The sequence below is a fragment of the Panthera tigris genome, chromosome A2 (genome assembly GCF_018350195.1).
Source record: "Panthera tigris isolate Pti1 chromosome A2, P.tigris_Pti1_mat1.1, whole genome shotgun sequence".
NCBI lineage: Eukaryota > Metazoa > Chordata > Mammalia > Carnivora > Felidae > Panthera > Panthera tigris.
This window is the reverse complement of record NC_056661.1, coordinates 160,384,092-160,450,980: the sequence shown is the minus strand read 5'-3', so window position 1 is coordinate 160,450,980 and position 66,889 is coordinate 160,384,092. Positions and strand designations below refer to the sequence as shown.

The window sequence follows — 66,889 nt, the reverse complement described above, 5'->3', positions numbered from 1 at the left end:
AGTGGTCTTTCTGCTTGCAGCCAGTCATTTTTTGTTACATCTTTTTAAGCTATGACCATTTTATGAATATAAAACTGAAGGGTGTAAACAAATTACAGTGTGTTTGTGTTCATAGCCTTTTACTGTATGTGTCCTGTAGTCAATGATAATTTCATGCATTGGTCTGTATGATTTTATATTTCATAAATATTTCTCAAAGTCAGATCCACTGTGTGAGACACAAGAATCTTTCACCAAGTAAGGAAAGTGGAAACATGGTTGAATTAATCTTTAATCCTCTTTGTTGTCAAATCTAAAAATTAAGGTTGATTCTTCCAACCTTGTGTCCAAAGGTCACACCATATACTTTGGGAGCGTATTTAACATTCTCATTAACCTTTTTGTGTATAACAAAATATAAATCCAGCAACAGTTTTTAGGAATGTTTTCTAAAATAAATCAATATTTACAATCCATAGCTTCAGCAAATCTCAAAAATCCTTTCTCTTCAAATGCTGAAACGGTTATTAGTCTATTGCAATTGTTTCTACAAGCTTTAAAAAGCATTAGCCTTCACAGATCCCAAACCATGAGGTATTATCTTATTAAAACCATTCTTGAATAGTTCATTATTTAGAGAGAACGAATGTATTCTGGGTATCTCATTTTATCTAAAAATTCTTTTTTTTCATTCTGTCTTTATACTTTTAATCACGACACAAAGATGATTTATCATGGGCACCTGGGTGGCCCAGTGGGTTAAGCATCCAACTCTTGATTTCAGCTCAGGTCATGATCTCATGGTTAGTGAGTTCGAGCTCCATGTTGGGCCCCGGGCTGTCAGCATGGAGCCTGCCTGGGACTTTGTCTCTCCCCCAACCCCTGCCCCTCCTGAGGTAGTGCTCTCTCTCTCACAAAATAAATAAACTTAAAAAAAAAAAAAAAAGGGTGATTTATCACACATCTGTTGTATATGAGTTTTTGTCTTCGTGAAATTTTGAGGTAGCCATGTTGACATTCTGCTTTTTATTATTTTTTTTAGTGTTTATTTATTTATTTTTGAGACAGAGAGAACACAGTTGGGGAGGGTCAAAGAGAGACAGGGAGAGAGAGAGAATTCCAAGCAGGCAGAGCCCGCCTCAGGGCTCCATTTCAGGAAGAGTGAGATCCTGACCTGAGCCAAAATCAAGAGTTAGACACTTAACAACTGAGCCACCCAGGCACCGCCCCCCCACCGACATTCTGTTTTTAATTTATCCTCCTAATATGTGAAAAATTACCAAATAGGGCTTTTTGAGATTCACAGACTAAATGGAATTAAGTAAGCAGACATTAGTTTCTACATATTTTTTATAAAGTATTTTTATTTTATTTTATTTTATTTTATTATCTCTTTTTAAGTAAGCTGTATGCCTATCATAGGGCTTGAACTCACGACCCAGATATCAAGAGTTGCATGCTCTACCTACCAAGCCAGCCAGGAGCCCTTCTCCAGATTTTATTTAGTGTTATGAATGCCACTGCACCAAAGAATTGCACAGTAATTAGAATTATGATATAATCTAATCTATTATTTTGCCCTGTGTTCATATTTATATTTTTATAAACATCTGTAGGCTCAAAAAAGATAACAGTGTTCTTTCTAAAGTTATCTGGGCAGGAACGCCTGGGCCTGGGTAGCTCAGTCGGTTAAATGTCCAACTTCAGCTCAGGTCATGATCTCACAGTTTGTGGGCTCGAGCCCCTCATTGGGCTCTGCATTGACAGTGCAGAGCCTGCTTGGGATTCTCTGTCTACCTCTCTGTCCCTCCCCCTCCTCTCAAAATAAACATTTTTTAAAAATCTTTTTAATGTTTATTTTTGAGAGAGAGAGACACAACGTGAGCAGAGGAGGAGTAGAAAGCGAGGGAGACACAGAATCTGCAGCAGGCTTCAGGCTCCCAGCTGTCAGCACAGAGCCCGACGCGGGGCTGGAACTCACAAACCGCGAGATCATGACCTGAGCCAAAGTCGGAGGTTGAACCAACTGAGCCACCCAGGCACCCCAAAATAAACATTTTTTAAAAATCCAATCATATGTACTTCAACTGACTGTTAGCAGTACAACATATAAAGGACATCACCAAATTTAGCTTTCTAAGTTACCAAGAATTTAGAATACCTTAACTTGAAAGTAGATATTCAGATATTAACAATAAATACAAGTGACATGCCATATTCATGCTACTGAAGATCGAAGCACCAATGGGACATGATAGAAATCTACCCAATTGTACGGTCATGACTCAAGTACAGGTCTAAGAACACCAGCAATGACACTGAGCAAGTATTCAGCTATTCCACCTTGCAATGGCCAAGCCCGGATGGCAGAATTTGGTCAAGCTCTGAGTCCAAAACCAAAGGTCAGCACGCCCCTGGTACAAGTGCATGTAGCTCTCTAGGCGTACGTGAAAGATCAGGCAACTGTGCAGTGATCAGATTCCTGGAGTTGTAGATGAAAATTTCCGTAATTCCACCCACAAGAGATACAAACACGAAATGTTTGTACTACAGTAGCTGTAGTATTTCTGTGTTTCAGGGAGTTTCAGGGAAGGCTTCCTGGAGCAGGTGACCTGATAGCTGAGTCTTGAAGGAAAAACAGAAGTTACCAGATGTCCTGAGAAGGGAACACAGTCATTCCAGCAATGTAAAGTCCTGGAGGTGTGCTCGGCAAGGGATGTCCAGAGAACTCCAAATGGGGCAGTGCTGCTAGATGTTAAAATGTGGAATCGTGGGGAGGAGAGCGCAGACGCACATGGTGAGAGAGGCTTGCAAGCTGTGAACTCACAGAAGCTTGACAAAAGAGGATGGAAAGAATTAAAAACGGCAATTACCAAACAGGCAGTAAACTAACATTAAGGGGCGCCTGGGTGGCTCAGTCGGTTAAGAGCCAGACTCTTGATTTTGGCTCAGGTCATGATCTCACGGTTTGTGAATTCGAGTCCTGCGTTGGGCTCTGCACTGACAGCATGGAGCCTGCTTGGGATTCTCTCTCTCTCTCTCTCTCTCTCTCTCTCTCTCTCTCTCTCTCTCTGCTCCTATCTCTCTCTCTCGCTCTCTCTCTCAAAATAAACTTTTCAAAAAGGGATATTTTTAAAAAACCTATCTGTAAAAACAAAAAACTAACATTGAACTGGTGATTCGTATTTATTGAGCACTTTAGACAATCATCTAATTGAATCCTTACATCAACCACATGAGGTAGATGTTGCCTTTTTTACACCTCAGTTTATGTGAGATTTTACGTGTCTCTACACGTGTTGTGACACCTTTTATCCCGGACAAGTTTTTCCAGGATATTTGTCTGGCAAATAATCTGTGAAACAGAGGTAGTGTCTTCCTCTGGGGGAGAAGGCATATTTGTTTCTTCATTAGGATAATAAAGATACTGTCTTCCCCCAGGTCAGAATTTGCACATGTAGGGGAAGCTGGGTGGCTCAGGCAGTTGGGCATCCAACTTCAACTCAGGTCATGATCTCACGGTTCGTGGGTTTGAGCCTCATGTTGGGCTTTATGCTGATCAGATTCTCTGTTTTCCTCTCTCCCCTCCCCTGCTGGTGTGCTCTCTCTCTCTCAAAACTAAATAAACACTTAAAAATTTTAAAATTAAAATAAAAATAAAGAAGTTGCACATGTATGCTAGTATCACCCTCATAAGATTAGGATAGGACTGCCAGGTGAAATAGGATGCCCAGTTAAATTCGAATTTCAGATAAGCAACAAGTGTGGACTGTGCAATACTTACACTAAGAATTATTTGTTGTTTATCTGAAATTCAAATTTAATGGACATCTGTATTTTTACTTGCTAACTCTGGCAACTCTATGTTGAGAATTTCCTAAGCTTGCTGTCCCCCTGCTGTGACACAGAACCACACTTTGTACAGCAGCCACCTGAGCCACCTGAGTTGTCCGTATGGGCGAACTGATGGGAACGTGAAGCTTATGCTCTTTGCTGCTCTGTGAGTAATAAAGTCCCTTGTCTCTGACCCAGGAGTCTCCTGTCTTCTCCACCGTCTCTGGAAACTATAGCAGGCTAACTTGTGAATTTACAAATCGGATAAACCCCAGAACCAACAGTTCCTTGACAACAATCCCCTATGGAGAAACACTGAGGTTATTTCTAATCTAATTAGACAATATTACTAATGTAAGCAATACTGTCCCAAATATCCTGGAACATACTTCTCTGTGCATACGTATAATAATGTCTGTTGGAAACTTTGCTAGAAGTGGAAATGTTTGTTAGGTCAAAAGGTATGTATACATAAAATGTTGAAGTATATCAACAAGTTAGAGGTCATATCCATAAAGGTATATATCCATGAGGTATAAGAGTGTCTGTTTCACTCCCCACGTGAATCCACTGTATCCTGAACTTTTTTGATCTCTGCCAACCTGATGAGTAAAAAGTGAGATCTCATTTAGTATTACTTGTATTTATTTATTATGAGTAAAGCTGAACATCATCAGCTTAAAAGCCTTGTGAATTTCCTTTTCTCTGAACTGTTCACATTTTAAGCATTTTTCTGGCTTGTTGGTATTTTCTCTTTTTTTCTTTTTTTTTTTTAATTTTTTTTTTAATTTTTTTTTCAACGTTTTTTATTTATTTTTGGGACAGAGAGAGACAGAGCATGAACGGGGGAGGGGCAGAGAGAAAGGGAGACACAGAATCGGAAACAGGCTCCAGGCTCCGAGCCATCAGCCCAGAGCCTGACGCGGGGCTCGAACTCACGGACCGCGAGATCGTGACCTGGCTGAAGTCGGACACTCAACCGACTGCACCACCCAGGCGCCCCTTTTCTCTTTTTTTCAAGTTTTTATTTTAATCACTCAGTGCTCATCATGACAAGCGCCCTCCTTAATCCTCATCACCTATTTCACATATCCTCCCACCCCACCTACCCTCTGGTAAGCATGTTTGTTCTCTATATGGTTTTTTTGTTGTTGTTCTCTACATAGTTAACAGTCTGTTTCTTGGCTTCTCTCTCTCTTTTTCCCCCTGTGCTCATTTGTTTTGTTTCTTAAATTTCACATATGAATGAAATCATTTGGTATTTGTATTTCTCTGTCTTACTTATTTTACTTAGCATTATAGCATTATACTCTCTAGCTCTATGTCATTGCAAATGACAAAACTTCATTCTTTTTAAAGGCTGAATAATGTTCCATTGTGCACACACACACACACACACACACACACACACACACAAACCTAGCTCACATCTTCTTTATCCATTCATCAACCAATGAACACTTGGGCTGCTTCCATATCTTGTCTATTATAAACAATGCAGCTATCAACATAGGGGTGCATGTATCTCTTTGAGGTACTGTTTTTGTATTCTTTGAGTAAATACCCAATACTGTGATTACTGGATCTTTAGGATAGTTCTAGTTTTAACTTTTTGAGGAACCTCCGTAATGTTTTCCAGAGAGGCTGCAACAGTTTGCATTCCCAACAAGCATGAAAGAGGGTTCTTTTTTTTTTTCCCACATCTTTGCCAACACCTGTCGTTTCCTGTGTTATTTTAGTCATTCTGACGGGTGTGAGGTGATATCTCCTTTTACTTTTGATTGGCATTTCCCTGATGATAAGCGATGATGAATACCTTTTCATGTGTCTGTTGGCCATCTGTATTTCTTCTTCTTTTTTTAATGTTTATTTTTGAGAAGGCGGGGGGTGGGGAGGGGCAGAGAGCCAGGGAGACACAGAATGTGAAACAGACTCCAGGCTCTGAGTTGTCAGCACAGAGCCCAATGTGGGGCTCAAACTCACGAACTGCAAGATCATGACCTGAGCTGAAGTGGGACGCTTAACGAACTGAGCCACCCAGGCACCCCGATCTGTACTCCTTCTTTAAGGAAATCTCTGTTCATGTCTTCTGCCTATTTTTAAACTGGATTGTTTGTTTTTTGGCTGTTGAGTTTTATAAGTTCTTTATATATTTTGGATACTAACCTGTTATCAAATATGTCATTTGCAGTATCTTCTCCCATTCCATGGGTTGCTTTGTAGTTTTATTGATTGTTTCCTTCGCTGTGTGGAAGCTTTTTATTTTGATGTCGTCCCAATAGTTTATTTTTGCTTTTGTTTCCCTTGCCTCAGGGGACCTATCTAGGAAAAAAGTTGCTATGACTGATGTCAGAGAAGTTACTGCCTGCTCTCTTCTCCAATTTTTATGGTTTCAGGTCACACATTTAGGTCTTTCATCCATTCTGAATTTCTTTTTGTGTATGGCATAAGAAAGTGTTCCAGTTTCATTCTTTTGCACGTTGTTGTCCAATTTTCCCAACTAATTTCTCAATTAATTCACCATATAGCTGAGGGTTTATTTCTGGGTTTTCTATTCTGTTCTGTTGATCTATGTGTCTATTTTTATGCCAGCACCATAATGTTTTGATTACTACACCTCTGTTATATGATTTGAAGACCGGAATTGTGATGCTGCCAGCTTTACTTTTCTTTTTCAAGATTGCTTTGGCTATTTGGGGTCTTATGTGTTTCCAAACAAATTTTAGGATTCTCTGTTACAGTTCGGTGAAAAATCTGTTGGTATTTTGATGGGCATTGCATTAAATCTGTAGATTGCTTTGGGTAATGGAGACATTTTAACAATATTGTTCTTCCAGTCCATGAGCATAGAATATCTTTCCATTTCTTTGTGGATACTTCAATCTCCTTCAACAGTGTTTTATAGTTTTCAGGGTACAGATCTTTCACCTCCCTGACTAGGTTTATTCCTAGGTTTTTTACTATTTTTGGTGCAGTTGTAAATGGGGTTGTTTTCTTAATTTTACTTTCTGCTCCTTCATTATTAGTGTATAGAAATGCAACAGATTTCTGTATATTTTGTATCCTGCAACTTTACTGAATTGTTTCTCAGTTCTAGTAGTATTTTGGTGGAGCCTTTTGTGTCTATATAAAGTATCATGTCATCTGCATCTAGTGAGAGTTTTACTTTTTCCTTACCAATTTGGATGCCTTTTATTTCTTTTTGTTGTCTGATTTCTGTGGCTGGGACTTTCAGTACTATGTTGAATGAAAGTGTTGAGAGTGGACATCCTTGTGCTATTCCTGACCTTAGAGGAAATGCTCTGTTTTTCCCCATTGAGAATGATGTTAGCTGTGGGTTTTTCATAGATGGTCTTTATTATGTTGAGGTAGGTTTCCTCTAAACCTACTTTGCTGAGGGTTTTGATCATGAATGGATGCTATACTCTGTCAAATGCTTTTTGTGTCTATTGAAATGATCATATGGTTCTTATCCTTTCTCTTATTGATGTGATATATCACGATTGATTTGTGAATATTGAACCGCCCCTGCAACCCTAGAATAAATCCTACTTGATTATGGTGAATGATTTTTTAAATGTATTTTTTTTTATTTGGTTTGTCGATATTTTGTTGAGGATTTTTACTTCTATGTTCATCAGAGATATTGGCCTGCACTTTTCTTTTTTGTGTGTGCTGTCTTTATCTGGTTTTGGTATCAGGGTAATGCTGGCCTCATGGAATGAATCTGAGAGTTTTCCTTCCTTTTCTATTTTTTGGAATAGTTTGAGAAGCATAGGTAGTAACTCTTCTTTATTATTATTATTATTATTATTATTATTATTATTATTATTGCATTTATTTATTTCTGAGAGACAGAGAGAGACAGTGTGAGCCGGGGAGGGGCAGAGAGAGAGGGAGACACAGAATCATAAGCAGGCTGCAGGCTCTGAGCTGTCAGCACAGAGCCGGACACGGGGCTCAAACCCATGAACTGTGAGATCATGACCTGAGCCGAAGTCGGACGCTTAACCGACTGAGCCACCCAGGCACCCCAGTAACTCTTCTTTAAATGCTTGGTAGAATTCGCCTGTGAAGCCATCTCGTCCTGGACTTTTGTTTGTTTGGAGTGTTTTGATGACTAATTCAATTTATTTCTTGGTTATTAGTCCATTCAAATTTTTTATTTCTTCCTGTTTCCATTTTGGTAGTTTTTATGTTTCTAACAAGTTATCCATTTCTTCTAGGTTGTCCAATTCATTAGCATATAGTTTTTCATAATACTCTTTTGTGATTGTATTTCTGTGGTCTTGATTGTTATTTCTCCTCTCTCATTTGTGATTTTATTTATTTGAGTCCTTTCTCTTTTTTCTTGGTAAGTCTGGCTAAATATTATTGATTTTTCCAATGAACCGGCTCCCGGTTTCATTCATCTATTTGTTTTGTTTTGTTTTTTAGTTTCTACATCATTTATTTCTGCCCTAATCTTTATTATCTCCTTCCTTCTGGTTTTTTAGGTTTGTTGTTCTTTTTCTAGCTTCTTTAGGTATAAGGCTAGGTTGTTTATTTGAGATTTTTCCTGCTTCTTGACATAAAACTGTATTGCTATAAACCTCCCTCTTAGGACTACTTTTGCTACGTCCCAGAGGTTTTCAGCCAGTGTGTTTTCATTTTCATTTGTTTCCATGTATTTTTTTAAATTTCTTCTTTATTTCCTGGTTGACTCATTCACTTAGTAGCATGTTGTTTAATTTCCATGTATTTGTGGTCTTTCCAGAGTTTTTCTTGTGGTTGACTTCTAGTTTCATGGCATTGTGGTCAGAAAAGATGCATGGTGTCACTTCAATCTTCTTGAATTTGTTGAGACTTGTTTTGTGGTGTAGTATGTGATCTATTCTGGAGAATGTTCCATGTGCACCAGAAAACAATGTGTATTGTGCTACTTTAGGATGGAATGTTCTGAATATATCTGTTAAACCCATCTGGTCCAGTGTGTCATTCAAAGCCATTGTTTCCTTGGAATGCCTGGGTGCCTCAGTCAGTTGAGCATCTGGCTTGATTTCGGCTCCAGTCATGGTCTCATGGCTTGTGAGCTTGCCCCCCAACCCCTCATTGGGTTCTACGCTGACTGTGCAGAGCCTGCTTGGGATTCTCTGTCTCCCTCTCTCTATGCCCCTCCCCTGCTCTCTCTCTTACTCTCTCTCTCTCAAAAATAAATAAATAAACATTAAAAAAAAAACACATTGTTTCCTTGTTGATTTTCTGTTCAGATGCCCTTCCCATTAGGATTCTTGAGTGGCTCAGCCGGTAAAGCATCTGACTTTGACTCAGGTCATGATCTCGTGTTTTATGAGTTCAAGACCCACATCAGGTGAGCTCAAGCCTCATTTTGGGTCAGCTCAAGTCCCACATTGGGTGAGCCCCACTTTTCTCTCTCTCTCTCCCTCTCTCTGTCTACCCTTCATGGGATTCTCTCTTTCTCCCTCTCTCTCTCTCTCTCTGCCCCTTGCTCACTTGTGCCCTCTCTGTTCCCAAAAAATTAAAAAAAAGAAATGGAGTGCCTGGGTGGCTTAGTTGGTTAAGTATCTGACTTCAACTCAGGTCATTATCTCGCAGTCAATGAGTTCGAGCCCCATATCAGGCTCTGTGCTGACAGCTTAGAGCCCGAAGCCTGCTTTGGATTCTGTGTCTCCCTCTCTTTCTCTCTCTGCCCTTCTTCTACTCATGCTGTCTCTCTCTCAAATAAATAAATAAATAAATAAACATAAATTTTTTTTCAAAAAAAGGAAAGAGATGATCTGTCCATTAATGTAAGTGAGGTGTTAAAGTTCCCTACTATTACTGTATTATTATCAATCAGTTCTTTTAGTTTTGTTACTAACATATATATTTGAGTGCCTCCAAGTTGAGTCGTTATAGTGTTTACTTTAAAAAAATTTTTTTTTGTTTATTTATTTTTGAGAGAGAGACAGAGACAGAACGTGAGTCGGGAAGGGGCACAGAGAGAGGGAGACACAGAATCGGAAGCAGGCTCCTGACTCTGAGCTGTCAGCACAGAGCCTGATGTGGGGCCTTAACCCACAAACTAGGAGATCATGACCTGAGCCGAAGTTGGACGCTCAACACCTAGGTGCCCCACTAGTCTTTGTTTTAAAGTGCATTTTGGGGGCGCCTGGGTGGCGCAGTCGGTTAAGCGTCCGACTTCAGCCAGGTCACGATCTCGCGGTCCGTGAGTTCGAGCCCCGCGTCAGGCTCTGAGCTGATGGCTCAGAGCCTGGAGCCTGTTTCCGATTCTGTGTCTCCCTCTCTCTCTGCCCCTCCCCCGTTCATGCTCTGTCTCTCTCTGTCCCAAAAATAAAATTTAAAAAATAAATAAATAAATAAATAAAGTGCATTTTGTCCAACACAAGTACTGCTACTCCACCTTTCTTTTGACATCTATTTGCATGATAAATATTTCTCACTTTCAATTTGCAGGTATCTTTGGGTCTAAAATGATTCTTCTGTGGGCGGCATATAGATCGATCTTGTTTTTTAATCCATTCTGTCACCCTATATCTTTTGATTGGAATGTTTATTCCTTTACATTCAAAGTGATTATTAATAGATATGTATTTACTGCCATTTTATTACTTGTTCTGTGGTTGTTTCTGAAGATTTTCTGTGAATGTTTCTTGTCTTTCAAGGTTTGCTGGTTTTCTTTAGTTATATGTTTGTATTTCTTTCTCTTTATTCTTGTACATGTATTAGTGGTTTTTGATTTATGGTTACCATTAGGTTTGTATACAACATCTTCTACATATAGCAATCTATATTAAGTTAATGGCCATTTAAGTTTGAACCCATTCTTTCCTCCTTTCCTCCCCATTTTTTGGGAATATGGTATCATATTTTACGTCCTTTTATTTTGTGAGTTCCTTGACTGATTTTTTAACAGAAATATTTTATTTTACTGCTTTTGTGTTTCCTACCTTCATACTGTCATTTTTGGTCCCTCCTTTCCACTCAAAGAGTCCCCTTTAATATTTTTTGTAGAGTGGTTTAGTGCTCATTAACTCCTTTAGTTTTTGCTTATCTGGGAAACTCTTTATCTCTCCTTCTGTTCTCAATGATAGCCTTGCTGAGGTAAGTATTCCTGGCTGCAGGTTTTTCCCACTCAGCACTTTTAATATATCATGCCAGTCCTTTCTAGATTGGAAAGATTCTGCTGAAAAATCCACTGATAGCCTTTTGGGTTTCCTTTGTATGTAACTGTCCTCTCTGTCTTGCTGCTTTTAATAATTTTTTATTTATCACTACATTTTGCCACTGTAATTACAATATATCTTGGTGTGGATCTGCTTCTGTTGATTTTGTTGGGGGTTCTCTGTGCCTCCTGAATCTGGATATCTGTTTTCTTCCCCAGATTAGGGAATTTTTCAACTATTATTTCTTGAAATAAGTTCTCTGCCCCCTTTCTCTCTCTCTTTTTCTGGGACTTCCATGATACGCTATTGAGTTTCCCTGTCTATTCTCATTTTGCATAATTATTTTTCTCTCTTTTGTCAGCTTGATTACTTTCCATTACTCTGTCTTCTAGATCACTGATTTGTTCCTCTCCTTCTTCCAGCCTAGTGTTCATTCCATCAAGCATGTTTCTCCTTGCATTTATTGAGCCCTTTATCTCTTCTATGTTATTCCTTATCTCTGTGTTAACGGTCTCACTGATTTCTCCACTGTTTTCTCAAGTCCAGTGAGCATCCTTATGATCATTGCTTTAAACTCTCCATTAGGCATGTTACTTATATCTGTTTCCCTTAGATCTCTGTCATGGCCTTGTCATATTCTTTATTTGGGACAAATTCCTCTGTCTTCTCATTTTGTCTAAGTCTCTGTGTGTGTTTCTCTGTGTTAGGAAAGTCAGCTATGTCCCCTGTTCTTGAGGGTAATGCCTTTATTAGGAGAGGTCCTGTAGTGCCCTGCAGTGTAGTGTAGGGCTGGGAGTGTCTTCGCTATGTGCTACATGTGCTCTGCTGTTGTGTCCTGGCTGCTTTGTTCTTCAGGCCAGTCTGCAGAGGCTCTCTTTGCCTCTTGTGGGCAGTGTTTAGTCTGTGGCCTGAATGTGGCGCATTTTAACTAGGTGTGCTCTTGTGAAATGAGACTTGTGATCGCCACCGCTGGAACCAAGCCTTGCAAAACTCCTGGGTCAGTAAGTGCAGTGTTGGCAGGGGTTTAGGCCTGTCTTCTGGGGGAGGGACCCACTGTGCCGGGAACGAGACAAGTGTAAATCGGAAGGGCAGTTCCACCAGAGCATGAGGGGGCGGGGCTTGGTGTAAGCAATTAAGTAGTGAGTGTCAGCCACTGTGCTCTGTGCTTATGACGAGGAGCAGAAGACGTAAACTGTGCAGGCCTAGTTTCCTTGTTCCCAGAGCGCTTTCTCCATGAACGCTGCCTCTCTGGGACGCACTTCAAGATGAGCAACTATCCTCCCCACTGTGTGCCCCAGGTGCTCACTGACTGCTTCCATGTTGTAGGTCTATGGGCTGTTTGCCCTACCTTCTCTCCAAGAGCAGCCCCGTGTCCTCCAAGCTCACGGAGCCAATCACGCTAACCTTTAAAACTCCAAGCTTTAAGCCCCACTGGTTGCAAGAACTCACAAAACTCAGGCCCTCTCGCTTTCCAAGCCAATTGCTATGGGGATTCATTCGTGTGTTCCGTTGAGCGCTTATGTGTCTCTCACTCTTTTCCATGACTGTGGCTCCTTCCCCACCACAGTGGTCAGGATCTGTCTCTCTCCCAAGCCATGTCTCCACACTTCTACGTGGCCTCCTCTCTACCTTTATTTGTGGAGATTCTTCTGTCAGACTTCAGATCAATTTCTGGGGTATTTAGGATGGTGTGATAGTTATTTAGTTGTATTCGTGGGACAAGGTGAGCCTAGGCGCCTCCTACTCCACCATCATCTTCCCCTCCACTATGAGTTGTTGATATTTTCTTATTGGGTTGCACAAACTCTTTATATAGTACAGAAATTAAACACTTGTTTTTCTTGTTACATATACTTTACCTAGTAAAGACGTCTGCCATTTTGCATCTTGCCAAATAGAAATTTAAAATTTTTGTGTAAACGTTTTCAGTGTTTTGGTGAACACTTTGGTTTGGTTTTGATGCCTTGCTTAAAAAGGCCCTCCCCCGGGGCGCCTGGGTGGCTCAGTCGGTTAAGCCTCCGACTTCAGCTCAGGTCACGATCTCACAGTCCGTGAGTTCGAGCCCCGCGTCGGGCTCTGGGCTGATGGCTCAGAGTCTGGAGCCTGCTTCCGATTCTGTGTCTCCCTCTCTCTCTGCCCCTCCCCCGTTCATGCTCTGTCTCTCTCTGTCTCAAAAATAAATAAACGTTAAAAAAAAAAAAATAAAAAAAAAAAAAAAAGGCCCTCCCCTCGGGGCGCCTGGGTGGCTCAGTCGGTTAAGCGTCCGACTTCAGCTCAGGTCATGATCTCACACTCCGTGAGTTCGAGCCCTGTGTTGGGCTCTGTGCTGGTAGCTCAAAACCTGGAGGCTTCTTCGAATTCTGTGTCTCCCTCTCTCTGCCCCTCCCATGCTCATGCTCTGTCTCTCTCTGTCTCAAAAATAAATAAAAACATTAGAAGAAAATTTTTAAAAAGGCCCTCCCCTCTCTCAGTTTTTTGGTTTTGTTTCTCCAATCCTTCACATTTAAAAAAATATATATCTTTTTAATGTTTGTTTATTTTGAAAGAGAGAGAGAGTGAGCAGGAGAGGGGTAGGGAGAGAGAGGGAAACAGAATCCCAAGCAGGCTCCACACTGTCAACGTGAAGCCCAATGCGGGGCTCAAACTCACCGACTGTGAGATCACGACCTGAGCCAAAATCAAGAGTCAGAGGTCCAATCGACTGAGCCACCCAAATCCCTCACATTTTTTGAAGAAGACTTTGTGAAAGAAACAATGACTCAATACTTCAGCCTCCCTCTGGAAGCATTTTGTATCATCTCTGGGATCCTTGTGGATCACTGGCATTTTCACAGACAAAGTACTTACTCAATTGGCACACTTGTGGGATTCTCAGCATTGGTACAGCACAGGCTACCATGAGATTTATCAGAGGAAACTCTTGATCATATCTGGGGTGCTGCAAGTCCCAAGGGACCTCTCTCTGTCCAAGTTTCATTATTCAGGAAATAGAAATTTTCACATCACGAAAGCAAAATACAGCCAGAACAACAAAAGTCATTTAATTCAACAAGATGATGAGGCAACCACAGGGTCCCAACGCTTCCACATGACCTCTTTCTCCAAATCCACATTTTGAAATTCATATATGGATCTGAGGGAGTTATTTCGGGAACTCCCTATCTGTATTATTGTTACATTTTCTTCGACTATAACAGGTAGAGAGTCTTGAACTCACATTTTTTTTTTTTATGTTCACCACGACTCCCAGAAAAGCTTCCTCAGTGAAGATTAGCAGTGTCAGATCTTTAGAAAGGAAAGGGGGTCGCCTGAGTGGCTCAGTCGGTTGAGCGTGTGCCTTTGGCTCAGGTCATGATCTCACGGTTCGTGGGTTTGAGCCCCGCATCGGTCTCTGTGCTGACGGCTCGGAACCTGGAGCCTGCTTTGGATTCTGTGTCTCCCTCTCTCTCTGCCTCTACCCTGCTTGTGCTCTCTCTCTGCCTCTCAAAAATAAAGAAATGTAATAAAAATTTTTTTAAAGAAAGGAAAGGGTAATTTGACTACCAGGTGATGCATTTTTGCCCCTTATGGCAAGTAAGGCATGGCTAATATGGTCTCCAAACAAAACACTATGACAGGGGTCTGTTAATGTGTGACTGAGGATCAGACTGTCACATTTGTCCTGAATTTCTAGATTCAACACAGATTCCTCCATTCATTCTTGTTTGGAAAACAGGATTTTGCCTCCTGTTTATTAAGGAGAAAACAACCTTGTTTGCCTATAAATGGCGATTCAACTCAGACTTCAAACTTGACAAATAAAACATTACAATCTTAGCTGCAGTTTAGAGTGCGTTTTCTCCTTGGGGGTTAACGTACCCCGGCCACCTCATTTCTAGCACCTACTGGAAACAAGAACAGTGAATAGGGGTGCCTGGGTGGCTCAGTCAGTTAAGCATCCAACTTCGGCTCAGTCATGATCTCGCGGTTTGTGGGTTCAAGCCCCGCATCGGGCTCTGTGATGACAGCTCGGAGCCTGGAGCCTACTTCGGATTCTGTGTCTCCCTCCTTCTTTACCCCTCCCCCACTCATACTCATGCTCTGTCTCTCTGTCTCTCTCTCTCTCAAAAATAAATAAACATTAAAGAAATTAAAAAAAAAGAAAACCAGTGAGGGGCGCCTGGGTGGCTCAGTCAGTTAAGCGTCCGACTTCAGCTCAGGTCACGATCTCGCGGTCCGTGAGTTCAAGCCCTGCGTCGGGCTCTGGGCTGATGGCTCGGAGCCTGGAGCCTGCTTCCAATTCTGTGTCTCCCTCTCTCTCTGCCCCTCCCCTGTTCATGCTCTGTCTCTCTCTCTCTCTCTCAAAAATAAACACTAAAACAAACAAACAAACAAACAAAAACCAGTGAACAGTGAATTCTAGTAACTTAAACAGATCCTGGCTTAGTAAGGCCTTCAAAAGAAAAAGTAGAAATAAAACATTAGAATAGTATAGGTAATTCTAGGTAAGATTCTTCCTCCTCTTGTGAGTATATGTATGATTTTTTGGAGTCTCTGGTTTCTCCTAACCACATATTTAAAAGGGACTCGTCATGTATTTTCATTTAAGTGCATATGATGCTTCTCAGTGAAATGAGAAAGACAGTTTTCCATCTGGTTCTGGGATTTTAGGTTCTTTATCTGAAGCTTTTCAAGAAGATGATAAAAACAATTGCTAACTTATATTAAATGCTTACTATATGCCAAGCACTGTGTGAATAAGCACATACTTTGTAGCTTTTAGCCCTCATAATGCCCCCATGTGATAGATACTTCTTTTTTTTTATATATATTTTTTAACATTTTATTTATTATTGAGAGACAGAGACAGAGCATGAGCATGGAAGGGGCAGAGAGAGGTGGAGACACAGAATCCGAAGCGGGCTCCAGGCTCCGAGCTGTCAGCACAGAGCCCGATGTGGGGCTGGAACTCACAGACCATGAGATCATGACCTGGGCCGAAGTCTGTCGCCCAACCGACTGAGCCACCCAGGCACCCCGTGATAGATACTTCTTAAGTCACATCCCGTGTGCTTATAAGGTGGGGTAATCCTCTAACTAAACAAGTCTATTGACTCTGTTAAGGTTATAGAAGTTTAATATTAATGTGGAATGGAGTAGGCCCAATAGGCAAGCAGCAACACTTTCATTTTCTCCATTTGTTGCTTCACTACCTCCAGAGATTTGATGATTATCTTAGAGGCAGAATGGTTTGAATGCATACACATCTACAAACGGGCTTTCCTTTCCTTCCTTCCCTTGATCTAAGTCAGTGGTTCTGAAACATCGGTGTATATAAGAAATGCTGTGCAGAACTGCATAAAGCCATTTATACCACACTTTAGGAGCAACTTAAGAAATGTCAAAGGTGACTTGATTCTGTAAGATTTTTTGCCTATTAGGTTGGCTTGATGCTGAATCATTCGTGGGGAAATGACACAGGACCAAGAGATTCAGGTTAGGGGAGAAAAGAAGACTCGAGAGAAGGGAACTGAGGAGACTTCCACGTAGGGTGAAAGAGGTGCCTATCAGCATACTAGGCAATCTAAAGCTGAGGGAGATGGGAAGGAGGCAAGGCCAGGAGGAATAAATGCTAGATACTGTGGTGAAAGTGCTTTATCTATGTTATCTCACTTAATTATTTAAAAAAAATTTTTTTTAATGTTTATATTTATTTTTGAGACAGAGAGAGACAGAGCTTGAGCAGGGGAGGGGCAGAGAGAGAGACACACAGAATCCGAAGCAGGCTCCAGGCTCTGAGCTGTCAGCACAGAGCCCGACGCGGGGCTCGAACCCACAAACTGCGAGATCATGACCTGAGCCGAAAGTCGGACGCTCAACCAACTGAGCCACCCGGGCACCCCCCTCACTTAATTATTACAGCAACCCTTCAGATACGGAAACCAAAGTTACAGGTATTCAAATGACTTGCCTGATGTCACAAAGATGGCAAATGGTAGAGCCAACACCCAAACCCAGGTCTCACTCTAAAATTCAAGGTCTTTCCACCATAGCTGGCTTCTTTGTGGGTTGGGACCTCCTGAAGCCAGCCAGAAAGAACTCTGGGGAACGGAGATGTGTTGTCTTGGGATGGCCTAAAGCTTGGGGCGAGATTCTTGTCAGGCCATGTAGTGGAAAACCTTCATTCCTCGTGGAGAGCAGAGAGGCTGACCTGGAATGGATAGTTTAGGAAAGTAAGCAGAATTTTACAAAAATAGCTGCATCCATGCCTCTTCGTGATTTCTTTCCTTCTGCACACGTGGAAGACACATCAAGATACTGGGCTGTCATGTACACAGCAAGTGTGTAACACGTGGTGGTGTTCCTCAGGTGCTCACTTCTCCGGTCCCCTGGGAATATCATTTGAGTGTCCAGTAAAAGACACGGTAAACCCAGAGGACAGACTGAAAACTGTAATCGTTCCAGGAAAAAATATATATGCCCCTAACTTTGAGGACCTGGTAGCAGCTTTAGGAGAATTAGTCCTTGGCTATAATGACAACAGTAAAGATGTGGAGCTGACCTGGCCAAGCTCACCAGCAGCAGGAGAAGGCAGAAGGCTGGAAAAATAGAAGAACCACTAAGGAAGTCAGTGAGTGTCCTTGACATTCACAAAGAAGAAGGGGCTCCACTGGCTTAAAATTTCGTTTTTACTGTTTATTTATTTTTGAGAGAGAGAGAGAGAGAGAAGAGTGCGAGCAGGGAAGGGGCACAGAGACAGACACAGAATCCAAAGCAGACTCCAGGCCCAAGCTGTCGGCACAGAGCCCCACGCGGGGATCGAACTCACGAACCTGACCTGAGTCAAAGTTGGCTGCTTAACCGACTGAGCCACCCAGGTACCCCTTCATTGGCTTTAAAGGCTCATGAGCACTTCTAATTACCGGCATAAAGTGAATTTCACTAAAACAGGACAAAGGCTGTCCACGTGGTAAAAGTGGATATTAGAACAAATAAAAACTATTCCATATCCACATCTAACACCATATCCTGCAATAATTCCACGTGGCCAATGAGTTTACTCAAAGAAAAAAAAATTCCTTTCCGTAATTTGTTACCCTACCTTATATGTACAGAGTGTCTAAGACAATTCAAAGACAAATTCTTATATAGAAAGAAATTCTAAGAAATTCAAAGACAAAAATGAATACATCTCAATATATACATTTTATAAAACCTAATAAGTCAAGCTACTGAATAAAAAAAAATATGAGAAAAATCACTGGATTTTGTGATGTGACTGTGATGTGATATGAAATTTATTTAAATAGGTAAAATCGTTTTCTAGGATCCACCAGTGAATTGCCAAATATGAAATGAAGAGTTTACAGAGCAGGAAAAAGAAATTAGTGCATAGAAAAGCCTACAGCCTCATGAAACTAAACAAACGCACACATACAAATGCATACCAGTAAAACATGGGATGTTTCTGTATTATTTCTTATACTCCCACGTGAATCTACAATTAGGTATCTACATTAGGTAGATACATTTTTCTATTTAGAAAAGAACACAGTGTCAATCAATTTTTGTGAAATGAATGCAAATCAAAACAAAATTAAAATATGATTACGTGAAATGGATGTCAGAGCAAATGAAAAACGTTTGCAGGGGTGCCTGGCTGGCTCCGTTGGTAGAGCATGTGACTCTTCATTTCCGGGTTGTGGGTTCCAGCCCCATGTTGGGTACAGAGATTACTTAAAAATAAAATCTTGAAAACAATGTTGGCAAAGAATGGGAGACATGTAACATTCTTATATTGATAATAACATTGCAAGTCAGTCCAATCAGCTCTGAGACAATCAGACTTTTAAATTTTCTACAGTTAGAATTTTATATAGGTCATTGTGCAGTTCTGTTTCCTTGGATTTTCTTAATCTTGAAAATCCTGCATGCTTGTTTTAATATGGGAAATCGAGGGAAGGTGGGGGACTAATGAGAACTCTGTATTTAACACTCATTTTTCTGTGAGTTTAAAACTGATTTTTAAAAAGTCTATTATTTAAAAAAGAAAGAATAAAGGAAGAAGCTGTGAATAGACTAAAAGTCATTGAACTGTACTCTTTAAATGGGAAAATTGTATGGTATACTAATTATATCCAAATAAAGCTGCTCTTTTAACAAAGTAAAAGAAAATTAGGGGTGCCTGGGTGACTCAGTCGGTTAAGGGACTGATGTGGTTTCAGCTCAGGTCATGATCTCACAGTTTCATGGGTTTGAGCCCCACATTGGGCTCTGCACATTGACGGTGTGTGGAGACTGCTTCTGACGGCGTGTGGGTTCTCTCTCTGCCCCTCTCCTGCTTGTGCTCTCTTTGTCTCTCTTAAAATAAATACACAAACTTTTAAAAACGGTAAAAGAAAATTAAATGCATATTTTAGAGTTCCTAAAGCAACTGCGAAATAGAATATAAAAAGATACAGTGAGGGACACCTGGATGGTTCAGTCAGTTAAACCCCAGACTCTGGAATTCGGATCAGGTCATGATGTCACGGTTTGTGAGTTTGAGCCCCACACGGGGCTCTGCGCTGATAGTGTGAAGCATGCTTGGGATTCTCTCTCTCTCTCTCAAAATAAATAAATAAATTAAAAAAAAAAATAAAAAGACACAGCGAAAATTATAAGTAAATTAAAATGCAATACTAAAACAAAGTCAAATAATCCAGAAGAGAAAACAGAGAAATGAAAGGCAGAGAGGAAAAGCAGATGACTAATAATAAAAAAGATCTAAATCCAAGTACTTTAATAACTACGTTTAGTGTAGTTATTAACAATAAAAGAGAGATGATCAGAGTAGTCGAGCAAATTGCTAACAGCTCCACTGTAAGAGTGGGAATGCCATGGTTTGGGTTCTTCACCTGCAACACAAAGCCATCATGTGTGCAGGATCCACCTGGGCCACCCCATATCATTCCCATGGGACTTGAGGACAAGGTAATGAACGATGTGAACATAAATCTCAAGCTGCCTATGACCCATGAATTTTGTCTATTGTCAACGCCTATGAAACTACGGCAGGCTGATTTGTCGGCTTGTAAGATGAGTAGCATTTCAACCCTCCACAGGTCTTCCCCGTAAGGTTTATGGCAGGAATGCAAGGCTGGTTCAACGTTCACAAATCAATCTATCTAACCGACCATATTAATTGTTTAAGAGAGAAAAACCACATAAAAATATAAATTGATGCAGAAAAGGCTTTGGGCAAAACAAAACACCCACTCACAATATAAATTCCCGGCAAACTCGGAATAGAAGAGCACGCCCTCAACCTGAGACGTATCTACAAAAACCTACTGTTAAATATGGGCTCGACGTGTGTCCAAGGTAGACCAGAAATGGTTTCACTGAAGAAGCCGGATTTGGTGGATGAAGTCATCCAACCTGCCTTCTGGCCCCTGGCGGGAGGATTCTGAGCGGGGGCGGGGGGGGGGGGGGGGGGGGGGGGTGGGGGGCTGCACACTCTCAGAATCCCTGGCAGGACGGACTCCCCACTGCCCATGACAGGGACCTGCTCGTTGACCCCCTGGGCCGGCTCACCTCCCTCGCTTCATTCCCGGGATGGCCTCACAGATGATCCTCCCCTCGCCTGGGGTCCGCTTCGGGGAGGAACCAGCCCCGCGCCCCCTCTCCGTCCGGGGCTCAGTGAAGAGCGAGCCTTCTCCCCACTTGCAGCTGAAGCCCCACGTCCGCCTCTCCGTCGTCCTCTCTCCAGCTCCTTTCAGCGCCTCTCGTCTCCATCTTCCTCGCTAGGAGACCCAGACCCTGCGCCAGGACCCGGGGACGGCGCTGGCTCCTCCCGGCCGCAGGGGGCGCTGTGGGGCCGGGCCGGGCGCGAGTCCCAGCGTGCACCGCGCGGGGGCTGGGCCTAGCGGGGCTGGACGGGGGTGGAAGGCCGCGCGCCGTGGGCGGTGCCGGGGGGGGGGGGGGTGACCCGTGCGCTCGGCGTCTCCAGGGCAGCGGCGAAGGCAGGGGCAGAAGCGGGGGCCGTGAAGGGTCATGGCTGAGCTGGCTCCGGTAAGAGGGGTCTTGGAGGATGCGGGCCCTGTCGAAACTCGTCCCTGTCGCGATCTGGTGTGGGGTCCCGATTCGGGCAGTGAGGCGGCGGGGGACTGTACGTGCGTGACCCTGGACTGAGCTCGGAGCCCCCGGCGGTTAAAGGGACGGTTTTGGTGCTCAGGTTGTTTCTGCAATGGAATAGGAAGAAAAGGGGTCACTGGGAGAAATTCAGGGTCTAACCAAGCGTCCCCTCTTGTCACCCGCTCTTTCCGCCGTGTGTCGGAGTTCTTTGGTTTCTCTTGGGTTCTCGTTCTGTGCTCTGCTGATGGATGTAACCTCAAAGAAGCTCATCTGAACGGATGAAAAAAAAGTTAGGGGAAGGAAGACTGGGAATGAAAGGAACTGGAGACTGCTCCCTGTAGGAAATGACAGAAAATTTGAAACCAGTTGGGGTGGTTAACGGGAAATTTCAACACCGGTTTTAGAGTTTAATAGGCATATCCTGGGCTCAATCCAGGAAACTCTGTTAAATTCAACTAAGTATATAACCTGCCTACTTATGCAAGTTTTGTTTCTACCCTTACTGAGATTTTCATATCTAATAATCTTACTAATGTAATGCATTTTTTTTCCCCTTCCGCTTCTCACCTCCTCCCCCATCAGGTATAGGACACAGGGAACCTTTCTGTACTGTACTATCTTTGCAACTTCCTGAGTCTATATTTCAAAATAAAAAAGTTTTTAAAAGTCTTGCATACCAATAATTGGTTGTTGCTAAGTAAAGGATCCCCCTTTAAGTGATGCATGTGTTCAAAGGCCTGCTGGTCATTAATTCACTATGTGGGTCAAGTAGACTTCTGTGACCCCTTTATTACATTGTTCATGGCACCATCCAGAGAGAATGATAGAATATATATATCACATGTAATTATATATATGTATATGATTTTCTTTTTTAAAATTTTTTAACATTTATTGATTTTTGAGACAGAGAGCACGCGTGTGCACACACACAAGCAGGGGAGGGGCAGAGAAAGGGAAACAATCCAAAGCAGGCTCCAGGCTCTGAGCTGTCAGCACAGGGCCCAACGTGGGGCTCAAAGCAACAAACCACGAGATCACGACCTGAGCTGAAGTCCGAGGCTTAACCAACTGAGCCACCCAGGTGCCCCTATATGATTTTATTTTTAAGTAATCTCTACACCCCTGTGGGGCTCAAAGTTACAACCCCGAAATCACGAGTTGCATGCTCCACCAGCTGAACCAGCCAGGCGCCCAAGAGTGAGATTTTAACGTAGTTTCTTCTCGTCTCTTAAAGACATGGACGTTGAAAGATGGGAGCCTGAAAGTGAAAATGTATGTATGTACTGTTTGTGATTGCAGGTAACAATGACATTTGATGATGTGGCCTTGTATTTTTCGGAACAAGAGTGGGAGATCCTGGAGAAGTGGCAGAAGGAAATGTATCAGCAAGTGATGAAGACCAATTATGAGACTCTTGATTCCCTGGGTAGGATTGGCTTCAAAGAAATCATTCTTGGGGAACCAGCCTAATACTATTAGGCTTTCCACTCTGTGTTAGCTATTGAGTATGATTCTGTGGCCAGTTTACACTTAGAATATCTTCTTAACTTCCTATTATGGCCTGGGAATATTTAACATGTCATTATTTTATCTAGTGATATCTGCACCCCCCCCCCAGTCTTATTAATTCAGAATTCTCTTTCACCCCAAACCTCCCTTGTTTGTCCCACAGTTAGAATTACTAGATGACCTCATTGCCTCTCTCTCTTTTTTTTTTTAAGTGTATCCTTTTTTTAAAACTGATACTTTGGTGCCTACATGTGTTGCCTCAGCAAGAGGAGTTTTCTCTCCTCGTAAGAACTGGGGGAAAAGTTCCCTGGTAGAGGGAGAAGGGGCGGTGGGATGGGACACGTAGGTATACCCAGAGAAATACTCACGGGGTAGATTTGAAGAGAAAGTTGAGATTATACTTTGCCATTTATCCAACTTGCTCTAACTCATTCTTACATCATTAAAACCATTTCTACCGTTACCAATTTCACAGGTGATCTCAATATAGCCTGTAGGCTTCTCTCCCTCCTTTGGGGTTTATAATCTCTTCTATCTGAGATAGGGATGACAAGATGAATCAGTTGTGCGAAATCAGAGGGAAGAAAATTCTAAGCAGAGGAAAGATTAGTGCAGAAGTTTAAGGGTTGGAGTGCATGAGCTCATTGTGTGATGGGAACCACGCTGAGGCTAGTCACACATGCGGAGAAGGCTAGGAGATGAGAACTGTGGTGCCAAGTCTGGAAGGGGCCTCTAGGTCAAGGTCCAGAGTTCGATACAGTTCTGTATACAAAGGGAAGGTGATGAGAGGATTTACACAGGACTAGTAAGACAAAATTTGTTGGAAGAATTAATTACCTGGGTTGCCATGGGGAGAATGAATTGTAGCGCACAGCAATGAAAGGAGAGACACCAGCCAAGAACCTCAGCAGTGCAGGTGAGGCTTCATGGCAGCCGAACGAGGTAGGTGGTGATAAAGGTAGAAGGAGACAGGCTCTGAATGTCTTTCGGAGGTAGCGTCCCGGATTTTGCTGGTGGGTTGGACGTCGAGCCTAAAAGTGAAAGAAGAATCAACTCCTAGATTTTTGGCTTGAGTATGTTGAAGCCAATGGCTTTATTCGATGACATCAGGAACGCTTGGGGGAAGGACCTTCAGTTTGAGATATTTATTAGACATCATATGGAAATATTTACAATTGGGTACGCAAGAGTGGAATTCCAAGTGAAGATCAGGGCTGGATTCACAAATTTGGAGTCACTATATAGATGGTGTTTAAAAAAAATTTGTTTGCATGTTTATTTTCGAGAGAGACTATGACTGGGAGAGGAGCCGAGAGGGAGACACAGAATCCAAAGCAGGTTTCTGGCTCTGAGCTGTCAGCTCAAAGCCCCACGCAGGGCTCGAACCCACCAGCCGTGAGATCATGACCTGAGCCGAAGTCGGACGCTCAACCGACTTGAGCCACCCAGGTGGCCCAAGATGGTGTTTGAAATCTCAGGGCTAGGTGGAATCACCTAGGGAGAATATGTAGATAGGACAGAGCCCCGGGACACCTCAACATTTGGAGATCAAGCAGAGCAGTCTCAGTCCAGTAAGGTAGGAGAAACTTGAGCTACGTGCTTATCCAGGGTTGAGTTGGGAGTTTTCACAACTAGTGTCCTTGTGCTTGGAAAATCCAGTCTGATTTTCCCACTTTTTAAAACCCAAAGGGCATTATTTACAAATGATTTTCTGTACGGGCATCCAGATATTAGCCCCAGAGATTAGGATTTAGCAGGTTCATTCTCAGGCCCAGGAGTCCACATTTTTCACAAGCCCTTCAGGTGCTGCCGATGCTTGATCCAAGGTCTCAGCGGTAGGTGACACTACTACAGGGCATCCATTGGATCTTCTAAAATCATTCCTTTACTTTAGAACTGTCCTTCTTCCCTTCATGCTTATGTCATTGGACACATTACTCTCTCTCCCTTCATCATTGCCATCATTTAACAACTTCCTGGTTCCTTCACTGCACCTCAGTAGTTAGTCTCCTTGAATGTGGGGAGTCTAGTCAGAAGCATTTAGTGATCAGGCTCCCTTCTTGACCTCCTGTGATTTTGCTTTTTATTGCACTCACATTGTTCTCATAATGATCATTTTTTAAGACTTTCTGCTGGGTCTGTTGGCCTTTTAAAAATCATTGTCCAGGGGCACCTGGGTGACTCAGTTGGTTAAGGGTCTGACTTCGGCTCAGGTCATGATCGCACAGTTCGTGGGTTCAAGCCCCGCATCGGGCTCTGTGCTGACAGCTCAGAGCCTAGAGCCTGCTTTGGATTCTGGGTCTCCCTCTCTCTTTCTGCCCCTACCCCATTTGGGGTCTGTCTCTCCCTCTCTCTCTCAAGAATAAATAACCATTAAAATAAAAGTAAAAATCATTGTCCTTAACTTCCCCATTTTCTTTAGTTTTATGAAACATTGCAGAGAACATTTAAGCTAATGTTAAGAAGGGAAGAAGGGAAGAAGTCTTGGTTAGGCTATATTTTGTTGTCATTCATGTAATTTCAAGGGTTTCAATTTTTTTTTTTATCGCTTATTTATTTTTGAGAGAGAGAGAGAGGCAGAGCGCGAGTAGGAGAGGGGCAGAGAGAGAAGGAGACACAGAATATGAAGCAGGCTCCAGGCTCTCAGCTATCAGCACAGAGCCCGACGTGGGACTCGAACCCACGAACTGTGAGATCATGACCTGAGCCGAAGTCGGACGCTTAACTGACTGAACCACCCAGGCGCCCCGGGTTTCAATTTTTTTTAACTTAACTTTGATTTCCTGTCTTCAGGAATCAAAGTCAACTCTGATAATCATGTTCAGTGAAGAACTCAGATAAATCCAGATTGAGTCTATGTGGACTCTCTTTGCAGGTGGTGTTTTTTCCAAGCCAGATTTGATCACTTGGATGGAACAAGGGAGAATGCTGTTAATCAGAGACCAGGGACCCTTGGAGAAAAGAATGACACTTAGCCCTTCTGCTGATGAGCAGTGCAGCACGCAGGAGACTCGAAAGTTGCTGTATTTTGGTGAGTATGATGGATTTAGGGTCATGACTGATTTCTCTTATCTTTGTGGATAGTCAGCTGGACGTTGTGAATAAGCATTGTTTTGACGGAGAGTGTTCTTTTTTTCCCTCAAGTGGGAAGCAAATACAAGAACGTATTACTTTTATAAGGAGGGAAATTGTGTATGTTTTGTTAAAAAAAAATTATGACCCTGGAAAGAAGAATTCCCTGTAAAAGAACAAGTAGAGGACCCACTTGTCAAGTCCTGAGGAACAGCCATCTTCCCCGTGACACCGCTGTGTCCATTTGAGTATAGAGAAATGGAAAACCGTCCAATTTGGTATAACATACTATTTTTTTATTGTACAGATTTTTAGAACTTGAGTTCTAAAATCCTGTTGAAAGATTCCTTTTTAAAAAAAAATTTTTTTTTTTAATGTTTATTTTTGAGAGAGAGAGAGACAGAGACAGAATGCAGTGGGGGAGGGGCAGAGAGAGAGGGAGACACAGAAGCAGGCTTCAGGCTCTGAGCTCTCAGCACAGGGCTCGACGCAGGGCTCGAACTCATGAGCTGTGAGATCATGACCTGAACCGAAGTTGGACGCTCAACCAACTGAGCCACCCAGCTGCCCCAGAAGGATTCCTTTTTGAATTCCTTGTATCACAAGAAAAACGTTGGAAATACTTTAAATGCTTAAGGGAATATGTTATTTTTTAGACTATGCTAATGTTTTATTAAATGGAGATCTAAGTCCCTGGAAGTCATAGGACTCTCCTTAAGAAGAAGGGATTTGAGCCCAGGGAATGTATGGGCTAGCTCCATCAAAACAAAAAAAGAATTCCCAAGGACTTCATTTCATTGCCACTGTCTATGATTTCATTTATCTAACGAGCATTGAGTCCCTACCATGTTCATAGGACTGTGTTAGTTATTACTCAGGCTGGGGGTGGGAAGGAGACACGTACATATACCCATGTATATATATGTTCCGCTGGAGGATTTGGTCTTCGTGCTCACCTGGGATGGCAGTTAAGTTAGTCGATCATATTGAACTGTTGGACTAGTCATCTATATAATGGGACTGTGTACAATTTAATAAAATAGTAAGTGGCAGTGGTAGTAGGAGTTGTATAGGGATTTAGAGGAGAGTGAGTGGAGTAGAGACAGCAGTTTCCCAGGAGGCCTTCTAAAGGAATTAGGATTTAAATAGCAAAGAATGGACGGATTTGGTTAGAGAAGATCAGCAGGGGTTATACATGAGCTGTCTCAAAGGTGGGAACAAGCCCATTGTGTTTAGAAAATGTATAGCTGAATGTGATTCTTGGGAGCGTATGGGAGGTGGAGAAGGGGAAACATGACATGATGTCAGATTAGCTGGGGCCAGAAATCCCAAGGAGGAAGTTTGACTTCATCCTTTAGAAAGGGAGGACCCAGAAAGGTTTTTGAGTACCAAAGCCAACTTTGGTGGCTGTCCCTAAAAACGAATGTTCCCTTCGTGCCAGGTGGTACTCACCCAATAATCACAACTGCTCCTCTGCCTGGAATAAATAGTAAGTGATAAGAAATAGAGTTCAAGGAGACAGGTAAGTACGCTTTTGCCATGACCTAGACGTTAGCTATGGAGTGCTAACTTAGTAAATGACATCATCCTGTTGTTGTTAACCGTGACCACAGAGCATAATCAGAGTTCTCTGGGGGCAGGCCCACCCTTCCTGACAGGTGAGGTTTCCTCCTGTGTTAAGAGATTTTAAAAAGGAGAGGCCTAGGACCCAGTTCAACAGGTAGGAGACAAAGCGGTTCTGAAATACATCAGCTCAGGCCAGCATCTGGAATTGACCGCTCCAGTTTTTGCGGGTGAGAATACGGTGCGAGCTCAGCTCCCCATTTCCTGTCATCATGGTTTTTGCTCTGGGAACAGCAGTGACTATGCGTCTATTAATATCTTTCTTACGATGCAAAGTTCCTTGGAAAAGGGCATTATTTCCATAGTGTTCTTTGTGAAATTTAGTAAATTGTCATTTTGACATTCTTAAGAAAGATACTTTCTTTTTTTTTTATGTTTATTTCTGAGAGAGGGAGCACAAGTGGGGGAGGGGCAGAGAGAGGGGGACAGAGGATCTGAAGTGGGTTCTGCACTCACAGCAGAGAACCCAATGTGGGACTCGAACTCGTGAACTGTGAGATCATGACCTGGTCTGAAGTTGGACACTTAACTGACTGAGCCACCCAGGCGCCAAGAAAGATATTTTTTATTAGTATTTCTTCCAGAAAGCTTTTCCTGAAATCTGTGGTAGAAGGGGCAAGAATATGACCCAAAGCCTTTATACTTCAGTATTATGTGATTTACTTCACAGATTTAAGGAACTAGAATAGAATGGTCATATTCTCAGACTAGCTCATTTTTATTTTCTTTCAACTTCTGCTTATTCTCTGAGGATAATTCATTGGTTCACAAGATGTATTTGCCTGCAATTTTTTTTCCACACGCAGCCATTTCTTAACACTTGATGGAAGAATTTGCACGTCGCAGTTAGATATACTTGGCCTGTGGCAAGCAGATACACAAGGTCATCAAGATCAATGGGATTCCTTTTCCAGTGCTGGTAGTGACGTGAAGACCATTCTTGACCCCATCGTAGCACAGACACGTCATTGGTAAGGGTGGGTCTTCTTTTTTTCTCTCCAGGTGACCAAGGAAATCTTGGGGCAGAAGAGGAGGAATGCCGTTCAAATGGCCTCCAAAAGCAGGGTTCGCGTGCTACCTTCCCAAGGGAGGAAAGAAAGATCTTACCAAATCAAAGAGCCACCTTATGGCACCCAAGTCTCCAAGAAATAGGGATTCCACATGAAAACCTTGACGTCATATCCTCTAATCGGGATAAGAACGATCCATGGCCTACGCTGGTAGGTCCCCCAGGTCACTTGGAAATTCCACCGGGGCCAAGATTTTATTCCTGTTTTGTCTGTAGGAAGGTCTTCCAGGTAAAGAGAGACTTGGTAAAGCACAAAAGAAACCACGCCAAGAGCCAGCTCTGTAAATATCCACAGCACAAAAATGAATCCAGAGGGAGCTCTGAACGCCGATGGAACCGGCCGGTCCTGTGTAAGAAGAAGCGTTTCCGGTGTGGCAAGTGCGAGAAGAGCTACTATCTGAAGTGCAGCCTGATCATTCACCAGGTTGTTCACGTGGGCCAGCGCCCCCTCCCGTGCCCCCAGTGTGACCAGACCTTCCAGTTTAGAGCCGCTCTGAAGAAGCATCTGTGTTTGCACAAAAGGGAGAGACCATTTTCCTGTGAGCGGTGCGGCAAGGGTTTCGTCTCGCGGTGCAAGCTCACGGAGCACCTCAGGGTGCACACCGGGGAGAAGCCTTTCCGGTGTCCAGAGTGTGACAGAAGCTTCCGCCTGCGGAGGAGTTTGAAGGCCCACCTTTGCCGACACGACGGGAAGAAGCCTTTCCGTTGCCCGGAGTGTGGCAGAAGCTTTTCCCGAAAGGCTGCCGTGAAGGCCCACCAGAGGATCCACGCTGGAGAGAAGCCGTTTTCTTGTGACGAATGTGGTCGGAGATTCACGCACAAGACGAAACTCGCTGAACATACCAGAGTTCATACGGGAGAGAAGCCCTTCCAGTGTCCCGAGTGTGAGAAGAGCTTCCGCCTGAAGAGAAGCCTCAAGGCCCATCTATTTCAGCACAGCGGGAAGAAGCCCTTCCAGTGTCCCGAGTGTGACAGGAGCTTCTCTTGGAAGAACGCCATGAAGGCCCACCAGCGTTTACACAGCGAGGAGAAGCCGTTCTCCTGCGGGGAGTGTGGCAAGAGGTTTACCCGGCCCTCGAAGCTCGCTCGCCATAGCAGAGTCCACGACAGGCAGAGGGAGTTCTCCTGCGGCGAGTGCAAAAAGACGTTCCCTCGGCAGTCGAGGCTCACGGAGCACCTCAAGGTCCACGCCAAAGAAAAGCCGTTCTCCTGTCCCGAGTGCAGCCGGAGCTTCAGCCGACACTCACACCTCGCCGAGCACAGGAGGCTTCACGGTGGGGAGGAGCCTTTCCGGTGTCCTGAGTGTGACAAGAGCTTCTTCTGGAAGGCCTCCCTGAAGTTCCACCAGCGGATACACAGGGGCGAGAAGCCGTTTGCGTGCAGCGAGTGCGGGAAGACCTACACCCAGCAGTCTCAGCTCACCGAACATCAGAGACTCCACAGCGGAGAGAAACCCTTCCGGTGTCCTGAGTGCCATAAAAGCTTCCGTCTCAAAGGGAATTTGAAAAGCCACCTGCTCCAGCACAGTGACAAAAAGCCGTTCTCCTGCGTTAAGTGCGGCAAAAGTTTCACTCAGCGGTACAGGCTCACCGAACACATTCGAGTCCATAGTGGTGAGAAGCCCTTCCGGTGTCCCGAGTGTGACAAGAGCTACTGCATACGGGGAAGCCTGAAGGTCCACCTGCACACGCATAGTGGAGAGAAGCCCTTCGGGTGTCCGGAATGTGGCAAAGGCTTCCTCCAGAAGAGAAGTCTGAAGACCCACCTGCACCATCACAGAGGGGAGAGGCCTTTTTCTTGTGACGAGTGTGGAAGGAGCTTTACGTACATGGGAGCACTCAACACCCATATGGCCGTACATGCCAGGGCAAAGCCCCTCAGTGTCTAGGCCAAGCCACGCAGAAAGGCGGCAGTGACAGCTCTTAGGTGGCGTTAGCAGCTCTGTCGGATCCACGGTAGAAGGGGGATAAGGGATTCACGGGACGCCGGCCTCACATACGCTGGCCAGATGCACAGCAGGCAGGGCGTGACAGCTCCTTGACAAAGGTCCCCAATTATCCAGGCACAAGAGGCATCTCCCCTCTGTGATTCCTGTGGACCAGGCCGGCCGGTTCTGGAAGAAACACTCGACTCTGCCGCCATTCCGGCAGTTTTTAGCAGCGTCATCCAAGAGCATAGTAATACCTTTATTAAATTCTGAAACCTTGGGGCACCTGGGTGGCTCGGTTGAGTGGTTGATTTCAGCTCAAGTCATGATCCGGGGGTCGTGGCATCGAGCCCCGCGTCGGGCTCTGCGCTGAGCTTAAAGCCTGCTTAAGATTCCCTCTCTCTTTCCCTCTGCCCCTCTCCCCCACTCGCGCGCGCTCTCTCTCAAATAACAATAAAAGAAATTCCGAAACCACAGCTCGATTGAAGAAATGTTACAGACTGAAATGTTTCCCCTCAGATGCCTCAGTCTGCTTTCTATTATCAGGCCTCCTTATTTAAATTTGTACTGAGACTTTCAGTTTTTCCTCATATAGTGAATTTTCATTTTCCCTCACATGGTGACAGCATCTGTGTCGCGGGGGAATTTCTCTATATTACCAAAAATAAGTGTTGTCTACCATCTCCTTTGTTAACGATGCTGCACATAAATTTTTGTTTCCCTCTGGTTTAATTTAAATCACCGAAAAATCCACCATTGTCGGTAACAAGCAATGATGTAACTAACCCCTCTGCATTTTCAGTAGTATACGTCAATTCTCCAGGAGACATAACTTGCCTTAATATTGGGGGCTTTTGGGTAAATACCAAAGGAAAAAATATTGCCAGTCCAAGACATCACTCCATTTTTTGTTCTGTGGCCCAATCGATCATTCTAAGGTGATTTTGCAGCCTGTTCTAGCGAACCTTCATCTGTCTCATGGACTGTCAGTCTTTTAACATCATTCCTACAAAAATGTACGGCTGTGCTTCCTTAGGGAATCTTTGGGGCCTATGGAAAATTCCCACTGCTGTAGTACACGGTGGTTGCTGATCACCTGAGTCAGAATCAGCTGGAATCAAGGACACCCTACAAGTCACAGTGTCTCTACGAGAACCAACGTCTGGTTGGTACACTCCTGTAAGTGCAAGCCTCTTGGCCAGTCAATGGTGTCTTTGTGCAAAGAAAAATGCCCTTCCTCTAACCTGTGCCAGGGCGCGTGTGGGCTGGATGTCAGCCTCGGCGGCCTCTTCACCAGCATACCTCAGGACAGCGCCGTGCCTTTGCCTGGGATACGTGTGGAAAACGCAGGCCCCAGGGACCCTTCCCACACCTACTGAGTGACAGTCTGTTCAAGTGAACTTGTTGGAAAAGCTCCAGAACATTTTTTCTAGTGAGTGGAGAGACTGGAGGAAGGAAAATTCTTTGAAAGCATTCTAGTCATCCTGCTGTGAAATTCAGGTTAGACCTTTTCCTTTAAGCCTTTCTCTCCTCCATTTTGTAATCAAGCTCCTTGGGATAAAAGTTTCTTACGTTATGTGTGTGTTAGGTCAGGCTGCCATAACAAAACACCGCAGACTGGGGGGCTTAAAGCACAGAAATTTGTTTTCTTACAGATCTAAAGGCTAGAAGTCCAAGACCAAGGGGCCAGCAGGATTGGTGTCTGGTGAGAGCTGGCTTCCTGTGTCCTTATGTTGTTTTTTTCCTCTGTGCACAGGGTGGGAGTGGGGGATCGCCGGTGTTTCTTCTTTTTGTTAGAAGGATACCAGCCCTGTTGGATTAGGGCCCCAGTCCTATGGCCTCATTTAACCTTAACTAGTAGACCTGAGCAAAGCGAATAAGGAGGCGCGGAGATTAAGAATGCTGTGTTCCTAAATGGAAAGAAACACCAAGAATGGGGAGGAAGTACTTCCTCCTCTGCCGCTGCCGCCACCACCACCACCACCACCAGCCACTGCTAGCTGTGCGTGTTTGTCATCGGTTCCTCTCCTGAGCCACCACTTGTGCAGTAATGTCTTATCTCCTAGGTGCTGATGACTTTCAAATCTGTACATCCGTCTCCCTAGTTCACCTTCCCCGAGTATTTCTGATTTCCACAGGCATCTCAAACACAAAATGCCCAAGATAAGACTTTGCATCCAGGGGCGCGTAGGTGGCTCAGTCGGTTAAGCATCCGTCATCGGGTCAGGTCGTGATCTCACGGTTCGCGAGTTCGAGCCCCACCTTGGGCTCTGTGCTGACAGCGTGGAACCTGGAGCCTGCTTTGGATTCTGTATCTTCCTCCCTCTCTGCCCCTCAGTCACATTCTCTCTCTCTCAAAAAATAAGTAAACATTTAAAAAATTAAAAAAAAAAAAAGACTGTATCCATATCAACCCTCACTCTGCACTCTTCCTTACATTCTTGTATTTCCCACCTCTAAAATTACACTAATCCTAAAGCTGTAAATCTGATAATGATCCTAGGTTTTCCTCCACCCAATCTGTCTCCTAAATTCCTCCCAAACAAATGCCCTTCTTTATCTCTACCATCACCACTGACTAAAGCCAACTTTTTTTTTTTTTTTTTTTTTTTTTTTTTTAGCGTTTATTTATTTTTGAGACAGAGACAAAGCATGAATGGGGGAGGATCAGAGAGAGGGAGACACAGAATCTGAAACAGGCTCCAGGCTCTGAGCTGTCAGCACAGAGCCCGACGCGGGGCTCGAACTCACAGACCGCGAGATCATGACCTGGGCCGAAGTCAGCCGCTTAACCGACTGAGCCACCCAGGCGCCCCTAAAGCCAACTTTTAAAAAAATTATTGTTTAAGTTTGTTTATTTCTTTTAGAGAGAACACAAGCAGGGGAAGAACAGAGAGGGAGAGAGAGAGAATCCCAAGCAGGCTCCATGCTGTCAGCGCAGAGCCTGATGCGGCGCTCGAACTCACAAACCCTGAGATCATGACCTGAGCTGAAATCAAGAGTCTGACGCTTAATGGACTGAGCCGCCCAGCTGCCTCCTCCCAAAGCCAACTTTAAAAAAAATTTAGTGTTTTTATGGACAGATTTTCCTGCTTTCTCCTGCAGTGCATTCATTACCCTTATAACAGATTGATTTCCCTAATATCCAACTCTAATGTTATTCTCAAAAAATATTTTTTATAAGCTTCCAATTTTATTACAAGCGTAAACTCCCTAACATGACATCAGAAAGAAACCTTTGAGCTGACCCAGACCTGCCTTTTCAGCTTAATCTTGTTACCTATTCACAATATGAACCTCACTCTCACCGAATGACTCTGGTCTTTCCCAAGTGCGTCATATCCTCGTGACCACTCCCTCATCTTCCCGACTCCTGCACGTTCCACCATTCAGTTTCCACACCAGCAGCATTTTAGGTATGTGCACAATGCCACAGCACCCTTTCTCTAATAGCACTCTTAGCGTTCAACTGTAACCTGCCTGCTTCCCTCAGAGACTGCACTCTGGCCAGGGCAGGGGTTTAATCTTGTTTTTGCATTTTCCCACCCAGATCAAGCCATTCTCTGGCTTGATACCTGGATCTGTGATGTACCCACTAACAGGGCGGGGTGGGGGAGCACTGAACTACATAGGACTTGATTATGGACCTGAGGGCCCCAGGGAATCAGTCAGACGCAGTCGCGGGACAGCTAAACAAGAATGGTTGGAGGTGCATACATTCTCACATAGACACAAACCCTACCCCTCCCTATTCACGATGATCCTGCAATCCGTAATTCCAAAACCCATAAAGAGATGGAAGTTTAAGTGAGCCAACAAAACAAAATCAGAAGATGAATTCACTCCGTATACGTTTAAATAGAGATCCCTGGAAGACACCTTAAAACCAGTGCACTTGATTCACCAAAATATAAACGAATTATAACATTTTAAAATACTACGAAATAAACAATAAGCAGAAGTGATAAACAGGTGGATATGAAAAAAGACCTTGGAAATGAGAAAGTAAAGTTACTGATTGAACGAAAATCTCGAATAGAATAAACAAGCTTTAGGAATTTACCCAGAATGAAGTAGATAGATAAATACAAATAATAAAAGTATGAAAGCAGTGAAGATCCATAGAGAATCGATTGAGAGCTTCTGATATATACCTAACAATTCCAGAAGGAAAAAATAAATAAAGGGAGTGGCTGAGAAGCAATACTTGAAAATGGCTGAGAGGTTTCCAAAATCTTCAAATGAAAAGTGCACTACCAGGCACCTGGGTGGCTCAGTCTGTTGAGCATCTGACTTCAGCTCAGGTCATGATCTCGTGGTTCATGAGTTCCAGCCTTACATTGGGCTCGCTCCTGTCAGCACAGAGCCTCCTCTGTCCCCCTCTCTCTACCCCTCCCCAGCTTGTGCTCTCAAAAATAAACATTTAATGGGGTGCCTGGGTGGCTCAGTCGGATGAGCATCCGACTTCGGCTCAGGTCATGATCTCGCGGTTTGTGGGTTCAAATCCCATGTCGGGCTCTGTGCTGACAGCTCAGAGCCTGGAGCCTGCTTCGGATTCTGTGTCTCCCTCTCTGTGCCCCTCCCCCATTCGCACTCTGTCTCTCTCATAAATATGGGGCGTCTGGGTGGCATAGGCGGTAAGCGTCCGACTTCAGCTCAGGTCATGATCTCACGGTTCATGAGTTCGAGCCCCACATCGGGCTCTGCGCTGACAGCTCAGAGCCTGGAGCCTGCTTCAGATTCTGTGTCTCCCTCTCTCTCTCTGCTCCTCCCCCACTCACACTCTCTCTCTCTCTCAAAAATAAATAAGCATTAAAAAAATAAAATAAATAAATAGACATTTTAAAAAAAAGGAAAAGTGCACTTCCATTACATGAGAGGATGGTAAAAATCCACACCTAGCAATGATGGTAAAACTAGCATCAAGAATAAGGAGAAAAACAGAAGGGCATGGAGAATTTGGGGGGATTATGGGTCTGTTTATTATCTTGATTTTGAGGATGGTTTCACGAACTTCTACATATGTCAAAACTTACCAAATTGTAAGGTTTAAATATATACAGTTTATAGTGTGGCAATTGTACCTCAATAAAACGGTTAAAAAATCAACAGCAATCACTAAGATGTTATATATAGTTTCTAAAACAGCTGAAGAAAAAAGGAATATAGTAAAGTACCAATTCAGGGGCTCCTGGGTTCCTCAGTCAGTTGAGCCTCCGACTTTGGCTTAGGTCACGATCTCGCGGTTTGTGTGTTCGAGCCCCGCATCAGGCTCACTGCTGTCAGTGCGGAGCCTGCTTCAGATCCTCTGTCCCTCCCCCGCTTGTGCTCTCTCTCAAAAATAAATAAAACATTGAAAGAAAGAAAGAAAGAAAGAAAGAAAGAAAGAAAGAAAGAAAGAAAGAAAGAAAGAAAGAAAGAAAGAAAGAAAGAAAAAGAAAGAGGAAGAAAGGAAGAAAAAAAAAAGTACCAATCCATCTGAAGGCAGAAAAAGGAAATGATGAAAATAATAAAATAGTGAATTAAGTACACAATCAGAAGACTGTCAGATATTTTAAAAGTTCATACTATACAAAGTTTACAAGAGACATGATGACAAACACTAAACAATGAAAATAAAGTGATGGAAAAAGATTTGTCAAATGAAGCCTAGTGAAATAAACTATACATGAGAACAAGTTAGAATTTATAGCAAAATCCATAAAAAGAATCAACTAAGAAGAGTTAAGAATCACGAACTTGTAAACACCTAACAATGTAGGCTTGTACTATGAAAAGCAAAAGTCACCCAAATGACCAAAATAAATATACCATATTTTAGTTGGATAGTTAGCACACCTTTTGTAAACGTATTCATCTAGCAGACAATAATAAGCATTAATAATTTGATGTGAACAGCAAAAAATTTGTAAGTTTTACCCAACAGAAAACCCTGTATGAGAAATAACCTCAGTTGTTTTTTTTTTTTTTTTAACAACGTTTATTTCTTTTTGAGACAGAGAGACAGAGTGTGAGTTGGGGAAGGGGCAGAGAGAGAGGGAGACACAGAAGCCAAAGCAGGCTCCAGGCTCTGAGCTGTCAGCACAGAGCCTGACACGGGGCTCGAACTCACGAATCGCGAGATCGTGACCTGAGCCGAAGTCGGACACCCCAGAAATAACATCAGTTTTAAACACAGAGCATTTACAAAAATTAACTATGTAATAGGTCACAATGAAGTCTCTACATATTTTTTAAAGTTCATTTCATTGTGATCCAACTTCTACCATGAAATATAACTTAGAAATAAAAAAGAAAACTTTAAACAACAAACAAAACTTCCTAGGCTTGGAAACTTTAAAAACACACTAAGACCTCTGGTTAAAGAGGAAATCACAATGCAATTTTAGAACTAAACATTCTAAGTTCTATATACCAAATTTGTGAGATGAAGTTTAGACATAAATCGTGTGTGTGTGTGTGTGTGTGTGTGTGTGCGCACATAAATATTTTTTAAAATTTTGTGAAAGAATTAGTTTCATAGTCAAAAAGCTAAGAGTTCTTAATGAACTCTACCTCTGGAGATAGCCAGCTAATCCCTTGTCTGATGCTCCCACAGCACTTTGTACTTTGCTAATAGTATTGGATATTATTTTCACATTGTTCTTTACAAGCCTGTGTCCCTCCCCTCGAGATGGCAAATACTCTGATGGCTTGCTTCATTTATTTAAATGTTTCTTGTAGCGTTAAAGATATTCAGAAGGTGTAAAGAATGTTCACCTGTGAGCAGTTGGCTCCTCTTGAATAAGTCATTTGCAGTACAGACCTGTGACTTAAAATGGGATTGCAACCTGATAAAACCATTGCATGTTGAAAATACTGTTTAAAACACCTAACCTAATGAGCATCATAGCTTAGCCCAGCCTACCTTGTAGGCTAAAAGCTACTAAAAGCTTTTAGTGCTAAAAGCACTTACATTAGCCTACAGTTGGGCAAAATCACTGAATACAAAGTTTATTTTATAATGAAGTGTTGCACAGCTCGTGTAATGTATGAATACTGTAGCGAAAGTGACAAACAACGGGTGTGTGGGTGATGGTTGTAAGCACATCAGTTTTGTGCCCCTTGTGACGGTGTGGCTGACTGCAAGCTGCATCTGCCCAGCATCACGAGAGAGGATCCTCCAACAAATCGCAAGCCCAGGAAAAGATCAAAATGCAAAGCGTAGTTTCTACGGAACGCGTATTGCTTTCGTACCATTGTAAAACTGAGAAATCGTAAGTGGTACCATCACAAATCGGGGACCATCTGTACTGATGGAGCACCTGTGTAACCTTGTTTTCCATCCTCTCCTGCCCACCCCTTCCCCATCCCAGCTCCCAGCGATGGCTACTATCCCAAACTGGGTATTTATTCCTGTACATGTCAGTATACTTTGCCTACATACGTGTTACTTCTAAATAATATATAGTACTATTTTATATGTCCTAAAGTTTCTGTAAGGGGTACCATATTGTACGTAACCTACAACGTGCCTTTTCAGTCATCCTTATGTTAATGTCATTCACGTATGCTCTTTAAAGCTGTAGCTCACTAGTTTTTGCTGCTACTTTTCAGTGTATGGGGGAAAAACCCACAAGAGATCCATCCTCTGGGTGATAGACACTTAAATTGTTCTCCTGTTTTTGCTCTTAAAACAATGCTGCTATGGAGATTGTTGAATGTGGCTCCTATGTAAATGTGCAAAAACAGCGCCAAGGTTAAGACTTGCTGGATGTAGGATGGGCGCATCTTCAAAAGCAGATACTGCCATTTTCCTGACAGTAAGAGGGAACATCTTTGTGTATTTTGTGCCTATTCATGTTTCCCCCTTTCCTGAATTCACTATTCATAATTTTGCACATTATCCTCCTGAGTAGTCTTTTGATTTTTAGAAGTTATTTATATTCTCTAGATGTTTTTCCTTACTGCAAATATCTTTCCCCAGTCTGACTTAGTTTTGGTTAGGCTATTGTGGTTTTTGATGGGGAAAAAAAAGTTTTAAATCTTAATCTAATTTCATGTATTTGTCCTTTGCACTTTGTACTTTTTGTGTTTTAAGACTATACACATGGAAATATTCAAGCAGCATTATTTATGGCCACATTTTTTTTAATGGCCCCTGAATATTTTACACTACCCTACCTACTATGTACTGGTATTCTCCAAAAATTCATATGTTTGAAGTCCTAACCCCCAGTATGTCAGAACAGGACTTTATTTATTTATTTAACTATGTTATATAAATATGTATATAAATATTTATTTATTTATTTATTTATTTGAGAGAGATGGCGGGGAGGGGCAGAGAGAAAGGGAGACACAGAATCCAAAGCAGGCTCCAGCCTCTGAGCTGTCAGCACAGAACCTGACAACCCGATGCAGGGCTTGAACTCGAGAACCATGAGATCATGACCTGAGCCGCAGTCAGATGCTTAACGGACTGAACCACCCAGGTGCCCAGAACAGCATTATATTTAGACACAGGGCCTTGAAAGAGGTTAGTAAGGTAAAATGAGGTCATTATGGGTGGGCCCTAGTCCAATAAGATTGGTATCCTGATAAGAAGAGATTGGGATACAGAACACCCAGAGAGAGGAACATCCTTGGGAGGACACAGGAAGAAGGCATCCATCTGCAAACCAAGGAGAGTCTTCAGAGGAAACCAACTCTGCTGATACCTTAATCTCAGACTTTGGGCTTCCAGAACTGTGAGAGAGTTCATTTCTGTCTTTAACGTGCCCAGTCCGTGCAGATTAATGCATTGCCTTGCATTACATCCATTTAAGAGTAGAACTATAAGATTATGAGAAACATGGAAAACTCTGATGTGGTAAATGAAAAAAGAAACAAAGTGACGTATGTCTCAGAACCATATAATAAGTACATGTCTGCGGGCAGAGACTGGAAGTTTATGTGAAAATCTTGGGGCACCCGGGTGGCTCGGTTGGTTGAGTGTCCGATTTCGGCTCAAGTTATGATCTCCCGGTTGGTGAGTCTGAGCCCCACACTGGGCTTGCTGCAGTCAGCACAGAGCCCGCTCCGGATCCTCAGTCCCCCTCCCTCTCTGCCCCTCCCCCGCTCACTCCATCTCTCTCAAAAATAAAAACATTTAAAAAAATAGAACATTTACATTGGAGTGCCAGAATTATAAACAAATTTTACACTTATTTATTTTGCAAAACTGATGTTATTAAAGCATGGGGACAGGCCCCATGTAGTGACTGATAATATACTTGGGAGTTGGGGGAGGTAAAAGCCAGAGGAAGTTTCCCAAAGGATTTTCATATGCTAAAGACACTGGATCCTGGAGGCCTAGCTATTATCAAGCTAAGGCGGTTTTCCCCTCTGGCAAAGCATTTACATTAAGACAGTAGGGAGTTCGTGCAGGAAAGTTATATACTCTGCTGGCCTCAAGCATTTGTCAATGGGCTGCAGGCCATAAGGAAATTCAATTTTATCTGCTATCTCCTTCTGCCTTTGTTTCCCACATCACTTTGATAGTTAATCAGAACTTTCCTCAAAGTCCTTCCTTGTCGTTTGAAGAGCAATTTGAGGTTTCCACAGGTTCACAGGAATAAGAAGCCGTGTCAGCTGACATACCAGACTCCTGGTAAGGCTGCTGGAAACTCTAAGCAAGGTACCAGGCTGATGAGGGAGCGTGGGGCAAGCTGAAGGCAAAGTACAGGCTAACAGCAACCCCCACCCCACCCCACCCCCGCCCCCAGATGGAATATGTGTGATATTCCTCGGACACTCCTGCCTACCCAAGAACAAAGGAAAGAGGTTTAAGTGCTTGCCATGCTTAATGTGGGAAACTAAGGCAAATGAAAAATTAAATTCCCTTACTGCCTACAGCCCATAGGTAAGTCCCTGAAACAGGCAGTGACCTCCCTCTAAGGAGCTCAGCTGCGTAGATGATGACACTTTGCTACAGGCAAAAGAGAATCTTAGCTTAACATTACCTCAACCTCGAGGATCCTGTAATTCTACTTCATTTCAACCGCCCCGAGATATATACTGGCAATCTTACTCCAAGCTTATGCCCCTCACCCCCCCATATACATCTGAAGGGTCTCATGACTGAGGTTTTCTTAAATGGTAATAAGTGATGTTTCCCTAGCAACAGGTAGCCCCTCAAGGTCCTGGAAACCTTGCTTCCAAAATACCTTCGAGACTTACTCTACCCCTAACTCCCTCCCAACCTGAGGGTATATAATGAGTTACCTGTCAGGAACCCAGTGCAGCTCTTCCTGCCCATGGGTCCTGTCCCCACGCTTTAATAAAATCACCTTTTTTGCACCAAAGACATTTTCAAGGATTTTTTTTTCTCGGTCGTTGGCTCTAGACCGCCCCGCCCCACCATCACCCCAAAACTTCATCAAGGTCAATAGTTCCAAGGGGCTCTATTGGCTTCGTTCTTCGAAAAGTCAACCTTAGTTCCTTAAAGCTATGGCCATCTAGCTGAGTCTATGCATGGCTCTCAAATATGACATTCCAGCCAAAGTCTTGGTAATATAAACAGTATTTCCAATGGCGTCCAAGTTTGGACTAAGCCTCAGAATCATTAGGATGCCAAATGATGTGGTTTGAAGTGTCAGGGTTCAGAGCCAATGGCCAAGAAATAGTTCTTGAGATGTCTGTCTTCAGTGTAAAAATGTGGTTTTATTAAAGCACCGGACCGACCCATGGGCGGAAAGAGCTGCCTACTTCTTTTTAAATTTGCTTTATTGTTGTTAAATTTCAAATTTTTTTAAATTTATTTTTTTATTAAAAAATTTTTTTTTAATGTTTTTTTTTTTTTGATGGGGAGAGAGAGAGAGAGAGAGAGAGAGAGAGAGAGAGAGAGAGAGACGGAGCATGAGCGGAGGAGGGGCAGAGAGAGAGGGAGACACAGAATCCGAAACAGGCTCCAGGCTCTGAGTGGTCAGCACAGAGCCCGACGCGGGGCTCGAACTCACAGACCGCGAGATCATGACCTGAGCCGAAGTCGGACGCTCAACCGACCAAGCCACCCAGGCGCCCCCCAATTTTTTTTTTTTTTTTAAGAAAACCTTTAAGGTAGGGGGAAGCAATGACATATATCACAGCACTTCAATCACACTGAGTACTTAAGAGTGAAAGACGAAGTAAACTGAAGATCCATTTCACATTTAGGTTATAAGACCATTTCTTGGATTTTATAGACTGTAAGTCACGTCCTAATTTAAGTCCATGGGGTCAGCGATGCCGTGTCTGCCTGACTCCCTGAAGATGAATTCCCAGCCTCCTGGTCCCTGGTGGGAGGATTCTGATGCGGGTAGGGGGGTATTGCACACTCTTAGAATCGCCGGACGGACTCCCCATTGCCCATGACAGGGACCTGCTCGTTGACCCCCCTGGGCCGGCTCACCTCCCTCGCTTCATTCCCGGAATGGCCTCACAGATGATCCTCCCCTCGCCTGGGGGAGGAACCAGCCCCGCGTCCCCTCTCCGTCCGGGGCTCGGTGAAGAGCGAGTCTTCTCCCCACTTGCAGCTGAAGCCCTACGTCCGCCTCTCCGTCTTCCTCTCTCCAGCGCCTTTCAGCGCCTCTCGTCTCCGTCTTCCTCGCTTGGAGACCCAGACCCAGCGCCAGGACCCGGGGACGGCGCTGGCTCCTCCCGGCCGCAGGGGGCGCTGTGGGGCCGGGCCGGGCGCGAGTCCCAGCGTGCACCGCGCGGGGGCTGGGCTTTGCGGGGCTGGGCGGAGCTGGAGGCCGCGCGCCCGAGGAAGTGCCGCGGGGCCGCCCGGGAATTTAGCGTCCCCGCGGGGGCGGGGGCCGGGAGGGACCGTGAAGGGCCATGGCCGAGCCGGCTCCGGTAAGAAAGGCTCCGTGCGCGGACGCCCAGTTTCGGGGCTCGGGGCGGGTCTTCGGGCTCCGGCGTGGCGGGCCGCCATCCGGGGTCCTCGCGGGGTGGCCGCGGAGGACGGGCGGAGCGGCGTCTGTCCGGGTGTAAGGTCCGGACCGTGGACGGAGCCGGTGGCCGCACTCCCGAACAAGCCGAGCGTGGATCAGGCCCACTCAGTAGCGGGCCCTGCCTGGCCGGGGGCGCCCGGGCGTGGCGGGGGCTGACAAGGGAAAGGAGAGAAATGGGTCTGGTTCCCTTGTGGGTGTCACAGCTCAGCCAGTTTTACATGGCAGTTACTGAATTCAGAACAAGTGTTTAAAAAATTTAAGACTCTGAGTGATTGAAATGATGGCTGGCAGCGGCTTGAATACGATAATTCATCTGCTAACGTTTGAGTGTAAGAAGGAAGGAAGACAGGTCGGAAGGAATAGAATAGGATATAAAAATCTAAGCAGAATACACACTATTTGTTTAATGTTTTGTTGCGATCGAGATTTAGAAGGAATGACCATTTATTATGTTTTTTTTAAATACCTTACAAACTTTCATGTTGAGCATTTTTTCTTTTTTTTTAATTTTTTAAATGTTTATTTATTATTAAGAGACAGAGAGACACAGAACGTGAGCAGGGGAGGGGTGGAGAGAGGCGGAGACATAGAATCTGAAGTAGGCTCCAGGCTCTGAGCTGTCAGCACAGAGCCCTACGCGGGGCTTGAACTCACAAACTGAGAGATCATGACCTGAGCCAAAGTCGGTCGCTTAACCAACTGAGTCACCCAGGCGCCCCGAGCATTTTTTCTGATCACTAAATGAATTTATGAGGTTATTTCAAAGTAGCGTTAATAGTCTCAGCTAAGAAAGCATAATTCCTAGGATTAAATATTCAAAAGATATGCAACACTTTTATGGAGAAATTATAAATAAATGGGAGATAGCGAGGCCCGTAGATGGAAAGACTAAATACAGTAAAGATGATACTTTTCTTCCAAGTTAATATGTAAATTTACCGCAGTTTTATCAAAATGGCAGTAAGATTTTTTGTGAATGTAAACAGATTTTATTTTTTGTTTAAAAAAATTTTTTTAGGGGCGCCTGGGTGGCTCAGTCGGTTAAGCGTCCGACTTCAGCTCAGGTCATGATCTCATGGTTTGTGAGTTTGAGCCCTGTGTAGGGCTCTCTGCTGTCAACACAGAACCTGCTTTGGATCCCCTGCCCTTCCATGCTCGTTCTCTCTCTCTCCCCACTCCAAATAAATAAACTTTAAAAAATAAAAAAAAATAACAGAGAAGACATACACAAGGAGAAAGTATTTGTAACCTAATTTAGTCAACAATTAATCAATATACAAGTTATATAAATAAATTGTAGAAATGAGCACCTGGGTGGCTCAGTCAGCTGAGCATCTGACTCTTGGTTTTGGCTCAGGTCATGATCTCAGTTTGTGGGATCGAGCCCTGCATCAGGCTCTGCGCTGATGACGTGGAGCCTGCTTGGGAATCTCCCTCTCCTCTCTCTGTCCCTCCCCTATTTGTGCTGTCCCTCTCTCTCTCAAAATAAGTAAACTTAAAAAAAATGAAATCCTAGAAATGAAAGCATAAGTCACCCAGTAAAAACTATAGGTAAAAGATCTGAACAGTCAGTTCAGAAAACTGAAAACAAATGGTCAGTGGATAAAAGAATGGATTAAAAATTGTGACATATTCAGATAATAGAACACGACACAAAATTAAATCAATTCTGTATATATCAATATGGACAGATCTCAAAATGTTGAATGAAAAATCCAAGCTGCAATATAATAAAGCATTTGTGCATAAAAATTAAAGTAATATTTATAGATACTTACGTGTATTTAAAAATTAAAAACATGAATTGAAAAGTTACTACATGCACATAATGTTCGCTTCTTGGAAGAGAGAATAGGACTGAGTATAAGATATATTGAAGGGGCCCCTGGGTGGCTCGATTTGTTGAGTTTACAGCTCTTGATTTTGGCTCGGGTCATGATCTCACGGTTTGTGAGATCGAGCCCCAAGTTGGGCTCTGTGCTGACAGCATGGAGCCTGCTTGGGATTTTCTCTGTGCCTCTTCCCAGTGCCCATGCCCTCTCTCTCAAAATAAATAAACATTTAAAAAAAACAATAGGACACCTGGGTGGCTCAGTCGGTTAAGCAGCTGACTCTTGATTTCAGCTCAGGTCATGATCTCATGGTTTGGGAGACTGAGCCCCAAGTTGGGCTCTGCACTGACAGTTGGGAGCCTGCTTGGGATTCTCTTTCCCTCTCTACCCCTCCCCCACTCACACATTTTCTCTCTCTCTCTCTCTCTCTCTCTCTCAAAATAAATAAACTTTAATAAATTTTAGAAAGATTTTAAAAATATTGAAGAGGGACTAAAGAGGACTTGAGTTTCATGTCATATTCTATTTCATTAAAAGGAAGTCTGAAGAAAAATGTTGAATTCTTAAATCAGTAGTATACTGATAACAACCCAGGATTCTTGTTATAATGTTCTAATTTTCTGAATCTTTAACTTCTGAAAATTAAAGTAATAATGAAGGCTTTTTGAGCATTTCTTGAAAACATTTTTAAAGTAAGGAATTTAATCAGAGGAGAATAAGTATATTTTAAACAAAAACATGCATTCATTTCTGCTATAACACATCACATGCATTTCTAAAAATCACAGTGCAATGCAAAATCATGTAGTAAAAACCATAGCTTACCGGAGGAATGGTGTTTAGATACGCAACATTCAAAAAGTTTGTCAGTGACATGTTGAAAAGATAGGAACCTAGTAAAAACACACTTTTATGCGTGTTAAATTATTAACAAAATAAACTAGCTTAAAGACTACCTGAAATTTGCTTATGGAAGTGGGTGTAAGAAGGGGCGGTGAGGTGGAAGGACCATTATCCGAAATCAGACGGAAAGTTTCAACACCAGGTTTGGAGAGGTTGGGCTCATAAAACAGGGTAATTAATCTGAGGAAGCTGGCGGATTCTTCTCGAAGGGTATGCGTGGGCGTGTTTTGTATATTCCTTCTCATCTCTCTGTGGCAGCCTGGCACGGTTCCTTCCCCTCGCCACTGCTGACATTCTGTAACTGGCTAGTTTGTGTTGTAGGGGGCTGTCTCGTGCTCTGTGGGATGTTGACCAGTATCCACTACATGCAAGTAGCAGCTTGCCCAGTCCTGACAAAAGTGTCCCCAGACATTGCCAAACGTCCTCTGGGGTGTAAAATTGTCCCCATGTGGAACTGACCTAGAGTTTCTCACTGACAAACTTGCATATAAGCAAGTGTAAAATTTTGTGACAAATTATTTTTGTTTCAGTTTTTTTTTAATGTTTATTTTTGAGAGAGAAAGCGTGAGCAGGGGAGGGGCAGAGAGACAGAGACAGAGAATCCAAAGCAGGCTCCAGGCTCTGAGCTGTCAGCACAGAGCCTGACTTGGGGCTCGAACTCACGAGCTGTGAGATCATGACCTGAGCTGAAGTCAAACACCCAGCCTACTGAGCCACCCAGGCACCCAATACCAATCATGTTAGGACAAATTCACATTTTAAAAACATAGCAGAAATGACTGTTTCATTAAACTTAATGAATCTCTGATATAAATGTAAAGGAATTATTAGATTTTTTTAAAAACGTAAATCTAAGCTTCATATTCAATATAACGAAAAAATGAATAAAAATAAAAGTTGAAACAAACTGGACTTTAATACCCATAGGAAGTAAACACATATGGCAAAACATTGGGAGTTAAAACTGATGTAAAGAAGACAATAGGGGGCGCCTTGGTGGCCCAGTTGGTTGAGTCTCTGACTCTTGGTTTCAGCTCAGGTCATGATCTCGCAGTTTTGTGAGTTCCAGCCCCACGTCAGGCTCTGTGCTGACAGTGGGGAGCTGTTTGGGATTCTCCCTCCCTCTGCCCCTTCCCTGCTTACATTCTCTCTGTCTCTCTCAAAATAGATAAATTTTTAAAAAAACTTAAAAAAGAAAGCAATAGGGGCTCCTGGCTGGCTCGGTCAGTAGGGCATGTGACTTTTGATCTCAGGGTTGTGGCACAAGCCCCACATTGGGTGTAGAGATTACCTAAAAAGAAAAAAAAAATCTTAAATATAATTTGAAAAAGAGAGAAAAGGAAACCATAAAAGAATGTGCATTTAATGTAAATTACTTTAACAAATATATAATTTACATGCTTCTAGTTATAAACCTTAGACAGTTGCATGCTATCACCACTCTTATTCAACATCATTCCAGCCAATACAATAAGAAAAATAAGAAATGATAGGCTTAAATGGTTAAAAGAAATGTTAATTTGCAGATCTCGTTCTCAACATAGACACTCCAAGGCAGTCAACTAAAGTGTTAGCCAACAAGGGAATTCATTTCCAGAATAAACACAAAAATTAGCTTCCCAACCTTTCATAATTAGAAATTTTAGTGGGGGAAAAAAAACCAAAACATAGTAGCAACAAAAACTCTACCATTCCTAGAAATGAACCTGTTGAGAATTATGTAAAATCTACATGAAGAAAACTAATTTTACTAAAGCACATAAAAATGTCTAGAAAAATGAGAGAGATGGTTCTGCGTGGAAAGAACCCATATTTTAGAGGCCCATTTCTCCCCAAATTAATATATTAAGCATATTCGTATCAGAATCCCATGAGAATTTGTATAAATTTGACAAAATATCTTTACTATTTATGTAGAAGAGAAAACAGACAAGGAAAGCCAAGACGTTTTCCTATGGGAAATGATGGAGGTTAGTGGTGGATGGCCATGCCCCCTTAAAAAGCAAAATATCTAGGGGCGCCTGCGTGGCTCAGTCGGTTAAGCGTCCGACTTCGGCTCAGGTCATGATCTCACGGTCTGTGAGTTCGAGCCCCGCGTCGGGCTCTGTGCTGACAGCTCGGAGCCTGGAGCCTGTTTCAGATTCTGTGTCTCCCTCTCTCTGACCCTCCCCCCTTCATGCTCTGTCTCTCTCTGTCTCAAAAATAAATAAAGGTTAAAAAAAAAATAAGAAAAAGCAAAATATCTGATAAAACTATAAGAATTATACTGCAGTATTGGAGCAAAAAAGGATAAATGGAAGTATAAATGGAGTATAAATGGCAAGTATAAATGGAAGCCTAATTAATGAAAAACAATCCCAAATCAGTGGTGAAAGAATAGACTGTTGAGTAAGTTTTGTGATAACTGAAAATCCACTTGGAAAAAGAATTATGTTCCTTCCTGTTATGTTACACATAAATAAGTTCCAGATGGAAAATGGTATAAGTCTAATAAAAGTTATAAGAATGTTATGAAGAATTTAAGAGAATATTTTATAATTTTAGAATAGGAGAAGTCTTCCAAATCAAGATACTAAACCCTAAAGCCACAAAAGAGGTTCTCCTGAAAACTATAATAATATAAGAGAAAAGCAGTGTAGAAGATGGAGAAATTATCTTTATTTGAGAATTTTTATTGTATCCCACCATAAACTTAATAGGATTGATAAATAATATGGCACATTAATTGGATACACAGTAAGTTTACAAAAATCAGTAACTTTTTAAAAAACTATTAATAATAATTTGAAATGGCACCCCAAAAGGGGTGGTCTCATTTACAATTGTTGGAGAGACCACAGAAGACCAGAAATAAAGTTAATAAAAAAGACCCAGAACATTTATGAAGAAAATAATTAAGTTTATTAAGGATAGCAAGCTGAACCAAATGAATGTAGAACATGTTTCTAGATGAGATCAATCTTTCCTAAATACATATATACAGTTAATGCAGTCCAGACTGGAATTCCAATGCACTTTTTTTGTTGTTGGACTAAATAATTTTGGAGTTTATAAGGAAGGATACATATCTACGAATTCACAGCAGTAACTTTGAAAAGAATGTGAGGAGAGGGTAAGACTTACCATCCCGTTATTACAATATTGCATAGGTACTGTAATCAGACACATATAGAAAGTGTAAGAATATATAGATTCACATATTTATGAAAATCTAATACATGCAAAGATTAAAGGTTGGCATTCCAATCTAAGGAGAAAGGATAGTATACTTATTGGTGTGTGATTGGCTCTCCATATGTATCTATTAAAGATGCCAATCTCATCTGTAGAATTTTCTTTGATTTTTACTAAAAATATTAACTTATTTTGAGAGAGAAAGAGATTATGTGAGCAGGGGAGGGGCAGAGAGAGAGAGGGAGAGAGAGAATCCCAAGCAGGCTCCCCACTGTCAGCACTGAGCCTGATGCAGGGCTCCATCTTGCAAACTGTGAGATCATGACCTGAGCCAAAATCAAGAGCCAGAAGCTCAACTGACTGAGCCACCCAGGTGCCCCTCATCTATAGAATTAAATTGCAAATCTAAGGGCAAAAAATATTAGTAGAATATTTGTATAACTTTTTGGTGTGGGGGACATTTAAAAAGCTGGAAACTATGGGGGCACCTGGGTGGCTCAGTCTCCCGTCTCTCTCTCAAAATAAACCTTTAAAAAATTGAAAAACAAACCTGGAAACCATGGAAAGCACTGACAGATCAAATTAAAGGCTCAAAATGCTCTATTTGGCAGAAGATAAAATCAAAACACAAACGACTAGGGGAGAAAATGTTTGCTAGTCAATCAAAGGATGATTAACCCTGATATAAAGAAGTTCATTCAAATTATAGGAGTCCACGAGAATGTTGAGCAAAGGATGTGAACAGACATGTACAAAGATACTGGAACATCCTCCGCACCCGAAAAGTATGAAAAGGGTGTTAAGCATCACAAATGAATGCAAATTAAAACAATGAAATTTTTTACCCATTGCACTGGCGAAAAAAAAAAATAATAAAGGTTTAAAAACATGCTGTGCTGATGAAGGTGCAAAGAAATAAGTCTCATTAACAAAAGGGCAAAAGTGCTGGATTTTTTTTGGAAGGCAGTCTAGTGGTGTTTATTAAACTGAACATTTTTATACCTTTTGATTTAGTAGTTCTCCTTTTTAGGCTTTTTAGTGGTAAAAGCACTAGTATATCAGGAAGCATATCAGAGCATTGTTTGTAATTTATAAAGGAAATGGAAACTATATGTCCCATTCATGGGGTACGTGTGCCCATGCAATGGAATATAATGCAGTTTGCAAAAACCTGGTTTTGCCTATACACACTGACCTGGAAAAACACCTGACATATTAAGTGAATGAAGTTACACAGTGCTTTATTCCCTCTTTTGTTTTTAAAAGAAGAAAAATATCCTATACAAATGCATATGTAGTTTGAACAACCATAAAGAACCACGGAAGGTATGGTGGTTAACAGAACCACATGGTTGGAGTAGGGGGAGGAGCAGTTCTCAAGGAGGAAGCTGCTGAATACACAAGAACAGCATCCTCTAAAAAAGTCTTTTAAATTGATGAAAAGGAGGGGCACCTGGTTGGCCAGTGGGTAAAGCGGGTGATTCTTGATCTCAGGGTTGTGAGTTCGAGCTCCATGTTGAGGGTAGAGTTTACTTAAAGAAAATAAATACATTGATGAGAAGGAGCTGAAATCATTTTGAAGCAATAATGACTATGTATGTATTATGTCTGTAATTTCAGTTACCTCTGACTTTTGAAGATGTTGCCATTTATTTCTCTGAACAAGAATGGCAGAATCTGGAGGCATGGCAGAAGGAGCTTTACAAGCATGTAATGAGAACCAATTATGAGATTCTTGTTTCTCTAGGTAAGAAGTGCTTGATTTTGTGGGTAGATCCTGGAAATGGGCCTGAAAGAGGTCTTGGCCACTTGATTTTCCTGTTTGTTAGCTGGCCAGATTTCTCAGAAATTAACTCAGAAAGGTATTTTTGTTTTACCCTAGAGTCATATGTTAAATACACCAGGACTTGGGACTTTTAGTTGCTACACAGTCATAGGGTGCCATGATTTCCATATTGGAGCACTCCTAGCTCCTATCCATAATGTACCCATATTATCTTTAATATGGGTAGTGTCCCTACTTGTGAGCTTTTACAGTGGGGTCTGTATAACTCAGAAAAGCTATAATATTTCCCTGCAGTGAGATTTTGTAAGGCTATACCCTGAGATGTTTAACAGGAACTGTCTCTGCTTGGTTATAGTAATGTGTTCTTTTTAGTCTTTTTCCTTACTTGGTCTTCGTATGTTTTGTTTTTTTTAAATTTATCAAATGTGATTTTTAAGAATCAGTCTGTTCAGAGAAGTGTCGAATGATAAAGTCTCTGCTTCATCCTCACTCCTGCACTCAGTTCATTTCCCAAGGCAACCACGTTTAACCTTTTCTGTTTTAGTTCTGTGGTTTCCTCCAATCTTACTATCATGCTTGTGTCTCAGTTTCTTGATTTATCACGTCTAGACAGCATTAACTCATTACTATGAAAAATGAGGGATTAACTCACTTACAGGATCTTCTGTCTCCTTTTTTCCCTTTCCCCCGAATTTTGAGGTTTTGTTTTTTTTTTCAGGCTTCTATGGGCTAACTTTATAACTTAAATAATAAACTTCTAGATCATGTTCTGTGAACTTCATATTACATCTCGATTACTTCAGTGTATGAAGATAAGGTGATTAGTTCTCCTGTACTTCCTGTCACCTCTTCTGCCAGCTCCTAACAGCCATACCACTTCTTTATATCATAAGGTTTCTAATACTTTATATTCTATTCTTTTACCATAATTAAGTTTTCTAGGCTTTACATAGATAGTGTTGTTTCTAAGACATATAATCTAAGATATTACATATTTTTATTTTTACTGAAGAACCAATTAAAGTAATTGAATCTATAGAGAAAGAAAGATAATCTTATTATCATCCATCCTGTTCTACCCAGAAAGAATGTTCCAAACATCAGGATTAAATGGATGTGAAGTGGTATATTGTTGTGGTTTTGATTTGAATTTCCTTAACAGCTAATCATGTTGAGCATCTTTTCATTTGTATACCTTCTTGGGAGAAATGTCTGTTCAAATACTTTGCTCATTTTTAAATTTATTTCTTTGTCTTTTTATTGTTGAGTTTTAAGAGTTCTCCATTTGTAGGGCGCCTGGTGGCTCAGTCTGTTAAGCATCTGACTCTTGATCTCATCTCAGGTCTTGATCTCAGGGTCATGAGTTCAAGCCCTGTGTTGTATTCAAAGCCTATTAAAAACAAATTCCCTATTTGTTTTGGATACTGGACCCTTATCAGATACATAATTTGCAGATAATTTTCTCCCATTCTGTGGTTGTCTGTTCACTTTCTTTATTTTTTAAATGTTTTTTTGGGGGGCGGGGGGGAGAGAGAGAGAGAGAGAGAGAGAGAAAATATGAGTCGGGGAGGGGCAGAGAGAGGGGAAGGACAGGATCCTAAGCTGGCTTGGTGCTGTTTTTTGACATCTCTTCTCACAGACTGAGATCACGACCTGAGCCGAAGTTGGATGCTTAACCGACTGAGCCACCCAGGTGCCCCTGTTCACTTTCTTGATATTATCCTTTGAAGCACAAAAGTTATCAATTTTCATGAAGCCCAACTTCTTTTTCTTGTGTTGCTTGAGCTTTTGGTGTCATATCTGAGAAACCATTGCTTAATCCAAAGTCACACAGATTCACTCCTATGTTTTCTTCTGAGAGGTTTAGAGTTTCATTGCTTACATTTAGGTCTTTGATACCTTTTGAGTTAATTTTTGCATACAGTGTGAAGTAGGGATCCAACTTCTTTTGCATATGGATATCCAGTTGTCCCAACACCATTTGTTGAAAAGTCTTTCCCCATTGAATTCTCTTGGCATCCTTTTGGAAAATCAGTTTACCATAAATGTAGAGTTTTATTTGTGGATTCTCAATACTGTTTCATTGATGTATATATAATGTAGAGTTTTATTTGTGGATTCTCAATACTGTTTCATTGATGTATATATGTTTGTCTTTTTGATTACCATTACTTTTAGGATCAATTTGTCAAAAAACAAGGCAGATTGGATTCGGGGAATATTGTCATTTTAACAATATCAAGGCTTCCTTTTCATGAACATGGGATATCTTCCTATTCATTTAGGACAAAGTCTCTTTGAACAATATTTTATAGTTTTTATTGCATAAGTCTTGGATTTCTTTTATTAAATTTATTCCTAAATGTCTTATTCTTTTTTGTGTTATTATAAATTGAATTGTTTTCTTGGTTTTGTTTTTTTATTTATTTTTTAATTTTTAAGTTTATTCACTCAGAGAGAGAGAGAGAGAGAGAGAGCGCGCGCAAGCACAAGCTTGGGAGGGGCAAAGAGAAAGGGAGAGAGAATACCAAGCAGGCTCTGCACCATCAGCTCAAAGCCTGATGTGGAGCTTGAACTCACAAACTGTGAGATCATGACCTGAGCCAACGTTGGACACTTAACTGACTGAGCCACCCAGGCTTTACTTTTGGAAAAATACTTTTATTTTAAAAGATGCTGGGATTTCAACAGATGAAGATTGAGAATAGGTATATGGATTTAAACAAAAGATAGGGATTCCTTTTCTCATGAAAGAAGTCTTAGAATTCTTTTGGGATTGAAGTTAGATTTCAGAGGACAAGGAGGAATCTAGAACAGTGATCTGTCTCCACATGTACTACACCACTCTGACATTTTATTCCTGAGGCAGGCATTGCCCAGCGTACCCTCTTTCTCTTATTTGAACCATACACTGATCTCCCTTTAGCAACCTATGAAGCATACTTTAGATTCTGTTAAATATATTTTATTGAAAGAAAATTTTACTTGAAAATAAATAAATTAAACATTTCTTTTGGGAAATGGGGGTCATATATTAAAGAATCTTGTAACTGTTTTCATCTGTTTATTTCATTGCTTACAACCCTTTTTTTTTTTTTTAAATAATTTGTTTTTATTAATGTTTTTTAACGTTTATTTTTGAGACAGAGAGAGACAGAGCACGAACAGGGGAGGGGCAGAGAGAGAGGGAGACACAGAATCTGAAACAGGCTCCAGGCTCTGAGCTGTCAGCACAGAGCCTGACTCAGGGCTCGAACTCACGGACCGTGAGATCGTGACCTGAGCCGAAGTCGGACACTTAACCGACCGAGCTACCCAGGCGCCCCTCAACCCTTTTTATTCTAGCAGAACTCCACCATGTTTGGAGTCATGATTAGCACCGTTACCAGAGAACTTCTGAGAATATTTTAGCTGGAGCTACCTACTTTGAAATTGCCTAGGACAGGCATTCGAGTTATTTTTCCATCTCCCCCTCTTCTCGTGATATCTGTCCAGCTGTCTCCAGAGCTGTCCCACCATTCTCAGAGCACCCTACTAGTGAGTTTTAGGAAACCCATGGCTAAATACATATTGCTAGACATATGGGGACCAAGACAGGATTTAAACAGTATAACTGATTTAACAGGTCCAGAAAGATGAGGAAGAACTTTTAGGATGTGTGGGCAGTTTTACTCCTCTTTGTGCAAACCTATAATCTATTTTTTGACATCTCTTCTCATACATTATCCCAGGAATACACTTAAAAAATTTAAAAACAACTCCGCGTGCTTTAAATTTAGTGCTCAAAGAAACCAAACTACCCTGTCTAACTTCTTTGTACAGATGATGGACTTCCCAAACCAGAACTAATATCACGGATTGAACAGGGGAAAGAGTTCTTCAAGAACTGGGGAGAATCACAGAAATCAGGAAACATAATTTGCTCTTCAGCTGATCTGCATTTTGATCCAGTTATTGAGGGACATCTGTTTTGGCGTGAGTATTAAGAAATTAGGGCCCTTTCCTGAGGACATCACATTCAGATATCTTTGTTCCAGTTCTCTGATCATGTCTTCCTGTTTGGCTAGGCTGAGGCTTGATGTCTGGCATATTCTAGAAAAAGGCAGTAAAGCACAGTGGTTAGGAGTATGGGTCCTGGACTCTGAGTCTGGATCTTGCTTTTCCGGGTCGCCTTGGGCAAGTTATTCAACCTCTCGATATTTCAATTTCCTGGCCTATGAAATGAAGATAATAAAAGCACCTACATTATAGGTTTAAATAGGTTAGTATACATAAAGTGTTAAAATGATACATGGCACACAGTGAGAGCTCAGTAAGTAGGCACTGTTGTTAGTAGGCAGGGCTGGTGTGGGGTGGGGTGGTAGCGAAACTGGTTACCTAAATCCTAGTGACCAAAATTGCTTCCTTCCTATCTGGGAACTGTTGTCTCTACTTGAATACCTAAAACTTAGCTCTCCTCTGTTGTTTCTTGTTATCATAGGAGAGTCTGAAATTTTTGGATTCTTAAAAGGCAGCATTAAAATACGGAATGAGAAAGCCAACGGGAGCATCATTCCCAGAAATTTGTTTAGTTTGCTTAGTTTGTTGCTGCTGCTTTCTGGACAGTAAAGGAGTTTTGCTTCACAAATTCTTTCACTTTTTACCATCTGTTATCAATTCTTCCAAGAAACCTTTTTAAAAGGTTGGTGGAAATAGGGGCGAGGAGTGGGGAACAGAGCCCAAGCCCTGCTGCCTGGCCTGAGGGACATCCCCTGGGTGACATGGGACCGTGGTGTTAGGGTCTATTAGTGACACCGTCATCATGCTGACTCCAGAAATGCCTCCACATCAAAACGGCACAAGTTGGATGGTCCTGTAGTCATGGCGGTGAGCACATGGGGTGTGCAGTATGCCAGGCACATGTTCAACACTGTAACTGCAAGAACTCACTTAATAATCATGACAATCAAATGTCCTGTCGTTTCCCTGTTTCTACGGGAGAAGGAACCAAAGCCAAGAGAGATTCACTTGACAGAGGCTAGACAGCGGAAAGGTGGGATTTGAACCCAGACGGTCTCATTTCAGAGCATAGGCCCTATTAAGACCTATATTTTCCTTTTTTTTTTTTTTTAAGTTTATTTATGTAATCTCTGTACCCAACATGAGGCTCGAACTGATGGCGCTGAGATCAAGAGTGGCATGCTATTCCGACTGAGCCCGCCAAGCGCTCCTAGATTTTCCTCTTTTAAGATAAGTTTTTTTCGGTTTAATTTTAGCAGACTCTCACCAAACTCCTGGTCATTAAATGGAACCATACTGAAATGTCCTTGGTTGTGGAGCTCCGTGGGAGCTGGGTTCCCAGAGGTCACTGTTACTGCTCCCTTTCCTGGTGATACAAGCCTTTAGTCATGACAGGAATACGGACTGAAGTTTTGTTTTCCATTTCAGGAAGTCAACAAGCTGTGAATTCAGGCGAAGCTAAATGCCGGTTCCAAGTAGATCTCCTACAGGGCCAGTGCCCCTCTGAACCCTCACTACGAGGAAGGGCAGATGCTTCCTTCGGGCCTGACGGGAGGATCGCTCTCGTGAATCCACACAGACGTGTCGCATGGGCTCCGATTCCAGTAGTCCCCAGCTGCAGGGAACCTACCCGGAGAGAAGGAATCCCAAGTCGCAGAACTCTGGCTTCCCCTGCCTTTCAGGAGGTCCCCTCCTGGGAGGGCACCCAGCACCCAAGCGCTGTCAGTGAGGAAAGCTTTTGGAAGAAGAGTCACTTAGAGAAGCACCAGAGCCACTTGAGTGACCAGCCGTGTAGGCCCTGGAAGAAATTCAGCAAACAAGCCGATCCACAGCAACAGCGCAGCATCCCTCAGGGTCCGAGGCATTTCCGGTGTCACGACTGCGGGCGGAGCTTCCACCGGAAGCGGTATTTGCTGAGGCATCTGGCTGTACCCGCGGGGACGAGCCCCCCGCAGGGCCCTGGATGTAAACGGTGCGGCCCGCCCAAGCAGAGCCTTCTCGGCCACCACCTCCGGCGCCGGGGGGAGAGGCCTTCCCAGTGCCCTAGGTGCGACCGGAACGCTCTCCCGAAGAACAGCCTGGCGGCTCCCCAGGGCCAGCCCAGCAGCGGGAGGCTGGTCTCCCGTGGCGAAGGTGACCTGGCCCTCCCAGGGAAGGCACGGCGGGCCAGCTTGTGCTCGGGAGGGAAGCCAGGCCCGTGGCCGGGGGCCGCGGAGACTGTCCGCCACCGCCCCGCCGGGGAGAGGCCGTTGTCTTGCCCCGAGGGTGGCGAGCGCTTCGCTGCCGGGTCCCAGCTCGCCAGCCACAAACGGGTGCACGCGGGAGAGCGGCCCTTCCGGTGCCGGGAGTGCGGCGACAGCTTGCGCCCGAACGGCTCGCTGGAGGTCCACCGGCGCGCGCACGGCGGCGGCCGACCCTTCTCCTGCGCCAAGTGCGGCAAGGGCTTCGCCAAGCGGTGTAAGCTCACGGAGCACGTCCGAGTGCACAGCGGGGAGAGGCCCTTCGGGTGCGCCGACTGCGGCCGGAGCTTCCGCCAGAGGGGACAGCTGCTGCGGCACCGGCGCCTGCACACGGACGAGAAGCCCTTCCAGTGCCCGGAGTGCGGGCTGAGCTTCCGTCTCCAGAGCATGCTGAGAGCACACCGGCTCCGGCACGGCGGGGAGAGGCCGTTCTCCTGCGGCGAGTGCGGCAGGGGCTTCGCGCACCGCTGCAAGCTCCGGGAGCACCTGCGAGTGCACAGCGGGGAGAGGCCCTTCCGGTGCCCCGAGTGCGGCAAGAGCTTCCGCCTCAAGGGCATCCTGAAGGCCCACCAGCGCACCCACAGCAAGGAGAGGCCCTTCTCGTGCGGGGAGTGCGGCAAGGGCTTCACCCGGCAGTCCAAGCTCGCCGAGCACTTCCGCGTGCACAGCGGCGAGAGGCCCTTCCGCTGCTCCAGTTGCGACCGGAGCTTCCGCCTCAAGGGGCAGCTGCTTAGTCACCAGCGCCTGCACACGGGCGAGAGACCCTTCCAGTGCCCCGAGTGCGGCAAGAGCTACCGCGTCAAGGCCGACATGAAGGCCCACCAGCTGCTGCACGGCGGCCAGATGCCCTTCTCCTGCGAGTGCGGCAAAGGCTTCGCCAAGCAGTCCAAGCTCATCGAACACGTCCGGACGCACACGGGGGAGAAGCCCTTCCAGTGCCCCACGTGCGACAAGAGTTTCCGCCTGAAGGCGCAGCTGCTCAGCCACCAAGGCCTGCACACAGGCGAGAGGCCCTTCCACTGTCCCGAGTGTGATAAGAACTTCCGGGAGAAGGGACACATGCTGAGGCACCAGCGCATACACAGGCCCGAGAGGCCGTTCGCCTGCGGCGACTGTGGCAAGGGCTTCATCTACAAGTCCAAACTTGCCGAACACATCCGCGTGCACGCCAAATCCTGCAGTGCCCCCAGCGAGCCTGACGTCAAGAAGAGGCTCAGCCAGCTGTTCGCAATGATCGAGGCTGACTGGAGTTGAGGCCGGGAAGGGCGTCCAGAGCCTTCCGCAGGCTTGACATTCCCTGGGAATCCACAGCAGCCATAGCGAAACCCGCCGGGAGACAGATTTTAGGAACAGGGGCCCTTTTTTGAGCAAGAATGGAACCAAGTTAGGAGTATGAGAAGCCACAAAGGATTTTCTCGGCTAAAACATCACCAGGAAGGGGCGCCTGGGTGGCCCAGTCACTTGAGCATCCGAGTCCTGATTTCGGCTCAGGTCATGATCTCAGGTTGGTGGGTTCGAGCCCCAGATCTGGATCCATGCTGACAGCCCGATCCTGCTTGGGATTCTCTCTTACCCTCTGTCTCTGTCCTTCCCCCCGCTCAGGCGCGGGCGCTCTCTTTCTCTCTCTAAAATAAACATTTAAAACATCACCAGTTCTATTTCCTATCCATTGATAAAAGAGATACCTGTTCTTCTTACCATCTTAAGTGGTAATTTCCCCCCAAATGTTCAGCTAGCTCTGAAATCCCAGCTTGAATTAAGACAAAAGGAAATCCTTCCAGTACTGTTCCCAAAGTTGAGGAGATGAGGTGGCTATTAAATGTCCACTGTTCTCTTTTTCACAGTATGATTCTAAAGTGGGGGTTCAGGTATGTGTGAATTTTGTTGCAGCCCTGATATAATGTTGAATTTGGTTTTGATTCATTTATTTTGAAACTGTGAGCAATAAAACAAGTTCTCTGAATCCTGGTCTGTTTACATGAATGCTGAGGCTTCACGGTATGTTTCGTGGCAGTGATGTATATAGTTCCCCCTAAAGAAAACTGATAATTTCATCGAAGTTTGGTAATCTGAGTTGAAGAAATGTAAAAGCAAGGGTACTAAGGGGAGCCTGGGTGGCTTAGTTGGTTAAGCGCCAGCTCAGGTCATGATCTCACAGTTGGTGAGTTTGAGTCCTGCATCCGGCCCTGTGCTGACAGCTCAGAGCCTGGAGCCTGCTTCAGATTCTGTGTCTGCCCCTCCCCTGCTCGCACTCTGTTTCTCTCAAAAACAAATGATCATTAAAACAATATATATTTTTTTAAAGCGAGGATGCTAAGATGTATAGGGCTAGAATTTAGATGAGAGATGGATTGGGACAGGAGATACAGGTTTAGGAGTTGCAGAATAGGGGAGCTGTTCGAAGCCAAGACAGTGAAGGAGGTTACCAAGAGTGCCTATCTAAGCAGTGACTAAATCTGAGTAAAGACAAAATAAAGCCAAGGGGCACCAGGCTGGCTCAGTGAGCAGAGCATGCGACTTATCTCGGGGTTGTGAGTTCTAGCCCCACATTGGGTGTGGAGATTACTTAAAATCTTTAGGAAAAAAATAAAGCTAGACAGCTTTGTCATGCAGCAGTACAGGCAACAACAATTTAGTGTGGAGTTTGAAAGCAAATGTTAAAAGTAAACAGAAGTCCAGGAGATTACCCCACTTGTTACATGAGGTGAAGACGGCAGGAGCACAGAATGTTTGTACATTAGGGACAGAATTCCACTGCAGACAAAGAATTCCTGACTCAGAGGGTTCATGTTTCGTGTAAAGAATGGCTGACCTGAAATTTGGAGGGATGACGGAAAATGAGACTGCAACTAACCTATAACAAACACACTATTAAAACAATGTTTCACAGATGATGTGCTCTGGAACACTAGCTCCAGAGGTATACTTTTTTTTTTTCATTGTTTATTTTTGAGAGACAGAAAGAGCATGAGTGGGGGAAGAGCAGAGAGAGAGGGAGACACAGAATCCAAAGCAGTCTCCAGGCTCTGAGCTGTCAGCACAGAGCCCGACATGGGGCTTGAACCCACGAACTGTGAGATCTTGACTTGCGCCGAAGTCGGGCGTTTAACCAACTGAGCCGCCCAGGCACCCCTCCAAAGGTGTACTTTTGAAAAAAGAGAAAAGCACCACATGGCCAATTGAGGTAAAAACAGTTTTCCTCTGTTCCCTCCACCCCACCACACACACATGAAGTCTATTAGGAATACCTAATGTATAGTATATTCTTATATTGTGAATATATTTGACCTTGGGATTCTTTCTTTTTCAAAAACATTTACTATGACCTTGGGGACATAGAGTTCTGCAGGATTCATTTTGGAAAACATTACTGAAGAGCTCTTTTGGCTCCAGCAAAGCAGCCCTATGTCCGTTAAGAAGAATGAGAATCCGGGGAGCCTGGGTGGTGTAGTCAGTTGAGCATTGGCGTCTTGGTTTCGACTCAGGTCATGAGTTCACTGTTTTCGTGGGTTTGAGTTCTGCGTTGGGCTCTGCGTTGGCAGTGCAGAGCCTGCTTGGGATGCTCACTCCCTCTCGCTCTACTCCTCCCCCACTCAAGCTGTCTCTGTCTCTCTCAGGATAAATAAGTCAATTAAAAAAAAATTTTTTTTTTAAAGCATGAGAATCCAAGGAAAAGAGGTCTTAGGTTTTATGGGGCAAAGAAAACAGACCTTTAAGTCAGAATAAATTCTTATGTGGTTTAAGAGTACCCTCTTTCCTCAAGTGGTGGGACACCAGCAAAGGTCACTGACAACGTTGAAAGATTATATCATTTAGGCAGGTTTACACTCAGAGCCACGGTGATGTCTGTTGTGTTCACAGAGTAGCCAACCTCAACGTGTGGAGCTAGACTCAATGTAAGCAAAGAAGGTGGATGCCCGTGGTGGGGACCCTGCCAGCAGGATGTGATCAGGAACCCAGTAGAGGTTTCATGGGAGACCGAAGGCCGGAGCCTCTAGTTTGCTGTTCTCACTTATTGCCTGTTACCCTTGCAGGATTTCACAGATGGTAAAAGATCCAGAGTGTTCAAAATATTGTTAAAAACTAGAGGTGCCTTGGAGAAAGTCAAGAAGAAAGGTAAGATCCAACTAAACCCAAGTATTCCTTTCAATTCTTTTTAGACTTTATATAGGTATAAATATATAAGGAATATAATAAATATATAGAATAATTTATAATTCTAAATTCCGAATTTTAGCATTATAAGGAGCAGGAAGATTTTTTATTCCAATCTCTAATGTTACAGAGGAGGAAACCAAAGGTATAGTAAATGTCTCACCCATAGTTAGTGGCTGGGTTGGGACTCTTTGTGGGTCCCCAGGTACGAGGGCAGGGATCCTTCCACCACACTTAATTGGAAATTCAGGAAATTCATATTCTGTGCATGAGAAATACCAAGTGCTTAAAGTAATAAAACCGGTACAGTTAACTAAACCAATTAATTTGTTGCAGAAGAGAGGGGAAAACGTTTTCAAAATACGAAAGAAGATTGCAAAGAAAGAGAACAGAAAAAAAAAACAACTAATGAGGACAAAATCACACAGGCCTAAGGAGATTATTAGTATCTGGAAGAGACCAAAAGAGTAATGAAAGGTATTTTTTTTTAATAGGGAAGAAAAGCAGAGAATTAATGGAAACCCTTTATGATTATAAGAACAAAATGATTAGGGATAAAACACAAACATGTTTCAGACTGAATGTAATTCACTGCCTTACTCTTTACCAAGCAAGTTTGCGGGGGAGGTTTTCATCAACTTAACAAGGGCAGTTTGGAGTGATTAAATAACTACAGATCCAGAAACTTTTAGGTATAATTGACAAAATAAAGGACAGTTTGTTATCAGAAATTTTTTTTAACGTTAAAAAAATTTTTTTTAATGTTTATTTGTTTTTGAGAAAGAGACAGAGCATGAGCGAGGAGGGGCAGAGAGAGAGGGAGACACAGAATCCGAAGCAGGCTCCAGGCTCTGAACTGTCAGCTCAGAGCCCCAATGTGAGGCTTGGACTCATGAGCTGTGAAATCATGACCTGAGCCAAAGTTGGATGCTTAACTGACTGAGCCACCCAGGTGCCCCTGTCATCAGAAGTTTTAAAATGAAATGGAACGGAGCATCTGGGTGGCCCAGTACGTTGAGCGTCTGACTTTGGCTCAGGCCATGATCTCATGGTTCATGAATTAGAGCCCCACATTGGCCTTGCTGCTGTCAGCATAGAGCCCTCTTTGGATCCTGTCTTCCTTTCTCTCTGCCCCTCCCTGACTCTTTCTCTCTCTCTCAAAATAAATAAAAAATAACAGCCTCCACATTACATCCTTAACTTACAAACACTCCTGCTGGCGAGTGCTAGCTGGGTCATCTGACCATTGAATAGTAGTAGAATATGCCACCCCCAAATATGCCACTTTGGCATAAGGAAAGCAATGGAAAGGAAGCAGATACAAGTTTCCTGCCTTCCCCCCATTTGCGTAAAAGCAGGACGTCAATTTCCAAAGCTGTGCCTCGGAAATCGCCCATTGGTTTCTACCGATGCCTACTTATCAGGAAGGACAAAAGTTAATCCAGAGACAACGTTAGACTCTAGCGGCCTGGAGACAGCACCAGAGAAATCTACATAACGAACATTACTAACTAGCCTTTACTCATCGTTAGAGTACCTTCCTCAGTTTGCCTCCCTTATCAACTCCCCCCACCCCCAAGCTCCTTATAAAAGCTAAAGGACTTGTTCTGAGCCCAAGGCAGTCCAGACCTTTCCTGAAACGACGGAACGGTGAAAACCACCATGGTGAGTAAGTGAGTGGCGGAGAGGTGGGTGGAGGGGTGCAATGACTCACAATTTCATTTTGAAGAGGGGCAATTTGGGTCAGGAAAAATTGAGGCAGAAAAAGGAACGTTATGCACGGTCCAATTCCATGACTTATATGCCGGTCAATCTTGGATCTAACCTTGTGTAGCCTCCAAAGGAGGAAGGGTCAGAGCTGTGGAGTGCAATTCCAGTTCTCCCAGTCCGGAGAGCAGGGGAGATCCGGATGCTGTTAAAGGGATGCACAGAGCTGCCGACGCTCCCAGAGCAATCTGCTCCTCCTGCCCGCAGGCGGCACTGTGGGGGCCGAGTTCAGGCGCAGGAAAGGCAACATTTCCCGGATGCCTTGCGTATCTCCAGGGCGACGGCTGCCGCTGGGGCAGGCGCCGCCCCCAGAGGTCGACGGCCCAGACTTCCTGGTGGCAGTGTGCGGGGTGGGTGGGGATGGGGGCTGCCGCAGTGACTGGGCATCAGGAAGGGGCAGCTGGTGCCGGACGGAAGCGAGACTCCGGCTGGAACCAGCCTGGGGTGTTGGATCACGCAGATGCTTTAGGTGCAGCATCAGGTGTGAGCCGTGACATCTCGGCCGGGCAGAGAGGTTGGCCCTCGGTCCCAGGGTGGCCTGCTGGTGCGGTTCCGGCCAGTAGGAGGCGCCCTCCGAGAAAGTCGGACGGTGGAATCTGCAGCCCTGGCCCAGCCCTCCAACCTGAGCTTGTGTTGTGGGATCCGGAGAGGGCCGTGCAGACAAATCCGTGCGCTCAGCCCTGAACTGAGTTCCTTGAAGCAGAGACTGATTTTTTTCTCTTCTTACCCATCCAGTGTATGGCCCCAGTGGGCGCTCTCCGAACGCTTGTTGAATCAATCAATGAATTAATGAACGTAGAGCCCTACACATAGCTACTGAATCTACAGTCAGCCCTGGGCTGAGTGTTCTAGTTTCCCTGAAGCTGAGTTTGCGTGTTGGTGAGGTGCAAAATAGGAGAAAGAACAGAGGAAATGATGGCTGAGAAAAGGAAAGAAGCCCTACAGGGGGACGGGGGGACGTATGATAGATAGTACAACTCTAAATTGCAGTGATAGGGACCGTCACTCTAGTAGTTCTTAAGAAAATGGTAATGATGGTCCTAAGTCTTATTTTAGTTTCAAGGTTTTCAAAGACCCCCGGGGTGACAGTAACTCAATTTCCGATACTTAGCCTAATTTGAAACAATGTTTCCCAAGAAACATGGCAATTAATTTCTTACTGCCTTTTTCACTAATGCAAAAAAGAAGGAAAGAAAAAAAAAGTATTAAAAATAGAATCCTTAGTGATTGTAATCTAACTCACTCATTTTATGGGTGAGTAAAGCGAGTTACAGAGATTGAAGTGACTTCCTCCACGTGACAGATAATACGACTTTGGTTTCCTGAGTTCCAGTTCTATGCCTGCCTGCCTGCCTTCCTTCCTTCCTTCCTTCCTTCCTTCCTTCCTTCCTTCCCTCCTTCCCTCCCTTCAACAAATACCTATTAGGACTTGTTTCCTTTAACAAATATTAATAAAATTCACAATACTGCTTCTCTTGGGTTGTGACTGCCTAATTAGCTTCTGTTCCACATTTTCCAGGTTATCAGACATATCCAGCTTTCAGACATTTTCCTTGTTCCCCTTTGTCACCTTCTTCTAGGTAAAGTGACTATCTGATTTTATGGTGCTAAAGGTAATTGGTGTTCTGACACTTGTAAAGTGTTCTTGGGCCAAATAATCAGTGTTCAGTTTAAATTTCATTTTAGTGGAGCAACACAGTACCAAATGTAGAAACCTCTGCAGATGTAACTTTCTGTATTTCTTTCTCATAAACGCATGAGTGTTTGAATCACAGAAAATGTTGAAGGCAGTTCTGTGCATACTTCACGCACTACCACGTTGACATGACTGTGTCCTGTGGTATGTGCTCAAATGTTCATTTAATTGATTCAAACTACTCATTTCAAGTTGTGTTTCTCCAGTTACAGATGAGTGTCTATGGCATTTCCAATGACTGCTTTATGAGTCGCCCCACGACACACAGATCCTTCTTCTAAAACGAGAACCTATGTATTCAATATTCTACCTCTGCCAGGGGCAAATCTGGTTTGGGTGAAGTATAGGTTAACTTGCAGAAAAAGGACGAGCAAAATCGTTGCAAGCCGTGCCTGTCGTACATATTGAAAAGTGTGGCTTCTCAAGATCCACGAACTCCTTATCTGAGACGAACAAAGGTAGAAGGTGTCTAAATATTTCTGATGAGGACCGGCGTGGAGCCATCCTGCGACAAAGGCAAGTGTGTTTGTGGGGCCAGGCGGCAGGGTCCTTTGATGATGTAGTCGTCTGTTTCTGAGCACAGGAGGAAGATCTGGATGAGCATCCGAAGGAACCCTTCACGCATGTTATAAAGAATATCTATGAGACTGATCTTTCTAGGCATGATGGGGCTTTGTTGAAAAATTGAGAGTAATTCATGAAATCAAAGACTAAGCAAGTCTCAGCAATTCATTCCTTCTTTATGTTTGCTGACTGGCCAGGCTTTCATGAGATGGCGACCTTCTTTATCAGTAGGATTTCCTGACCTACCCATCCAATGACTTTTGAAGTCACATATATTTATTTTGAAGCCACTTCCTGTTGAAGATTCAGCAGCGATTCAGAAAGTCTTCCACATAGGAGCGAAAGAGTGTAACTGTATGGGAAAATCATTCCGTTTCTCCATTCTCTTAGAATTTTCAGGCAGGGAGAAGAGAAAACCTCCCGCAATTTTACTATTTGCAAAACATGTCATAACTCCTTTATTCTTTGAGAGTGACTTACATGGGGGGAAAACACCCTCCTTCCTGCTGGATCAGAACGAGGAAGGATGTGGCCCTAAGAACTGCTCAGCCAACACATGGAAGCAGAACTGAGAGACAGGGAAACCTCTTCCTGTTAACATCATTTGAGCCCTGGCGTGAGCTGTGCCTGAACTTATACTACCCCTGGCTCCTCAGTTATGTGAACCAGAAACATTTACTTCTTGTTTAAAATGTTTCGGGTTGAGTTTTCTTTTACAAAATAAAGAATCCTAATTGGGGTACCCGGGTGGCTCTGTCCGGTAAGCCTCAGACTTCGGCTTAGGTCACAATCTCATGGTTCATGAGTTCGAGCCCCGCGTCAGGATCGGCACTGACAGCTCAGAGTCTATGGCCTGCTTAGATTCTGTATCTCCCTCTCTCTCTGCCACTCCCCTACTCACACTCTGTCTCTTTCTCAAATAAATAAATAAATAAATAAAACATTAAAGAAATAAAGACATAGAGATAGCTAACAGAAGCCGGGGGGGGGGGTTTGCAAGTAATAGAGACTAAAGTCTGGAATTGGCTGCTTAGAGAAAGTTAGAATGGAGAAAAGCAATGAGTGTTTTGGTCTGAGAAGTTGACAGTGTTCGTTAATAGTAACTGTCACCTGTTGAATCTTGGGGCTCCGACCGTGTACATACTAGCATGTAGCACTGTGGACTTGGCAGGTAGAAAAAAATATTCAGGTGTGGCAGCTTGCTTGTTTCAGCCCTCGGTACATTTCTAGAAAAAAGAGACAGCTTCAGGCTGTCAGCACCTTCATACCTTTCAAGAATGCAGGACAGTTGCTTTGTAGAATGTCCCCCAGTTTGAGTGTGCCTGATGAGTCTTCAGGATTAAGTTCAGGTTATTTCCCTTCAGAGGGATGGACAAGAAGTGATGCTGTGTTCTCATCACATCTTGTTGGGTAGCACAGGATTTCAATTTGTTCTGTTACTGATGATGTTCACCTTAATCAGTTGACCCAGGTCGTGTCTGCCAGACTTCTCCACTGTGAAGTTGCTTTTTTTCTTCTCTGTGATTATTAACTATGCGGTGATTTCGTGGGAATGTATTTGAAGCCATGTAAATATCCCATTCCTCATCGAATTCTCCATTGATTAAGGTATAAATTTTATATCTCTGTGGCCCATAGGTTCTTTTATTCTTATTTTATCCAGTGGTTTATAATTCCTTTCTGTCAGTATTTATTTTAATGCTCCAATTTTCCCAAGTTTGGCCCACAAGGGGGCCCCTACACAGGCTTCTTTCTGTGTCTTTTTGACATGTTCCCATCATTCCTGAGCAACTTCCTTTGTTCTCTGGCACAGTTATTCCAGGCTCATCTTCCGTTTTTCCCTGTTCTAGTGCTGGAGCTGACATTTCAACAGGGACCCCTGGTTCCTTTTAGTGGGCAGTGGATCAGAAGCCAAGATCTGCCACCAGCAGTGTTCATTGTTACTCTGGGACCCTCTCAGTGCCTAGAGTGAGGACGTACATACACATAACACATACGTTTACATTTATACATTTCCCTTTCTCTTTTTTAAAAATGACTCCCCAGCAATACTGCCGATTTTAATCCAACACCACAGGGTCCATTCAAGTTTGTCCCTTCCCATATTTGTAACTCTGTCTCCGACAATGAGAAGCCTTGCTCCCACTATCCTTAATATAGTTATGTAACTGACCGATCCCCTTGTATGTAACCCATCTCACCTGGCCACTGCCACTCCCTGCCCTTAGCAGATGCCCTCCTTGCCCCACTGTGGGTGTGACACTGAGCTCTGGACTGACCTCCCCCCACCCTTGAATCCACCGCTGGTGTGGATGCCCACCACACCATTAAATGGCTCCACTTAATGATTTTGGAGCTGAATTGTTCAGGAAAGGAAGAGAAAGAGGAAGGAAAGGAAAAGGTGGTGACAACAGTTCATGGAAAGGGTTTAGTTGACAAAACGAATCGGTGTAGAAGCAGAAAAGATCAAAAGGAGATCATGTAATATGCAAGAGGATATATGACTGAAATTAACCCCAAAAGTGAGTCTATAGAGTTATAG

At 43.4% G+C, this 66,889-nt stretch overlaps 2 protein-coding genes across 3 annotated transcripts; both read left to right on the top strand.

The window, feature by feature from the left end:
• The first annotated feature begins 20,931 nt into the window (after positions 1-20,931).
• Positions 20,932-30,622, top strand: ZNF425 (zinc finger protein 425). The gene is made up of 4 exons (XM_007090868.3): positions 20,932-21,011; positions 22,377-22,503; positions 25,462-25,617; positions 28,284-30,622. The coding sequence occupies exons 1-4, from the start codon at positions 20,994-20,996 to the stop codon at positions 30,236-30,238; spliced, it is 2,256 nt and encodes a 751-aa protein (XP_007090930.2). The 5' UTR covers positions 20,932-20,993; the 3' UTR covers positions 30,239-30,622.
• An 11,399-nt stretch (positions 30,623-42,021) lies between these two features.
• ZNF786 (zinc finger protein 786) lies at positions 42,022-60,958 on the top strand. Of its 2 annotated transcripts, XM_042974730.1 has the most exons (6): positions 42,022-42,133; positions 49,761-49,887; positions 53,749-53,901; positions 55,354-57,669; positions 60,200-60,281; positions 60,657-60,955. In XM_042974730.1, the coding sequence occupies exons 1-4, from the start codon at positions 42,116-42,118 to the stop codon at positions 57,417-57,419; spliced, it is 2,364 nt and encodes a 787-aa protein (XP_042830664.1). In that variant the 5' UTR covers positions 42,022-42,115; the 3' UTR covers positions 57,420-57,669; positions 60,200-60,281; positions 60,657-60,955. The 2 variants fall into 2 exon arrangements, with proteins under 2 accessions (XP_042830664.1, XP_042830670.1); XM_042974736.1 differs by lacking the exons at positions 42,022-42,133; positions 49,761-49,887 and having other exon boundaries at positions 53,817-53,901; positions 55,040-57,669; positions 60,657-60,958.
• Positions 60,959-66,889: the final 5,931 nt, after the last annotated feature.

Coding starts and splice junctions, on each gene's coding strand:
- ZNF786 (XM_042974730.1), top strand. Junction 49,888..53,748: donor TGAGATTCTTGTTTCTCTAG/GTAAGAAGTGCT, acceptor TTCTTTGTACAG/ATGATGGACTTCCCAAACCA. Junction 53,902..55,353: donor TGAGGGACATCTGTTTTGGC/GTGAGTATTAAG, acceptor TTTCCATTTCAG/GAAGTCAACAAGCTGTGAAT.
- ZNF425 (XM_007090868.3), top strand. Junction 22,504..25,461: donor TGAGACTCTTGATTCCCTGG/GTAGGATTGGCT, acceptor CTCTCTTTGCAG/GTGGTGTTTTTTCCAAGCCA. Junction 25,618..28,283: donor TCGAAAGTTGCTGTATTTTG/GTGAGTATGATG, acceptor TTTTCTCTCCAG/GTGACCAAGGAAATCTTGGG.